Source organism: Lepisosteus oculatus, assembly GCF_040954835.1.
Source record: "Lepisosteus oculatus isolate fLepOcu1 chromosome 22 unlocalized genomic scaffold, fLepOcu1.hap2 SUPER_22_unloc_1, whole genome shotgun sequence".
NCBI classification, from domain to species: Eukaryota; Metazoa; Chordata; class Actinopteri; order Semionotiformes; family Lepisosteidae; genus Lepisosteus; species Lepisosteus oculatus.
In genome coordinates, this window is record NW_027167649.1 from 93,637 (window position 1) to 165,725 (window position 72,089).

The 72,089-nt window shown below is 40.1% G+C and overlaps 3 long non-coding RNA genes across 4 annotated transcripts; all 3 read right to left on the minus strand.

Moving 5' to 3' along the window:
- Positions 1 to 30,925: 30,925 nt before the first annotated feature.
- On the minus strand, positions 30,926 to 34,427 carry LOC138225624 (uncharacterized). Of its 2 annotated transcripts, none has more exons than XR_011184088.1 (6): positions 34,332 to 34,427; positions 34,189 to 34,242; positions 33,883 to 34,100; positions 33,148 to 33,791; positions 32,549 to 32,847; positions 30,926 to 31,757 (listed from the first exon to the last, which is right to left on the minus strand). It is a non-coding gene; the product is annotated as an uncharacterized lncRNA (long non-coding RNA). The 2 variants fall into 2 exon arrangements; XR_011184089.1 differs by having other exon boundaries at positions 32,280 to 32,847.
- Positions 34,428 to 36,485: 2,058 nt separating this feature from the next.
- Positions 36,486 to 37,181, minus strand: LOC138225632 (uncharacterized). Its single transcript, XR_011184105.1, has 3 exons — positions 37,121 to 37,181; positions 36,668 to 36,947; positions 36,486 to 36,564 (listed from the first exon to the last, which is right to left on the minus strand). It is a non-coding gene; the product is annotated as an uncharacterized lncRNA (long non-coding RNA).
- Positions 37,182 to 44,160: 6,979 nt separating this feature from the next.
- LOC138225615 (uncharacterized) lies at positions 44,161 to 44,720 on the minus strand. The gene is made up of 3 exons (XR_011184066.1): positions 44,548 to 44,720; positions 44,327 to 44,449; positions 44,161 to 44,229 (listed from the first exon to the last, which is right to left on the minus strand). It is a non-coding gene; the product is annotated as an uncharacterized lncRNA (long non-coding RNA).
- Between the last annotated feature and the right edge of the window lie 27,369 nt (positions 44,721 to 72,089).

Genomic DNA, 72,089 nt, shown 5'->3' on the forward strand with positions numbered 1-72,089 from the left:
TCAGCTAGAAAAACACCTTAATTGTGAACCAAATGGAATGGCCTCTCCGTATCAAGCACCACTGAGATGAGAAAGAGGGACTGGCAAGGGAGCAGAAAACGTAATTCCTGGATTTAATCAGCCTCGCCGCTACAACAGTATCTAAAACATGCTTCATACAGTTAAGAAATATTATAAAACTACGGCACTTTCTCTCCACTCAAGACATTAATACATGCTCTTATATACAGCAGGTTAGACTACTGCAATGCCCTATTATCAGGGAGCAGCCACCACTCTTTCAACACCTTACAGTGAATTCAGAATGCAACAGCTAGAATTGTTACTAGGAGCAGAAAGTACGACCATTTAACCCCCATACTTAACTATCTTCAATGGCTTCCTGTCAGGTATTTTGGGCGGACTTCAAAATCCTTCTACTTACTTACAAGGCTCTCAGAGGTCAGGCATGGCTCTGTCTAATGGAACATATTAATGTTTACCATCCAAATCGCCTGCTTAGATTACAGAATGCAGGTCTTCTTCACATTCCACGAATTAATAAAATAACAGTTAGCAGTAAAGCCTTTAGTTACAGGGCCCCTAGCTTGTGGAACAGTCTCTGACCCCATATTCGGGATGCTGAGTCAATCACAGTATTCAAATCCAGACTGAAGACTTATTACCTCAGCCTAGTCTACTTACACCTTACATTATAGCCTGCTGCAACCATGGCTGCAGGTGCTGCTGTACATGCCATTGTGTACCTCTATGTTGGCACATCAGATAGATACATCTGTTCTGACCAAATTATCCTATTCTCCTCCCCACATGTCCGGATGGTGCCTGGGCTGGGTACCATCTGAGTTGGATGCTGCATCACTGCCATGGATCCAAGAGGGACATCGTGGATTTAGCTATCGTTTAGGAGGAATCGAATGGTCTACAGAGATCTGCATGGAGTACTAACACACAGAAAACATGATGGATGGATGGATTAATACCCTCATCATTTTCTTTTTTAAATTATATGTTAGCATGCCCAAAAGGGTTGGGCAACCAGTTGACCTTGGACCCCTAGAGGTTTTTTCTCTCCTTACTAAGGAGTTTTTGGTTCCTCTCATTTGTTGTCTTCTGTTCTCTAATAACAAAATGTATCTTCAATTGTACTGTTAAGCGCCTTGTTGTGAAAGGCTCTATATAAAATAAATTTAATTGAATATTGTTATTTATTTAGATACGTGATTCCATATTATATTCCCTATTAATCAAATTCTAAAAAGTATGCTTTTGTTTACTGCGATAACGAGCGTATTCGCAGAAAAGGATAAAACATTATAACTTTTATGAAGTATATAAACCTAATACAGTCAGAAGGAGAACGTAAAAAATGTTTCCAAATTAACCACATGTAATCGAATGAAATATTTTGATGCTTAAAATATTTAGGAAGAAATGTGAAATAATGATGTGTAGTTTTTATTTAAACTACCAATGCCAGCCATATACAGTTGTAGGGGTTTTGTGCATTTACTGGGACAATTATTAATTGTAGCAGTAAGTCACAAAATGATTCTTTGATGGCTATTAGAAAACCGACCTTGTGGGATAACTCAGCAATGCACAGACATGGATACTAATACACGACAATACATTTATTAATACATAAAATGTGCATATAAACATAACAGATCTTAAGAGTGAGGGTTAGCAGAATACAAAAGGCATATATTTGATAACGAAGAGTTACAAACCAAAACCATTTATAGCGTTTCGTAAATGAACCTTGATTAATACTTCTACACTAGATACTTAAGGCAAGTACATCACTCATAGGAATTAAATTGATATCAAATGGGGTTGTTCAGAACATCTCTGAAAAAGTTCTTACAGAACAAATGTAAAACTCATTACTTTCTGATGCAATGGCAGCCAAAGTGTGCCAGAATGCTCACCACACCAGCTCTCAGTGGGGAGAACAGTGTGATTAAGCCAATTCATAAATGGGGATTATTAGGAGGCCATGATTGGTAAAGACCAATGGGAAATTTTTCCAGGATGCTGGGGTAACACCACAGAGAGTCAGGACCTCGGTTTTACGTCTCTTCTGAAAGACATCACCTTTTTACAGTACAGTTTCTCTGTCACTATATTGGGGCATTAAGAGCGACTGCAGGGTGAGCGCTCCCTGCTGGCCCCACTAACACCTCTTCCAGCAGCCTTACTTTACTTACCTTCCTTTTTCCCAGGAGGTCTCTCATCCGGGTACTGACCATGTTCACACTTGGTTAGCTTCAGTGGGTTGCCAGTTGTGAGTTGCAGGGTGGTAAGGTTGCTGGCAATTATTTGAGAGCCTAAGGTAGTTGGTTTAGCTAATTCATTTTGACTTCCCCTGATATTAATAATGTTGACTTATTTCTTTATATATCTGTTGAAAAGGAAAATTCCCACAGACCTTTACATCTGAAGATGTCTGGGGACTGATCTCAAAAGGCTTCAATTGGAACATCCATCAAGTAAGAGTTCATTGTTGTTTTACAAAGTCATGTTTCAGAATCATGTACCTATCTGATAAAATGTCATCAACACTGTGACCTAGCAATTAGGTAGAAATCTTAATTAGGAAAATGTAGGTCTTCTCTTGTTTCTATAGACAAATAGTCTTCTATGTTGTCTTAGGAAACCCAACAGGATTCCTCAGGTGTGCAAGATGTGCCTGAAGACATTTGACCAGCTTCCTGCTTACTTGAATAGGGAGTGTATGAAGCGAGCAACACTAGAGGAGATCAGGATGGCCTCTCACCAGGCCAGGAAAGACTTGATGAATCACCTGAGGAATGGGCAGGTTGTGGATTACAAGAGCATAGAGCTATTGTTTGACAAGGCAAATAGGAACCTAGCTGTGAGACTGGTGGAATCCATGGGCTGTTTTGTACATGGGAAACCTGAAGACAAACCAGCAAGGTGAGAGATACAATTTTGCCATTTCTTCATTGTATTTTCAAAGGCTTTTTTGAAACTGGTTAGCTCAGTTAGTATTTTATGTAATGGTACTTTTACAGTTCCAGATACACTGAGGAAGTGCCTGCTGTCCAGCAGAAAGAGATGACACAGGCTCCTCCAGAGACTGAGGAGGACAAGGAAAATGAAGGGGAACATGGGAGCTCTGGAAAACTGGAGCAGCAGTGTAGCGGCATGGCTTATAATACAGGAATTAAGTTTGCTGCTCCCTTGCCAGTCTCTCTCTCCCTCATCTCAGTGGTGCTGGACACAGAGAGGCCATTCCATTTGGTTCAGATTTAAGGTGTTTTTCTATCTGACAGAGTTTCCTGATAAGGAATAACTCCCAAGGCTGAGATTCTCCAGCTATCCTAATAAATGGTCATCTCTGGCGCCTTACTGTCTGGGAGATTCCATGGAAGAGTCTCATCCCAAGGTTTACAATCCTAAGGTCAGAGTGCATTGTTACTCATCCTCCACCTCAACTAGCCAATCAGGAACTGGTAGTACAGGACAACCCCACGTGGGTCTCGAATGCCCGCAAAACTTTCAACCAATGAATGACCATAGTTCCTCCAGATAAAAGAGGCAGCACAGGGCCCAGAAGGTTGCCCTCCAGGACATTCTCAGACTCAGCTCAGACAATCACGTGATGGCCGGTGTTTCCGAGTGCCAGGACTTTACTTTGTTCTAAGAGTCGAGACCGGAGGTCGCCCATGCGTAACCAAAGGATCCGCCCAAGGTTAGCCCAGCAGCAAGCCTCGTGAACCGCCAGTACCCCACCGCGGACGCTCGCCTGATAGTGAACTATGGTCGGAACTGTCGAGAGCTGAATCTCAGGATTCAGGACTATCGCTACATCGGTAGCGAACCGGTCTTCTTCCAGTCTAAAGGTGTGACTTGCTTGGACCCCCAGTCACTTTTCATGTGCACAAACTCTGCTAGTTCAGCCAGGACTAACTAGCTGGCCTTCAGAGAGTAACTGCAAGTGCGCCGCAGCAGGAATCTCTCCCTCCTTCTCCATTTATCAATTAATAATTGTCCCAGTAAATACACAAATTCCCTACAGCAGTAAGACTTTCCTCTCATGTTTCCAGTTTGATTAATAATTCCACTGGCTCTGTTACAGTACATCATTCTATGATTAGTCTCCTGTATCCCTACAGGACCCCATTAGTTAAGAGTTATCAGCAGGCTCTCCAGAAGAGAGTGGCCCAGGCTGGACTATACAGAAAACATGCTCTGGATGCTCCTGTCCTGGCTAGGTTTAAACAGTACCTTATCCAGGACCTGGGTGTGGTAAACTGCTCTCAGGAGGTAGGTATTTAAAACTGGGCAGAGACTCATAAAGTACATATTTTAACTCATTAGCACAGAATTCACCCATCTGAGATTGTGCCAGCCCTAAAAATAAACCCGAAAAACATTTTTTTTTTAGAAAGACAGCGTTTCTTGATTCCTGTTTTTTATGGATCCGTCTGAAGCATGCTTGATGTTTGTGAAGGACATTCCCAAAACGCGCTACTTTTTTTACCAATTGAGGATGACTGGACTGTCTCACCAAACCATTGCTAATTACATCAAAAACATCAACCGGTTCCTGTGCTACATCCTGAATGCCACCAACCTAAGACAGGAGGATCCCAGCCTGGCTAAAGTCATCATCATCTTCCAAAGTATCCTAAAGGACATTCAGCAAAAAAAAGCAAGGATGTCTCAAAGGAAATCATCAGAAAGAGGTATGTTCCATTTGGAACTCTGATTCCAGTTGGTTTCTGGTTCCGTTACATGACGGGAATTGATGTTGATGGTACTACTGCTTCTGTCACAGATACAGACAGCTTCAGAGTCCTGGGCCGAGTGCCAGTGACTGCTGGAAGGTGCTGAGGACTGCAAAGAGAGATGTGGAGTGGATACTGGAGAAGACATCACCATGCCTGAGCAGCTTCTTATGCTGTATTACCTGCAGGCCATTCTCCATCTGAAGCACCTCCAGCACCCACGGGTGATAAAGAATATGACAGTGAGAATGACAGTCTTGCATATTTCAGTTGTTTGGTCCAATTCTAACAATGACACAATGATCTGACATTTATAATGTGCTGGTCAGGGCTCATCACTGTCATTTAGGTGGCGCTCCCGTTACTTAGGGCCTTAACAAGGAGACTGGACTGGAGGGAGGGGTGAAGGAGAAGATGCTCTCAGCTCTGTGTTCACTCAGGGAGATTGAACGCACTGGACAACGGACTTGTGAGAGTGGAATTTGATCTCCACCCCAACTTCTCTTCAGTAACTCCATATGTAAGAGTTAGTGAATGGCAAACATCAAGTTCAAACAGCCTCAGCAGCACTAAATCATAATGATTCTTGATGACACCTCATGTTATATGTAAGCCCCTTCTCTCCTTCACATTCATCTTTTGCACCTCCCTTCCACACCATCCCCTACTTGTGTGCAGGAGAATCAGAAACTAAAAGAAGAATTAGTTCCTGGTCGCACTGCACCAGTTAATGTGTTACAACAGTCAACTAAATTATATCCTGCTCTCCCATAGGGGAACATACAGGCAGGAAATGAAAATAATTGGGATCAATTCCCACAGTGACCATATGGAGACGTGGGGTCTGAGTGGGCTGACACCTGGTACGAGTGTGATAGAGACGGAACAGGGACTCCCCTCTTAAAGGGAGGGCGCCCGCAGATCTGTACTCTCACCCGAAGTGGGAAAGTACTTGATGCAGCAGGGGCTGGCGCTGGTTATGACAGCTTCACTCTAACTGTCTCGCACTCTGTTGTGGGGGTCTGCACTCGCACCTACCTTCCCTCATTCCCCCATACAATCAAATCCAAAACCGGAAGATATTGACCGGTGGGCTAAAGTACCGCATCCGAAATTAGGAATGCAGCAAACCTGGAGTGCGCTTCAGGAATTAAAAGGATTCTTGTAGAAGTGAAACAAGAATACAGGACATTGTAGTATGAAGAGAAAAATATATTCTCGATGTGTATGTGTGTTTTATGAATTTGTGTGCCGGCATGTATGTGTGTAACTGAGTTTTGGTATACTAAATGACGGTGCGAGTGTGTTTAGCCAGCGGGACTGGCTAGAAATGTAACTAAAGAGACTTGACGAAAATCAACTAAAGGAGATTGGAAAATATAAGAGCATCTGAAACGTATAAGTACAGTACAGGTGGACGTAAAAGGAGTTAGATAAACAGTTTTTGTATGTATATACAATTAGTTGTAATAGTGGAAACAAGTTGGATTTATTCAAATGTCTCGAAACCAGACATGCTGAAACGCTGTAGGTTTAGAATCAAGACTGGGGAGAATAAACAGTCTTGTGAGAAGATCTGTTTACCTAACGATTAGATCCTGTAAATCCCTTGTAGCCTCCCTAAGTCTGTCCCAGTCCAGTGCATAAAAGGAGTTAAACCTAAAATGTACTGTTAATGGAGTGTTGGTTTCTCTGTTATGGGATACTGGAGCACTACTGTCATGCTTGTCTCACTTCACAGTGTGCTATAGAGTAATGTATGTGGGGAGATGGCAGGAGGCCACAGGAATATTGGGGCAGCAAGTTTTACTTGCTGAGTACCAGATTTTAACATTCACGTGCACTTATCACCCGAATGTGGGTGGTTTATCCCAAATCTATTGGGTTGGAATATTATGCATTACAAGGAATGACTATCCAGAACAGGGTATCACGTGGCTTCAGCTGACTGTGATCCCTCAGTATGTTGATGGTAGTCTGAGTGCTTCCCCTGACGAGGAAACCCACAAGTCTTGAGTTGCTTCAGGTTTAGAGTGTCTAATATTAAGCAGTTTACTTTTAACAGGGCCTGGGTGCAATGTTTTTACGGGGTGAGCACAACTTTTAACAGATCTGCTTAAGGGGGAAGTGCAGTCCAAGGCCAAGATTGCCTTGGTTCCAGCAGCAAAAGCCGCCTGTAATAATTTGAAATTAGCTCTCTTACAGGTGCTGAGACTGGGGTTTCCTCAGATGGATGTACCATTCCTTTGTATGTAAGTGTGGAAAAAGGGTTCTGGGCAGCTGTGCTGATGCAGGAGCATGGAGGTAGGCACTATTATACCATTAGATGCTGTAACCAAAAGGTGGGGGACCGTGAAAATTTCAAGAAAATGTAATACTGTTTACTGATGGGTCCTCTCTGATGCATGAGGGAGAACAGAAAACAGGCTGAGTTGTTACAACAGAATTCGAGGTGCTAACAATCTGAAAAATGCCCCTCCACTACCTCAGCGCAGCAAGTCAGTTTAGTGCCCTGATGGAAGATTGTAAAAAGAAAGATGTTAAAGGGTTACTGTATATGTATATAATGTATGTATTTGTTGCATGTAGGCACAATTCTGGATGGCTATGGAGAAACAGGATTCTCTCACAACGGCAGAGACTCCAGTTAAGAATACTGGATTTGTCTCTGAACTGATTTGTAGTTTTACAGCTGCTGACTGAGCAGCTGGAGTAAGGTGTAAATAACACAATAAATAAAGAATTCCAGTAACTCAAGGTAACAACCGTGCAGATGCAGATGCCAGGCGAGTGGCACTGGGAGAGCAGGAGTCTGAGACTCCTGTGAAACCTGTATTTGGGAAAAGGGAGAATTCAGGTTGAGGCCTTTAATAGATGTTTAATAGTGGTTAGAAAATGTGTAAAGAATGTGGGGTTGTATGATGATGGGGTGTGGGCTGGTGGATACCCAGGTGTATGACTTAGATGATCCCATGGTGCGGACTGCCCTGCCCCTTGGATACTGATCTAGAGGCATACTACACTGGGAAGGTGTGCCAGGTTGTAATCGCCTCATTGGGGTGAGGTGGAAGTTACATTGCCCCCATCACCCACAGTCTAAAAGACCAACAAAGAAAATATCAACCGAAGGAACAACGTGGGTAGATGCTCTACCTGCGGTCCTGTGCAGTTTGCGGGCTGGAGCAAATGAAACTGTGAGACTGAGCCCATTTGAGGTCATCACGGGCAACCAAAGAAACTCCCTGGAGGCCAAGTTTGGCTAATGGACTGTTGAATTTACTAAACTCTCTATTACAGTATTGTAGGTTTGTTAACTGAAGCGGTGCACAGTGCTCGTGAACAGGTGCTGGACGCTTGGGGACCTCCAGTAGAGGGGAGACACGACCGGATACCTGGCGAGTGGGTGTAGGTGAAGAAGAGATACCCTGCCAGATGTTGCAATCCTGCTGGAAGGGACCATATCAAGTGCCACTAACTACTGACTGTGCCATCTGAGTGACAGGACAAGATCGCTGGATCCGGGCATCGCACTTTCACCGACCCACGGCACCAGAGACTGAGTGAACAGAAAGAAGGATGTTGTTACCATTTCTGTGTCTGATGCTTCCTAAGACCAACAGTGTGCTTGTTAGGCCTGAGGAGCATTACTGGGGATATGGTATCAATACATTCCGGGTGTTGGCATATCTATGAGCCAAAAAATGATAATTGGAGTTGGGTCAATATTGCTATTCTAAGATCCTGACGATAAATCTCCACATGGCTGAGGTCTGCGTTTGGGTCCTGGGGTAGGACTTTATGTATTTGTAGGATTATGAATGTTCTATATGTATAATTGTAACTATCACTTGTACAAAAACATCAATCACAACTTGTTGTAACCATGGAACGCACAATGTCATGGTAATGCATGCCTGTACATCTAACAAAGAAAGATCTGCCCTGACATTGTATGTGTAAAAATAGGCAGTGCTGATGTATGACATATTTTATTAGGGGGGAATGAAGTAATGCACAAGATGTAAAAGGGTTAACTTAAGTCAGTTCTGCCTGAAAATTAGACTTCTAAGCGACAGGGGTTTATGGCAGGAAAGGGGGTTAACTGATGCGAGCTAGGAACCCCCTTGGGGCGTAATCTGACCATTTGGCCAGGGTCTCTTAACTGGCCAAGTACCATGACCCCCCTCTTTACCATAACACCGAATGACGTCCGAAGCAGCAAGGAAGGACTATATAACATAAAAGTTTGTATCGGCACATCGAACAATACTTCGGTTTTGTTGTTTCTTGCGGGAAACAAGACTTCGGCTTTATTGTTCCTTGCATGCAATAAACTCAGCTATTTAACTTCATCTCGGGATCCAGAACCTTATTCTTTCTGTTACAACAGATGGATGATGGCCCAGCATTCCCAGAACAGGGGAAGAGACATCGACTGAGACTGACTGGACTTCATGAACGACACCAAGAACAGAGCCTACAAGATGAGTCTAGATAACAATTTCTTAATCCTTTTAGTGAAGGTTTCTGAAAAGGCTAAGGACTACAGCAATTGTTTTTGGACTACAGAGATATTTTAAAACCTTGTTGAGAAGTTAGACATTTGATTAAAAAAACATTTTAAATGGTTTATTGTTACAATAATATTTTAAAACTTTAATTACAGTTCAATAGATGCTGTAGACCTAATCTACAATGACTGCATTTTATTTTCATTTTAGCCATAAACTGTTGTAAATAGTTTAATTGAAAAAAAATATTAATTCAGAACATACAGTTGATTTTGAAATTATCAGCTATAGTGGCTCCTATCTATGACTGAGCTGTGATTTCTGTTTAATAGAGACCAGTCTCTTACACAAAGGGCATTTTTCACTCTAACAGGTGTCCTGTCCCAGCAGAGTCTGTCACATTCCATAAGGATTTACTGCATTGTAGCAGATAAGCAGTCTTCTGATAATGTAAAAGCAATTTAAAGGTGCAACAAATGGAGTTCTTGAAGTTGTTCTTTCATTGTGTCTGCCACTCATCTCCAGCCATGTTGCCAGTAGGACACATGAGAAGCCACAAAGCAGGTGACTGAGGTCCAGAAACACATACAAGCACAAGAGAAGCCTATTGTAATGTTTCAACAGCCTCTTGGGAAGAGAGATGGACTGAGACTGATTGCACTTTATGAACGACACAGTTTGGATTCACCCAAAACAGAGCCCACAAGATGACAAGATATGATATGATATGAAATGATGGATGGATTAATACCCTTATTCATTTATTCCTTTTTTTAAATTGTATAATGCTAGCATGCCCAAAGGGGTTGGGCAGCCAGTTAACCTTGGACCCATAGAGGGTTTTTCTCTCCTTACTAAGGAGTTTTTGGATCATCTCCTCTGTTGCCTTCTGGTCTTTTCTGTTCTGTATTCAACACAATGCATGGTTACTTGCTTTGTTAAGCACCTTGGGCAACCTTGTTATGAAAGGCGCTAAATAAAAATAAATTGAATTGAATTGAAGATGAGTCGAGAGAACAATTCCTTAATCCTTTTAGTGAAGTTTTCTGAAGAGGTTAAGGACTAAATAATTTTCAGCTATTTTATAGGATAATTAAGTTTGATTAAAAACATATTTTCAGAGGTTTATCTTTAAAAGAATGTTTAAAAATGTAAGTTTTCTCTTAAACAAAGGCCATTGTTTTTTCACTGGAACAAGCGTCTCCAGATAATCAGTTAAGCAACCTAAAACAATTGATGACTGTAAATATGACAAGATTGTCATGATGTAAAAGCTATAGTAAAGTGTAAAGTATAGATTTGTTGAATTCTTTTGTTTTTGTCTTCAACACCATCATATGCAGATGTTATCATTTATGTTACATGCTACATGATATGACCCACAAGTACTTAATGATGCAGAGAAGAGCATATGGGAAAAAGAAAATAACATTTATCTATTAACACATCCAGAAGTCAGACGAAGGGTGATGGGACAGCATTTCAAGACCAGACACTAAAGGATAAATTGACGTTTTAGAAGTGATTCTTTTTGTTTGGCTTCAACACAATAATATGCTCACATGATTAATTTATACATACTGCCTGATATTCATTACTGTCCAGGGTTCCCAGGAGTACACACAGCACAGCCAAAATGTGGCTAGCTGAAGTACAGCAGACCATAGAAAAAACCTCCTGCCCACATTAATGTTTCTGCTCTGAAAATCACTGGATAAAGGTATGTCACAGCCTGCTGTTCAGCTGCTTATTTTGTGCAAAACATTGCAAATGAAAGATTGAAATATCAGCATTCTATGAATTTCAGACATGAGTATGTATAAGATTTGCATGCTAGATTTGAGTATGCTAGATTTGTAACACATGTTTTAATAACTGAAAAATTGTAATATCGCATAGTTTGCTTTGGTTTCCTCCAGGGGCTCTGGTTTCTACCCATCAGTCCAAAGATATACAGTATTGATGGGTGGTTAAATGGATTCTGGTCAAATTGGCCCTTGGTGTTAAGTGTATCTGTCTGTATTTGCATCTTTTATGTTTTAGTTTAGTAACAGTAACAGCTAAACTAAACGTAACCACATGTCAGCAGAAGGAAAGTGAGGATGTTTCAGATTTCACAAAAAGGTTTATAACTTTATAGTTAATGATTGGGGTTAGCCAATGAAAGGGAAGTGAATGAAGATACTTCCACAGTAATGAAACAAATGTACTTGAGTGGGTTAAAACCTGATGTTGCCAAGAATGTACAACTATGCTTTCCTGAAATTACGGAGAGTGGAGACAGATTTGATTTAATAACCTGCGAATAACCTGGGTAAATAGTTTTGCTTTTCGTCTGAGTGTACCTCAAATGTATTAGAATGGAACTAACCGTATGCTCCCCGCTATAATCACAGTTTTAGGCCATCCTCTTTTAAGGTAAGAACGACTATGTAGTACTTACATACTAGACAATTTTGAACACATCACAGACTCAGCACAGCACATCAATGATGAAGGACAAAAATATCACGACTATAATCCTGATGATTAGGGAGTGGGAAAGTGGCTGTAGTCTGTGTTCGGAGCCTGGGGATGATCACTGGTACAATATTTCTTTATTGGCCTAATACTACTAATCATTTTTATTTTATGTATTCACTGTCTTAAAGCTGTATGCAAAAAGGTAACTAGCTCTGTTAGCTAGTCTCATTGTTTAGAACATAGTGGTGTGAAAACAAATATGTTCTAAAGGAGGGACTGAAGGAATGTTATAAAATGTATAAAAGCTAAAAAAAACTGCTTGTCTTTTAGCTTCTGAATTGCTTATAACCCTGACATATGGAAACATCAGTGGAAAAATACAGCTCATGTCTTAAATGTAGTAAAAAGGGAAAGTGAATGTCTTGTTTTGCGAATGTAAGCAATAACGAAAGTCTTAAGAAGGAGTTGTTTTTCTGTACTCGATCTTGACTAAAAAACTAACAGTTCATTTTAGGGATTAGGTAATCTATGTTAAAGGTAGGAAGTTTGTCACTGTGTATAAAAAGCGCTGAGCAACGTCTTTTGGAGAGACTAGCTTTTGCAAGCAGCTCTCCCATGTGCACATTAATAAATAGATCTTCTCTTACCGACATTATAATTCTGTCCATTTTAATTTTTCTACATATGGGGACACTTATTTTATGGAGTGCAGGGCTGATTTTGAGCTGAACGGTGGGGTTAATGGGCATTACATTAAAGCTCTGAGTCTCTTCTTTCATGTGCATTTGGTTTTAAGCTTGTTGTATGCAGAGTTTCGGAAGTATTATTGAAACAGGCCATCAATTTTGTCACTATTCAAAAAATGGATACAAATTTCTATGGAGGTGGATATGATGCTGAGTTTTTAAACTGGGGATAATAGACATTAAATGAAAGCTCTGAGTCTCTGCTTTCATGTGCATTTGGTTTTATACTTGTGTACACCGTTTTGGAGATATGAATGAAAATATGCCATCCATTTTGTGAATATTGAAAAATAAGGGACACATATTTTAGGGAGTGCAGGGCTGATCCTGAGCTGAACTGTGGGTTTAATGGGCATTAAATTGAAGATCTTAGTCTCTTCTTTGACATGCACTGGATTGGAGACAAGATCTCTAGTACCACAATACTGAACACTGGAACCCCCCAGGGCTATGTACTCAGCCCACTCCTGTTCACGCTGATGACTCATGACTGCACTGCTAAGCACGGTGCAAATTACATCATCAAGTTTGCTGATGACAAAAAAGTGGTGGGTCTAATTGGTAACAACGATGAGGCATCATACAGAAAGGAGGTGGAGCAACTAGTGCATCAACAACAATCTGTATCTGAATGTCGATAAGACAAAAGAGATGATAGTTAACTGCAGGAAGGCCCGCCCTAATCACTCCCCACTGCACATTAATGGCTCCCCTGTGGAGACAGCTAGAAGTACTAAGTTGATTGCTGTGCATATCACAGATGACCTCACCTGGACCATCAACACCACCTCCCTAGCAAGAAAAAGCACAACAACGTCTCCACTTCCTGCGGTGACTGAGAAGGGCAAACCTTCCCCCACATACTATTGAGGAATCAAACATTATTTCACACCTGAAGAAGGCTCCACGGCCGAAACGTTGTGTTTTCTTTCTTCTTTTTTTCAGCATGGAATAAACCTATTACTTGTTCATTTATTTCACTAGTTTGCTTTTACTGTGTAAATAATGTACTAACATCATTTACTAACTATCTTGCCAGAATAATGGAAAATTACTAACTCCAATTTAAGTGTGAGCTGGCTACGCGCCTGGAACATGAAGAGCAGAGCCAGCTTCGGGCAGCCTGACCAGAACTGAGGGTGCCTGATATCTTCTTAAGTCATGATTAACAAATTCTAGAAGTACATAATATCTGCTTAAAAATAATTAAAGGAGCCCAAGAATATTCTTACAATTCTTATAGTTTATCACGTACCAAGGCGCAGCCTAACTTTACACCATATATGGCATGGAACTGTACTGAAACTGTTCTGGGTGGGTTATCTGTTTGTAATTTTGTATAAAACGTGACCTTTTGTATCAATAAGTTGAGTAATGGCTTCATCAGCTTTGGCTCCCATATGCAGACGTAATAATGGGAATGCCTGCTTCATACAATTCCCAGATTGTGTCTCCTTTGTTGGAGGAAACAAAACATGCTTCTCTGTTCAATCTAAGAATTTTATCCATATTCTGTCTCCCCAAAGTGACTAGTTTTTCAAAAAATTCATCCACTTTCAGAAACTGACAGAAATATTCACAACTCATCAAAACACGCTTCTCTGTTCGATCTAACAATTATATGAATATTCTGTCTAAAGTGTAAAGTCTAAAGTGTGGTCGACAGGTCTTTTAAGAAATGCCAAATTCTGGATCATGTCAAAGGAGCAGGAAAAGTGTATTTAGTGACGTGTTTTCTGTGATTCTGTGTCTCCAGCTTAAACACAGTGATATATGTATATGCACCTGTGATTTATTGGTACATATCCAAGGCAAAAATCAGGATCAGGATTTAGCTCCAGATGGGCCAGAGATAATGTTGTGAAGTACAGCAACCCGAAGGATGACAAGCGTAGACCCACTGCACTGCATCTCCTTCAAAAACCAACATATACAGGTGTGTAGCAGCATAGTACTGCTTACAGGTCTTGGAGACAGAGCACTGTCCCCATTTACAGAAACCTGTGCTTGCTGCCCAAAATTATCATATTTTAATAGAGCTTACATTTTTGCTGTGGATCTGCAGTCGGGCCGACAGATCTTTTAAGAAATTACTAATTCTGGATCATGTCAAATGAGTAGGAAAAGTGTATTTAGTGAAGTGTTTGCAGTGATCTTGTGGCTCTGCCCTCAATACTATGTTATTGATATATTTATGTTATGTGTGTGTATATGACAGGCAGTGTCAACAGAATAGAGTTCCATACTCCAGAGTGCTTCAGAGTTCCACACTGCCTAAACATAAGCAGCTCTTGCATAGTAGAGCACATAATAACACAAAGGTAACAGTGAACCCACACTAAAGGATTAATGTTTTGCTTTTTAATTTAGAAATAAAAACAGTATTTTTTTCAAATTCAATGCATTTCTATTCCTTTTACCTTAACACAGCTTTGCCATTCTTAACATGGGATGACTATCTCCACCTTGTGGTCATTGTTGGTAATGTCTTACTTTGAGTGCAGGTTTTATTTCAATTCTCCAATAGGTGATTTTAATGCTATAGATTTAAATTCTACATTCAGCAGTACATGATTTTTTTCCCCCAAGTTCAATGGAACTATCATAGTAACGTAAGTTTCTTTAAAAAATTAAATGAAATGAAAGGAATACATTTTTATAAAGAAACCAATACTGACTTTCCCATGATAATCTTCCTTAGTTCATGTATTGCATTAGAACACATTGTGGGCTTGAGCTACAATAAAATGTCTGCTCTGTGATACAAGATGAATAAAAACAAAGCATTTATTTTAATTAGTTTTGTTTTATAAACAACACTTAAGATCTGATTTCATTAACATATGTGAAAAAACATTGTGTAATGCAATGAACAAAGTATTGCTGAGATAGAGCACTATGCTTTTTGACACATACCTGTGCTTGTTCCAAAAATTACCGTATTTTACTATAGCTCACATTTTGCCTGCAGATCTGCAGTCTAGCCGACAGGTGTTTTAAAAAATGACAAATTCTGGATCATGTCAAAGGAGCAGGAAAAGTGTATTCAGTGAAGTGTTTGCAGTGATTCTTTATTGCCCAGGGCAATAATCAGGATCAGCATTTAGCTCCAGATGGGCCAGAGATACTGTTGTGAAGTACAGCAACCCACAGGATCACAAGGGTAGACCCACTGCACTGTTTCTCCTTCAAAAACTATATATAGGTGTGTATACATATGCAGGTGTGTAGCGATAACATTGTAGCAGTAGTGACATTGATTTATAATAATAATCAACTTTATTTTATATAGTGCCTTTAAAGGTGGCTTCTCAAAGCGCTTTACAGGATGACAATAACAATAAATAAGAAGACTAAAACAATAAATAAGAAGATTTCACAAGATAGGACACAATTATAATTACAACAATACAACAATAACAATAGAGGAGACCGTGGAAGGTGGTATTAAGAAGAGCAGAGGGGTGAAGAATGGAACCAGTAAAGTAAAGGCTTTTCTGAAAAAGAAGGTTTTGAGTCTGGATTTGAAGGAGTTTAGAGAAGGTGACTCTCTAATATCCTTGGGCAAAGAGTTCCAGAGCTTGGGGGCATAGCAGGAGAAAGCCCTGTCTCCCATACAATGTAGACGGGCTTGGGGGACAGTAAGGAGGGCAGAATTTGAAGAGCGGAGGTTGCGAGGTGGGGAGTAGGGCGATAAAAGTTCAGACAGGTATTGAGGTGCCAAGCCATGTAAAGATTTAGAGCCTGCATTAATGGGATGTTGGTATGATGTGCACTGAAGGACTTCAGAGCTCAGCATATCAAAGACTGGGTTGTAAGTCAGGCATGTTGCACCACAGAATCGCTTTAAAACCTTACCTCCTCTATATTTAGTGCTTAAAGGTCCATGCAATGAGCATAGTATTGTTTACAGGTCTCGGAGACGGTGTGCTTTCCCCATTTGACAGAAACCTCTGTTCGCTGCCCCAAATTATCATATTTTACTGCAGCTTACAATTTTGCTGTGGATCTACTGTATAGTCGGGCCGATTGGTCATTTAAGAAATGACAAATTCTGGATCATGTCAAATGAACAGGAAAAGTGTATTTAGTGAAGTGCTTGCAGAGATCCTTTGGCTCTGTCCTCAATACTATGTGATTGATATATTTTATGTCATGTGTGGGTATTTGTCCCAGGTATTAAGTGTCTCCAGGAAGTTTTTTTTATGGAGAAGGACAAGTTTTGGAGCATCTTCTCGGTAAAATATGAGATTTATTAAAGAGAGTGAATTGCCTCTCTTTCCTGCAGTCTGAGAACAGCAGGGGTCTCTCTCAGGACACACCCTGACTCCCTAACATCCTGACTCTGAATATTTCTCTGTGGACTTGATTAACTGTCCACTTAGTATGAGAATCAGACCCATCAGTCTTTTTAGAAAGTGAAAGTACTAAAACTAACCTCCAACCTGATCTTAGATTCCATGAGACACCTTTATCTGCGTGAGGATCTACGTGGTGCTTTGGAGGCCACCAACTGGGATGTGCTGTGCGAACCACATGGGGACGACATAGTCAGCATGGTGGACTGTGTCACTGACTATATTAACTTCTGCGTAGACAACACCATCCCCACCAAAGACGTACACTGCTTTTCAAATAACAAACCCTGGATCACCAGCGACCTGAAGGCTCTTCTGAATGACAAGAAGAGAGCCTTTAGGAGGGGAGATAAGGAAGAGGTCAAGCGTGTACAGAGGGAGCTAAAGCAGAAGTTAAGAGAGAGCAAGGACGCCTACAGGAGGAAGGTAGAGGACAAGCTGCAAAGGAATAGGGTGAGAGATGTATGGAGCAGCATGAGAGAGATCACTGGCTTCAAACAGGCTGGGGTTGCAACAGAAGGGAACCTGGAGATGGCCAACAAGTTGAACCAGTTCTTTAACAGGTTTGATTCTGGGTCCTCTGTGGCGCAACACCCATCCCCCCACAGCCACACGCTCCCTAACCCTTCACAGCTGCAACTGCCCAACACCTCCTCCATCCCCCCACAAACATGGCCGCCTACAGATACAACCCCCGACGGCTGCTCACCCACCCATCCCCCACAGCTGCCACTCTCCAACACCTCCGCCATTAACACCTCCGGCACTGAAAGCACTATGAGCATCATCCCCCGGGCCAGGCTGACCATCACAGCTGACCAGGTGAAGAAGGAGCTGAAGAGGCTGCACGAGGGTAAGCCCACAGGACCAGATAACATCTGTCCCAGAGTTCTGAGGGCCTGTGCTGATCAGCTGAGCGGAGTGCTCCAGCGACTGTTCAACCTGAGCCTGCGCTTGGAGAGAGTCCCGGTGCTCTGGAAGACATCATGCCTGGTCCCGATACCAAAGAAAGGGCGCCCCTCTGTCCTCAACGACTACAGACCAGTTGCACTGACTTCTCACATCATGAAGACACTGGAGAGGCTGGTCTTATCCCACCTGAGACCCCTGGTCAGCTCATCACTGGACACCCTACAGTTTGCCTACCAGCCCAGTGTTGGTGTGGAGGATGCGATCATCTACATGCTGCAAAGGGCCTACTCACACCTGGACAGGGCTGGCAACACTGTAAGGATCATGTTTTTCGACTTCTCCAGTGCCTTCAATACCATCCAGCCCTTACTTCTAAGGAGGAAGCTGGAGGAGATGCAAGTCGATGCCTCCATGACCTCGTGGATCACTGACTACCTGACGGGCAGACCACAGTCTGTGAGACTTCAGAACTGTGTGTCTGAACTGGTAGTGAGTAACACAGGGGCACCTCAAGGGACAGTTCTTTCTCCATTCCTCTTCACCCTCTATACTTCGGACTTTAAGTACAACTCAAAGTCATGCCACCTGCAAAAGTTCTCAGATGACTCTGCAATTGTGGGATGTATCAAGGGTGAGCAGGAGGAGGAGTACAGAGGACTGGTCAGCAGCTTTGTGGAGTGGTGTGGGGTGAACCACTTGGAACTGAATGTTACAAAGACAAAGGAACTGGTGGTAGATTTCAGGAGGAAAAAGGTCAAACCTACTCCTGTCTACATCCATGGGAGTGGCGTGGAGATGGTGGACTCGTACAAGTACCTGGGAGTGCACATCGACGATAGACTGGAATGGTCTAAGAACATCGAGGCCATCTATAAGAACGGACAGAGCCGACTTTACTTCTTGAGGAGGCTCAGGTCCTTCAATGTGTGTAGTAAGATGCTGCACATGTTTTATCAGTCGGTGGTAGCGAGTGCCATTTTCTACGCAGTGGTGTGCTGGGGCTCTGGGATTAGAGCAGTAGATTCCAAAAGGCTGAACAAGCTCATCAGGAGAGCGAGCTCTGTCATTGGGTCTGACCTGGACCCCTTGGAGGTAGTGGCTGAGAGGAGAATGATGTCCAAACTAGAGGCCATCATGGACAACTTCTCCCATCCCCTCTATGACAGGCTTGCAGGAATGAAGAGCACGTTCAGCAATAGACTGATTCATCCATGGTGCGACAGGGAGCGCTACAGGAGGTCATTCTTGCCGTCTGCCATAAGACTGTACAACGCATCCACCGTGCGTCTTGGCAGAGGCAACAGCGACAGTGACCTGTTTCTGGACTAAACGCATATACACATCTACTGCTACATCTGTTCTCTTTCTTTTTCTTTTTCTTTTTCCCGTTTACAACCACTTTTGTGCAATATATGCCAGGGACCTGTGCAATACATTTATATTTATATTTATATCTATGGTTACATCTATATTTATATTCATACGTGTGATACGATTTTCTGTGTACTGTTCTGTTCTAGTTTCCTCTTGTGTGTCCGGACTGTGAGTAACTCTTGTATTGTATTGTATTGTATTGTATGTATTGTACTATTAGTATATAATTCGTTACACTGTGGCTGTGTTGTGTGTGTGTTAAGCTGCTGTTGCACTGCAATTTCCCTCACGGGATCAATAAAGTATCTATCTATCTATCTAGAACAACAGAGAAACCAAACAAAAAAAAAACAAATGCTGAAATTGAGAGGGAGTATTTTAATACTAAGACAGTAGCAAGATGGTTGGCTCAGGATTTCAGTGTAGTGTTTACAGGAAAGCCCAGATGCTTCACTGCTGAGATACAGGTAAGCTTGCATGAACAGGAAATCAAACTGGAAAGTTTATACAACAAGACTAATGAATAACTGAACAAAGAGACATGCTTACTGAGGAACTAGACTCTGCCCTGCAAGAAATCAGAGATCTCAAGCAGAGCATGCGTGTCTCAGGTAGGGGCCAAGGGTAGAAGGGCATTCAGGAAGCCTGGGCTCAGAGAGTCTCTAGAGGAGGATCTCCGAGTGGATCAGAAAGAGCCATATACAGGATGCTCAGGTGTATTCATCCTGTCCTTGATCCATTTTGTAGGTAAGACAGCAGATTTAACCTCCACTAATTTAGACAGCTAGCAAGAAAATAAATACTTGATCTGACAATACCTGGTTGTAATGTCAAGACCTATATTGAGGAGCTGAAGGATATGCTCCAGTTCGTGCCTGAAGCTATGGAACGAAAGTTATTTTAGTTAGAAAAACTACCAGCAGGGCAGTACATGAGTAGATGGCAAGGCAGGGACCATAGATCTGTAACAGTTTGATGTCAAGCTATGATATAAGAATATTCTATTCATATTGATCACGTATTGGTTTTGCTGCTTTCCAGCATAAGATTGCAATCATGCTGTCAAGGGAATTCTTAACCAGAAGGTGTAATGAGCAGGCTTGAGCAATGAGAGATAATGGTCATGCATACAGTCCAACCATGTGCTCCAGATGAGGGCTCTGTGCAGGGTCAAGTAGGTCCCGCTACCACACCATCCCCCTGAGGGGTTCACAGAGCAGATTTAAGAACAACTAGAGAAGACAGACACACTGGAAACAGAGGAGCACCCTTTCAGACACCCTATCTGGCCAAGATGTGAATCCAGTGGGAGACAGGAACACAGCTTTTCAATAATGCTGAGGAGTCAACAGAGGACCTGAAGAAAGAGGATATAACATTGATGCAGTTCGGAAATGAACAGATGCATTTCACCCACAGCAGATATAAACCAAGAAACATTATAAAATCACTTGATACTTTCTGTTGCATATCAGTCATATTTGGGAACTATAATATATAAGCATTTTAATGCGATTACAGATAGCATTTCCGCTTGTTTTATATATATATATGATTTATAAAGACCTGTTATTGTCACAATTATAGTCCCCCCTCCTTAAGGGTGCTCCAGCCCTTTCACTTGAGACTTTATTCTGCGCACCTGATTCCTATTCCCAGCCCACCTTAAATGCCAGGCCCTGACGCTCATCCGGGCTCTGCATCTGGTTTCCGTACCGTGCGAGTCCGGGACCTGGAAGCGCCTGGTCCCGTTAAGGTTTTAATCTCGGTTCCCGTTTCCGTTCCCTGTCTGCCGGTTCCGACCCGGCCTTCGTGTTTTAATTCCTTGTTCTGATGGATCTCCTGGTTTTGGACTTACCCACTTGTTTGGATTCTCTCTAAGGACTACTCTTTTGGATTGTTCGCCTTGGCCACACCTCCCCCGTGCACCAGCGCACCTTGGACACGCCCCCCTGTCTTCAGCCTCGTATTCCTGCATGACGTTTCCCTAGTGTTTCCCCACTTCTTCGTATTGTGTCTTCCGCATAGGGTCCGGAAAGAACTGTTCGTTACAGTTATTAGACAGTGACTTTCCAAACTGACCGGGAAGGTGGAGCTTCATTCTTGGCAGAGATAGAAGGAGCGGGGGAGCCACTTCACCTGCTCGTGTCAGCGAGGGGCCCCCACAGGACACGGAAACTTCCCCTCCATTCCTGGGAAGGAACCGGATCACCATTTGACCCCATCGGTGGAAGTCATTCTTTTTTAAATAGTTTTTGTTTACTGTTCATGTTCTATGGATTTATATGTTCAAGTTGCCAGCATATGCATCACTTACATATACATTATATGCTGGTTGTGTATAGAAATTTTAAAGTAGCGGTATTTAATGTTAAATACTCAGCATACTCCATAATGTCCCGCACTCCGCATACTCCAGAATAGATTATTTCATGTTTAATAGTGATAGGCATGAGGTGGAAGAATGTATAATTTTACACCAAGATAGTAGACCTAGAAATACAGTTTAGAGAATGAATAAGAAGTCAAGTCATATTTAGAGAACGATGATAACGAAAAGTGAGCCCTGCTATACTTTGGGATAGTTTGGGATCACCTGTAGGTCTGATTGCAGATCTGCAGCCAAAATGTAAGCTTTAGAAAAATATGGTAATTTTTGCAGGAAGCACAGGTATGTGTCAAAAAGCATAGTACTCTGTCTCAGAGGACTGTAAGCAATACTTTGCTCATTGCATGGACCATTTAGCACTAAATATAGAGGAGGTAAGGTTTTAAAGCGATTCTGTGGTGAATCTGTGGCTAGGCGTTTGATATACTGGGCTCTGAAGGCCTTCAGTGGACATCATACCCTATAGATTCCACAAGCCCCGTAATGCAAGCACTTAATCAATGTCACTCCTGCTACAATGTGATCGCTTCATACCTGTACAGTATATTTTGTTTTTGTAATGAGAAACAGTGCTGTGGCTCTACCCTTGTGATCCTGTGGGTTGCTGCACTTCACAACACTATCTGTGGCCCGTCTGGAGCTAAATCCTGATCCTGATTATTGCCATGTACCAATACCAATGGGCATGTACCAATAAATCACAGGAGCATATATCTATCTTTCTGTGTTGAAGCTGGAGATACAGGACAACTGCCAACATTTCACTGAATACACTTTTAATGTTCCTTTGACATGATCCACAATTTGTCGTTTCTTAAAAACCTGTTGCCCAGACTGCAGATCTGCAGGCAAAATGTAAGCTCTAGTAAAATATGATAATTCATTAAACGTGCACAGGATTACCTCAAAGGTTGTCACAGTGTTCTATGTCAGACACCGGGAAGCAATACTTTCGTCATGCACTGAGCAATAGGAACTAAGTATACCAGAGTTAAGGTTTAAAAGTGATTCTGTGGTGCAACATGCCAGGCTTACAGCTAGGCGTTTGATATACTGGGCTCTGAAGGCCTTCAGTGGACATCATACCCTATAGATTCTACAAGCCCCGTAATGCAAGTAATTAATCAATGTCACTCCTTCTACAATGTGATTGCTTCATACCTGTATATGTTGGTTTTTTAAGAGGAAACAGTGCTGTGGCTCTACCCTTTTGATCCTGTGGGTTGCTGTACTTCACATCACTATCTCTGGCCCGTCTGGAGCTAAATCCTGATCCTGATTAATACCCTGGGCAATACAGAATCACTGTAAACACTTCACTGAATACAATTTTCCTGTCGGCCAGACTGCAGATCTGCAGGCAAAACATAAGCTATAGTAAAATACGGTAATTTTTGCAACAAGCACAGGTATGTGTCAAAAGCATAGCACTCTGTCGCAGAGGCCTGTAAGCAATACATTGTTCATTGCATTATGCAATGCTTTTCAGATATGTTAATGAAATCAGATCTTAAGTGTTGTTTATAAAACAAAACTAAATAAAATAAATGCTTTTGTTATTATTTATCATGTATCACAGAACAGAAAAATCACTGTAGCTCAAGCCCACAAAGTGTTCTAATGCAATACATGAACTAAGAAAGATTATCATGGGAATGTCAGTATAGGTTTCCATATAAAAATGTATTCCTTTCATTTCATTTTATTTTTTTTTAAGGAAACTTACATTACTATGAAAAATCTGTTGAACTTGGATAAAAAATCTTGCACTGCTGGATGCAGAAATCTATAACATTAAAATCACCTAAGAGAATTGAAATAAAAACCTGCCCTCAAAGTAAGACATTACCAACAATGACCACAAGGTGGAAATATTGTCCTCCCATGTTAAGAAGGGCAAAGCTGTGTTAAGGTAAAAGAATAGAATAGAAATGCATTGAATTTTAAAAAATACTGTTTTTATTTCTAAATGAAAAAGCAAAACAGTAATGCTGTAGTGCGGGGTCACTGTTGCCTTTGTGCTATTATGTGCTCTACTATGCAAGGGCTGCTTATGTTTTGGCACTATGGAACTCTGAAGCACTCTGGAGTATGCAGTACTGTGTCCTTTGAGACACACCTGTGCATGTTGCACAAATTATCATTGCATTGTGCATTAGGGACTAAATATACTAAAAGTATGATTTTAAAATGTTTTTATTTCACTTATGTTCATGAAATAAATTATTACATGTTTTAAAAAACAAATCTAATTAAAATACATACTTTTGTTTTAATTTATCTTTTACCATAGAACAGGAAAATCTTTGTAGTTCAAGCCCACAAAGTGTCCTAATGATGCAACACGATTATCACGGGAATATCAACATTGTTTTTCTCATAAAAATGCATTCCTTTCATTTCATTTTTTAAATAAACTCACATTATGTATAGTAGTAGCCTTCAATTTTTTAAAAAAAAATCTAGTACTGCTGAATGAACAATTCAAATAAATAAAAGTAAAATCACCAAATAGAGAATTGAAATAAAGGTTTACTCAAAATAAGACATTACTAACAATGACCACAAGGTGGAGATATTGACCTTACAAGTTAGGCAAGGTATAACAGAAAAGGTAAAAAGGAATTGAAATGCATTGAATTTTGAAAAAATACAGTATTATTTTCTAAATGAAAAAGCAAAACAGTTATGCTGTAGTGCAGTTTTGCTGTTACCTTTGTACTATGATATAATCTACCATGCAAGAGCTGCTTATGTTTAGGCAGTATGGAACTCTGAAGCACTCTGGAGTGTGGAACTCTGTTCTGTTGTCTGTGATTAATACCTGGGACAAATACCCACACATGACATAAATATATCAATCACATGGTATTGAGGGCAGAGCCACAGGATCACTGCAAACACCTCACTGAATACACTTTTCCTGCTCATTTGACATGATCCAGAAATTGTCATTACTTAAAAGACCTGTCGGCCAGACTGCAGATCTAGATCCAAAATGTAAGTTCTAGTAAAAATGATAATTTTGGCAGCAAGCACAGGTTTCTGTCAACGGGGACAGCGCACCGTCTCCGAGACCTGTAAGCAGTACTATTCTGCTACATAACTGTACAGTATATGTTGTTTTTTGAAGGAGATGCAGTGTAGTGGCTCTACCTTTGTGATCCTGTGGGTTGCTGTACTTCACAACACTATCTCTGGCCTGTCTGGAGCTAAATCCTGATCCTGATTATTGCCCAGGGCATGTACCAATAAATCATAGGAGCATATATATATATCACTGCGTTGAAGCTGGAGACACAGGACAACTGCTGTTACGTCCCAGTGTGTGGTCCATGTGTGTTTTGTTGCTATCTTCCACACTTCCTGACCTTGATTGTTCTTCCTCCCCCATTGGTCCATCATTACATCATTGTTTCAGTCTGACATCATCTTCAATTAACTCTCAGCCAATCAGAACACAGATAATTCAGTATATTAGGTTTTCAGAACGAAGGGGCCTTTTGTTTGACTTCGGTCCCGCTTGACTTATCTTTGGTATAGCTTCGGCCTTTTGTTTGTGTTTTCCTTATACTTTCGTTTGTTTGTGTTTATCGTTTATTTTGCCATTACTGTAAACTTCCCCGGCTGGCAATCAATTGATCACCCAAGGTTTGTAAATTCAGTTCTGTCTTCCTTATCTTGTTTCTCTTCCTCTGACCCTCTAGAGGACAAAATACAGTTACTTGACAGTGCTCTTTTATCTACCCTCGACACCCACGAATTTTACTTCCTCTAGATAGTCAAGTTTGATCGTCTTCTCAGTGCTCCACCAGGGCCGTGGCCGACCCCGGCGGGGCCGATCCAAGGACCTCACTAAACCATCCAATCGGTAGTAGCGACGGGCAGTGTGTACAAAGGGCAGGGACTTAATCAACGCGAGCTTATGACCCGCGCTTACTGGGAATTCCTCGTTCATGGGAAATAATTGCAATCCCCGATCCCCATCACGCATGGGGTTCAGCGGGTTACCCGCCCCTGTTGGCGAAGGGTAGACACACGCTGATCCATTCCATTTGCTTCTTTAAAAACTCCATCTCCTTCTCTCCCCCTGCCCCCGGTACAATGACCAGCTGCGATCCATGAAGGCAGCCTCTCGCAAACTTGAGCGTAGGTGGCGTCTTTCTGGGCTAAAAGTACATTATCAGGCTTGGAGAGATTACATATCTGAATATAAGGTTACTATAGAGCCTGCTAGATCCACCTACTTTTCTCACATCATTGTAAATCACCAAAACAACCCCAGACTTCTTTTCTCCACCATCAACAGACTGCTCAAGCCAAACTGCCCCACCACATTACCTGCCTCATCACAACTTTGCAACACATTCTTAGATTTCTTTAGTTCTAAGATCGACATCATCCGGCATCACATTCTCTCCACTACGCATATCATTTCCATACCTCCTCCCTCCTCATCCAACTTCTCTGGTTCCCTTCTCTCCAGATTCTCTCTTCTTGACTCAGCATCCCTCAATAAACTAGTTACATGCATGAAACCCACCACATCTATTTTAGATCCCATTCCCACCACTTTATTTCAGTCCTGTTTCTCTTCTCTCTGTCCCATTGTCCTCAATATTATACATGAATCCATGAGCACTGGCATTGTACCAACGGTCCTCAAAACTGCTGCCATTACGCCCGTGCCAAAAAAGCCTAACATGGCTCTCGACAATCTTAACAATTTTAACCCCATCTCCAACTTACCCTTCCTTGCTAAAATTCTAGAACGTGCTGTCACACTTCAGTTACATAACCACCTGATGACAAACAACCTTTTCGAATCCCTCCAATCTGGCTTCCATCAACTTCACAGCCCAGAAACTGCCCTGGTCAAAGTCACCAACGATCTTCTAATAGCTTCTTATTCTGGTTCTCTTTCTATACTCATCCTTCTTGATCTCAGTGCTGCTTTTGACACGGTTGACCATAACATCTTACTTTCTCGTCTTGAGACTGTGTTTGGAGTTTCTGACATTGCTCTCAAATGGTTCAAATCTTGCCCCACTGATCGCTGTCACTTTGTCTCTCTTAATGAGTACAGGTCGAAATTGGTCTTGTTAAGTCTGGTGTTCCTCAGGGCTCAATACTGGGCCCCTTGCTCTTCAGCATTTACATGTTCCCACTTGGTCAGCTTTTAAGATCACATACCAAACCTGACACTGATGTGGCTGTCTCTATCCTATCTAATTGCATCTCTGACATAAAAATTTGGATGACTCAAAACTTCCTTCATCTTAACTGTGACAAGACTGAAGTCATGCTTATTGGCACTCCCCATCAACTTCGTAAAGCCAGTCCTGTAACCCTATCTGTAGATGGCTCTGTACTCTGTAGCTTCAATCAAAGTTAAAAAACCTTGGGGTTATATTCGATTCTGGCTTAACACTCGACCCACATGTGCAGCATACTGTCAAAACATCGCTAACAAACAAAATATCGCTAGACTACACCCTATGCTCTCATTAACTGTGGCTGAAAAGCTGATCAACACATATGTATTCTCTCGAATTGACTACTGTAATGCTCTACTTGCTGGGGTATCTAAATAGACTCTGAACAAACTGCAGTATGTCCAAAATTCAGCAGCCAGAATCCTGACCAGGACTAGTGCAAGTGTTCACATTACTCCTATCCTGGAGTACTTGCACTGGCTTCCGGTCAAATTCCGTTTAGACTTTAAAATCCTCATGCTCATCTATAAGGCTCTGCATGGCTTGGCACCTCAGTACCTGTCTGAACTATTATCACCCTACTCCCCACCTCGCAACCTTCACTCTTTTAAGTCTGCTCTCCTTACTGTCCCCCAAGCCCGTCTACACTGTGTGGGTGACATGGCCTTTTCCTGCCATGCCCCAAGCTCTGGAACTCTCTCCCCAAGGATATCAGAGAGTCACCTTCTCTAAACTCCTTCAAATCCCTCTTCTTCAGAAAAGCCTTTACTCTGTATATTGTAATTGTGTTTTATATTGTGTATTCTTTTTATTTATTGTTGTTGTCATCCTGTAAAGTGCTTTGAGAAGCCACCTTTAAAGCCGCTATATAAAATAAAGTTTATTATTATTATTATTATTATTATTATTATTTCCTTGCCATCAACCTCTATGTTCTTTTGTACCCTGTTCCTGTTGTCTACTCTCATTTACCCTTATTTGTACTTTGTGTATAGAGTTAGTTTACGTTGTCAGGTACATTCTGCACACATAGTTGATTTTTGTAATAGTAACACTAGTTTAGGACGGGTGAATGCCATTTTCTTGTATGGTTTTGGGAGGTCAGTGAAGGTTAGCTAGGCTGTTTGAAGATGCCGAAGACCGTGTGTTTTGGGTTTTCTTTTGTAGTAAGGTTAGCTTTCCCAAACCTTCTTAGCCAGTTCCATTTTATTTGTTGTTTTCTTTTCTTTGGCACTACTATAGTTCCCTTACCCTGTGTGTTATTGTGTCTTATCACATACCAGTAACTTATTCACTTAAAATAATCACTTTTTGCACCAACCCTTGTTGTCACGCTTCCTAAGTCCCTCACCAGAACCCACCTGTATCCAAAAATTATCCTAAATGTTACACCCCTTTACCCCTAGATACTTGGGGTCATAACATTTTTCGGGGCTCATCCGGGAGATCAAATCCCAGTGTTAAGGATTTCTTTTTTGGTTGCAGAATTTTGGTGTTTGTACTTTTGTGCATTTTGGGACTGGTTAGCGTTATCGGGTATTTGTTTAGGAATAAGGACTGCTATAGGATTCTGATTTGTGGATTGTGTTTTTGGCAAGGTAGTTATGGCCACTTTCGATTTGCAAACGTTTGTGGAGGAGCCTTCCTTTGAGCAGCTGGAGAGGTGTAGGAAGGACGAATTGCTCCAAATTGCTGATCACTTCCAGATTCAGGTATCGACGCAAGCTCTTAAAAGGAACATCAAGAGAGCTGTGATTGATAAATTGGTGGAATTAGAAGTCTTTGCACTAGCGAGCAACGACGCCAGTCCTCCTCGGGCTGGTGCTAAATCTGCTATGGCTAGCGAAGAACACATTGAGGTGCAGGTGGTGGCTAAAGACTTAACGGAGGCAGACGTCAAGGCCACATTACCTCCCTTTGAACCGTTCTCTCCGGTCTCCACTGGGTCAAAAAATGAGATTCGCCTGAAAGTTCATCTGGCCTGCTTGCAAATAGAGGCGCAGGAAAAAGCCCAGGCACGCCAGGTAGAATTTGAGTTGAGCCTTTGTAGCGGACGGCTTCCTCTGCATTGTGTCAAATGAACACCCAGGGACACCAGGTAGAGGTCTGCGATTTTATTTCCTGATAGAACATAAAACGTGGGTGTTACGCTAAATGTCTCTCTCTCTCCCGATTGGCATCCACAATGCATCTGAGACTCTCCTTATTATATCATATTATATAAAATAACAGAATAATAATAATATCTAGAATGATATATAAGATCTAACAATATAAAGAATGATATATAAAAATAATAGATTACATATATAAATGTAATTATATAATATAATATATAATTAACACAATACCCACCATCTATGTACATTCAGATGACTACACATATATCATATTAATATCAAATCAATTACAATGATTGTTATACACCCATAATTAGCCCCTTTCTTTTCCCATGTTTTATCTATCATCACATTATATGTACTCTCCATGATATAAGACACACCTAACATATTAAATAAGAAAGAAAAAAATTATAACAAAATGGACGACATACCTTATAGAACATAAAACACATGGGCGTTACACACGCTAAATGTCTCTCTCTCCTGCTTAGCAAAATATAACATGGGGTTAAACACCATATAATGCATTAAACATTACCTTTATGAACTACCGTGATTAATTGGGCACACAACTGTAATATTCACAGAAATAAGATATATAATATCACCACATGATATGTAATAAAAAGAAATTAAAAAAATAACGCTTGCATGCTAACTTGCATGACCACGTGTCGCTAGCACCACACTACACTCCATTACGGTACGTTAGCATATCGCAACAGGCCCTCCAGATCAGACATCCTAACTTTCTAATTAATCAAATAAACATTACGTGCAACCCAATAATGCTGCACAGTCTTCGTCACATGGTCACCAATATATTACGCCACACTAGTAATCATTTAAAACAGAAAATAAATTGAAGAAGGCTCCACAGCCGAAACGTTCTGACCAATATGTTAGAATATTGACCAAACGGATGGCATATTTTCATTAATATCTCCGAAACAGTGCAAACTATATAGCTTAAAACCCAATGCAAGTGAAAGCAGAGACCCAGAGTTTTCATTTAATGTCCATTAACCCCAGGTTTAAACGCAGCATCATGTCTGCCATCAAATGAAAGTGTGTTTAATATTGAGGAATAATGGCCAAACAGATGGGATATTTTCATTATGTTCTCCGAAACGATGCATACTACAAGCTCAAAATCCAATACATGTGAAAGCAGAGACCCATAGCTTTCATTTAATACCCATTAACCCCGGTTTTAAACGCAGCATCATGTCTGCCATCATAAGAATATACGTCCAATATTTTAGAATATTGACCAAACCGATGGCATATTTTCATTAATATCTCCGAAACGGTGCATACTACAAGCTTAAAACACAATGCATGTGAAAGCAGAGACCCAGAGCTTTCATTTAATGTCCATTAACAATGGTTTTAAACGCAGCATCAGTTATGATTGGGATTCTAAGTTTAAAAACCACTTATTCTTAATTCAAGAAGTTGGAATCCAACCGCACAGGGCCGCGTAACTAGTTAGCATGCCGGAGTCTTGTTCGTTATCAGAATTAACCAGACAAATCGCTCCACCAACTAAGAACGGCCACGCACCACCACCCACAGAATCGAGAAAGAGCTATCAATCTGTCAATCCTTTCCGTGTCCGGGCCGGGTGAGGTTTCCCGTGTTGAGTCAAATTAAGCCGCAGGCTCCACTCCTGGTGGTGCCCTTCCGTCAATTCCTTTAAGTTTCAGCTTTGCAACCATACTCCCCCCGGAACCCAAAGACTTTGGTTTCCCGGATGCTGCCCAGCGGGTCATGGGAACAACGCCGCCGGATCGCGAGTCGGCATCGTTTATGGTCGGAACTACAACGGTATCTGATCGTCTTCGAACCTCCGACTTTCGTTCTTGATTAATGAAAACATTCTTGGCAAATGCTTTCACTTTCGTCTGTCTTGCGCCAGCCCAAGAATTTCACCTCTAGCGGCGCAATACGAATGCCCCCGGCCATCCCTCTTAATTGTGGCACCAGTTCCGGAAACCCACAAAATAGAACCGGAGTCCTATTCCATTATTCCTAGCTAAAACACTTATCCATACTTGGTTGAATTTCACATACTTTTCACTTTGAAAGTCAGCTGTGAAATCATTAAGAAATTAATGATACAACTGATTTTTCTCTTCACTAAACTTACCAAATTCTCAGAGTAGAGTTATCTGTGAATTCCTTTGACCTGCTGTGGTCTGCACAATCGGTAAGAATCACAGAACAATGAGGGGCCAATTTTAATACATTGCAATCTTACAGTTTGTTTCATACATTTTTTAGTTATGAGATCAAAATTAAAAAATATTTTAATCCCAAAACAAGAAGCAGTCATTGTTCATGATGGTCACAATTAGAAGTTGTATTGAAATTATATAGAAAATCTAAAAGTTTGAAAAAGCTAATTGCGCAATAATTTTTATTATTTTTTTATAAATTATGGCAATAAAATATGACAGCATTCACAACTAGTATGGTTAAACTCGATTGATTTTTATATAACATATTTCATAACAAGGTTGACCTGAGACACTTAACATAGCTGGGTGATGATACATGATGTTACAATATAGAAAGAGTAAAAGCCAGAAGATAACTGAGGAGAGGAACCAAAAACTCCTTAGTAAGTAGAGAAAAAAAACCTCTAGGGGTCCAAGATCAACTGACTGCCCAACCCCTCTGGGTATGCTAACATTATACAATTAGAAAAATAGTTTGGAGGCAAAAGACAAAACTCTCGCACAGTCCTATTTTCAGTTTTTCTGCATTATTGATTTCTTCTTCAAAGGTGTTAGGCATGTGAAAATTTGTGATTTTGTCCTGAGCAGCACTGTCATCCTGGTCATCACACCTCTTCATGTACATCCTTGCATCTTTTCTGGTAGTGAATGGCAGGTGACAGCTACAAAAAATAACATATGCATAATCATTATGATTGTGTTGAAAACAAAATTAAAAAATAAAAGCCTAAGCAACTCTGTGCATTAAAATTTCTAATATTCACAATTGTGAATCATTAAAAAACAAATGCAGTAGAATTAGGCTGTGAAACTGATCAAATGCCATAAGCCCTATTCAAATTCGTGACTGATTTTCCAGGATGGAGACAATTTTATTTTGTTTAAGAAACTGATCTCTGTCGTAAATAGAAATCCCAGCTCAGTGATAGAAACTAGCCATGTTAGCAGATTATTACTTTACAGTTTAAAAAGTAATTAATTAATGTGGTCACAAATAATATCTTGGCTTTCAGACCATAATATGCTTTTAACAGTTTACTGAAAAAATGTTCCCAGCAGTTTAGCTCCAAAATGAAAATGAAATGGTTTCATTTTGTGTTATGTCAAGGGTGTCCACTGTATAGAAATTCAATTTTAAAACATTGTTGAAATGACAAACCACTGGAAATACTGGTTTATCTAACCTCTAACTCATTAACAATGTTCATTGCTGTTGTCCTTAAACTTTTCAGAAATTTTAATTAAGAAAATAAAGCAATTGTTCCCTAGACTAATCTTTTGTGTTCTGTTCGCTGTGAATCAGAAAGGTGCTGTTCTTGAAGTCCAGTCAGTCTCTGTTATCTTTCTTCCCAAGAGGAATGCCATCAAACTTCTTTTTCTTCTGCTTGTCTAAGGATGAACTGAAATGAAGCAATTAGTATTTCAGTGGCAGAAAATAATCTGTCATATATACCTCTCCAGTGCTTTCGATGCACAAATGGTGTCCTGCCGAAAAATTCTTCTGTTTGGTAATGTTGGGCAGTTTCAAAAGAAGCTTATCGATATGATTATCAAAAATCTATTCTGTAGATAATGAAAGAAAATAACTAAAAAATCAGAGTAAGAATTATTATCCAGACTTATCTTTCTGTTCTCTTTCAATAAGAACGGTGTTATTAATGAAGTCCAGTCGGTCTCATTCCATCTCTCTTCCCAAGAGGCTGCCCGTCTAATGCTGCTGAAAACTCCATTGTCCATTCTGGGAATGCTGTGCTGTTCAGATAGTGTCAACAAATTTCAAAAATAGCTCACATCTTTAAATCTTTTTATGTTTTGTTTACAGCATGTGGCATTTTTTTGCAGTAACAATTGAGTGGGGTATTTAATTTGGCTCTATGCTCTTCTGAAAATCATTTGTTGGGCATCGCATACCCCCCCCCAATATACTTGCTATACTTGCTGATGAGAATGAGAAATGCCATATTCTAGATAATAAAATAAACAGAATTCTAACCATAATTTCAAGCTACAAGAAAATACATATCTGCAAAACCTGTGCTTTCATATACCTACTTAGTATTGTTTTAAATGCTTAGTGATCCAACAACTCCAGAGCCTGTTCTTCTCCTTGAAATGATTTCCTTGAAACACTGAAATCAAAGAGGAGCTCTTCTCTTTCAGCAATATCCCTATTTGCCAAAAACAGAATTGTCAGGATGGGCTGTTCGTTGATTATGAATGTCTCTAATACAGGTCTGATGTTGTCCCTTTTCTTAGAGAAATGTATCTGCATTCCGATCGTCTCCTTATCTTGATGACAGGTGCAGTGTTCACCACAAGCATCAATGCACATTTTTTGTACAGGTCCATCAAAAAAGATAAATATTTCATTTCTCCTTCTGGCATCTGTTCCATTAGGGCTTCTGCAGCTGTCTTTGTGATGACCTCACCATGAAAATCACACACAACCTCTCCCTTCTGGAAACGCCTGGAAGTCAAGACCTTCTTCCCTTTCACAGGATCGACAACGATGTGCAGGCCTTTCCAGCTTTGACGCTTTACCAACTTTTTAAATTCATTATCATTTGGTGGCAGTTCCAAGTTTGTCTTCCACTTCTCAAGAACGTCAGATGCTGTTGATGCATTGGCTGACCATCCCATCTTTTGAATATAGCAGGTTACCTGTCTTTCTGTTGGTAACTGTCTAGCGTAATGGTCTGGAAAGAAAATGACAATATACATTCTCAGAATATATTCTAAACTTACATTAAGTGTTTGTTGGTGAAAATAATTGATTTGTACATTTACCAGTAATATGCTGCTGTCTCATCTTCCTCTGCTCTGTTCTCCACCTGTCATAACAGTGACGGTCATGACTTCCAGTCAGGCTAACACGCTTCTTCTTTTTGGGAAGCTGTCCATCTAATGTCACCGGAAACACCTGTATCAGTTGTTGGAAGGCTGTAGAATAATCCAACTTCGTAGAAGTAAATCCTGCAGCTGCCATAGTGGATCTTGACCTTGATCTGTTGTAAGTATTTAAATAAAATATCACAGGTCTTTGTAACACAATGTAAAAAATGAATGAAAAGGGAATATTAGATTCCAACTTACTCCACAAGTGGTGTGCGTTGTTCAGAGTCTGATGTTTTCTCCCCTGAGCTTGACCTGAAGTTAAAAAAATAAGTAATTGTGTAATTGTAGTTTTGTGAGATACTGATTTTGTTTACTCATTTTGAGATCACAGTGACACTTACTGCGATCCTTCTTCTGCAAAGCCTTCAATCACTTCGATTGCTGAGCAGATGTTGGCATGTGTCAGCATTCTATAAGGTTTCTCTGCCGTAGAATTGGAATGTACTAAATTATCTGCAACAATGCTCTTCTGTGCATCTGTTACATTTATTGCGGCCGTCTCAAATGCCCTCCTGGCAACCTGGCTAGTAATGAATGGCAAGCAGTACCTACAAAATAAACAAGCAAGCATATGTGATCATTTCCAACTCACCAAAAAAAAAAAAAGATGCTGATGGACAAAAGAAATACAACATTTTCCGGAATAATAATACTATACCTTAGTTGCTATAGTTATAGCTTATGTACTTTCACAAAATGTTGTCAATTTGTCTGACCAGCAATAAAGCTAGTACAGTGAGGCATTGCAACTTGGCAATCATGCAAAAGCTCATTAGGTGCACTACAATGAGGTCCAGGTGAAACATTGTCAGAACCAGGTCACCTTTTAAAAAGACTTTAATTTAAAGCTTAGGTCACTGCTAGGAAAAGGCCACACCTAGTCAGTTGTCTGTGCATTCCATAATGCCTTGAATGTCACCAGAAAAAAGGAAGGGAGCCATTGGCATGCTGCAGGCTGGGGGTAGAGTGTGGAGGTGTTGCATTTATTTTTCCATCAGTTTATATTAATTATATATATTTAATATATAATCTAATATTATTATAATATATAATATTATAATAATATTATTCTGCTTACTTCTTATGCAGTCTTCTCAAGTCGTTGGTAGGATTGTAAATAGGATCTCCAGCAGATGAAATGAAAAACTTCTCTTCCTCCTGTCCACAGCTGCTGTCCTTGGCAGTAGAGTGCAGTTGTGTGAAGTACACATGAAACATCTGATGGAAAACAAAATGCAATTATGGTACATTCCAAATATTCTTAGATATTGCAAATGATGGTAGCTATACAGGGAGAGGTCTTTTTTTCTATATTAACATGTATTTTAATTGGCTTCTATGAAAATTGCCTGTGGTTTAAGTGTGTGTGTCTTGTGACGGACTGGTGTCACATTATGTGTGTTACTCTGCTTTGCACCCACCGCTTGACAGGAAGGTTCCAGTTCTACCACAACCCTTAAGGGGTATTTCAGTGTAGCCATCAACTTACATGTTCCTCTTCTTCATTCAATGCAAAGGACGCCAATTGCTGTGATGCAGTTTTGTGCTCTTTCACACCAATTATGACCATTTTTTGTCCACTTGGTGAAACAACAGTCTTTCTTTGCATCCATTCCTCAACCTGTAATAGCAAGAAAATAAAATAAATATGCCAACCTGTAAGACGATCGCAAACCCCTACTCTTAAAGGCGCTCCAGCCCTTCCTCATTTGCCTCATTCACCGCATCTGTTCCTTGTTCCTACCCTGTTTCAGTTCACCTCTAAAAGGCAGGCGCTCACTTCACTGGAGGCTCTGCACCTGATCTCCGCATCGTGCGAGCCCGGGTCCTGGTTGTGCCTGGCTCCGTTGTGTTTTTAGCTTCCTGCCCCTGTTCCTGTTCCCCCCGCCGGTCCCGACCCGGCACCTGTTTTTAATCCCTGGTTTTTGGATAGATTACATGGACATGGACCTTTGCTTTTTTTGTTGGATTCTCCCTTGGACTTATTCTTTGGATTGTTTGCCTCGGCCACACTTCCCCGGATCACCAGCACTGCATGGACACGCCCCCCTGTTTTCATCCCCCATTTCCTGCATGACTTTTTCCCCAGTGTTTCCTCACAATGATGTTTATGGCTGACATCATTTCACATGGGTGAAAGTTAAGGAATAAAAACATGTACAATGGAGATACCACTGCTTAATTTTAAATGCCTTTAAAAAATAAATACCTCCTGAGAACAATTTGCCACTCCCAGATCCTTGGTAAGGTACTGTTTGAATCCAGCCAGGAGGAGCATCCAGGGAGTGCTTTCTATAGAGTCCAGCTTAGGCCACTCTCTTCAGGAGAGCCTGCTGATACTTTTTAACTACTGGGGGTCTGTAAGAATATAAAACACCGGTTTAAACATTTAATACCTATAAGACAAATTAGAATTTTAGTAAAAAATAGATACATCGGAAAAATAAAAAGTCTTACTGCTGATAGAGTTCTTTGGAGCTCACATCTTCCCCTTTCTTATCCGCTTCTGCTTCAATTTCTGGAGCAGCCTCTGGCATCTCTTCCTCCTGGACAGCGGCCTCTTGCTCAGGGCCGCTGGAATACAGGTAGATTCTTTTCAACATGCTTTTACATAATATGTTGTAACAATGATTTCAAAAAGAAACTACAGAAGCCTTACAAATTAAAAATATCTCACCGTGCCAATGTGTCTTCAGGCTTCCCACGTACAAAAAGGCCCAAGGACTCCAGCAGTCTTACAACCACTGTCCCGTTTGCCTCACCAGACACGATCTCTATTCTGTTGTAATCCACGATGGCCCTGTTCTTCAGGTGATTTATCTTTCCTCGCCTGTTGAGAGGCCATCCTGATCTCCTCTGCCGTGGCGTGCTTCGTACACGCCCTCTTCAAGTGAGCAGGAAGCTGATCAAAAGTATTCAGGCACATCTTACACACCAGGGGAATCCTTGCGGGTTTCCTTTGAAAATAAATAATATAATTTGTGTATAGAAACAAGCTAAGACTGATTTCTTAAATTATCCTTAATTTTCTCTCTCATAGTTTGAGCATAATGATTTTATTGTATTTATATCAGAATTGCTCATTGCTACAAATGAAATAATGGCTTAATATAAAAAAGTGAACTCTTACTTGGTCTCAGTCACAAACTTTCCAATAGGAGCCATTGTGGAGTTCAAAAACTGCTGGTCCTAGAAGTGGGGAAGGAATTTTATAAGATAAATTGAATTACAACAGAAGGACTGGCTGAGGGAACACTGGAATATATACAAATTCCAACTAGTGAGGAGTCCATATAGACAATGCTACCTTTCATATTCAGTATAAGATGGAGAGATTAAATTGGCCCTGAAAATTCACTGCAATGAGAAACTGCTCCTGCCACTGTATATGAACAAACATACATGCTCATCTATATTCATTTGCAGTTACATTATTGCAATGAATCTGTATCCAAAAAAGGATGTGCTCCATCTCGTCAGTAGATTGGATTCCAAAACTGATTTGAGTCAATATACATTACCTTAGAAGATAAGGTACAGTCTACTGTAGGGAAACATTAACTTAGAAAGCATTGGCCTTCCCCGGGGGGCAGGTAGGTGCAAAAGATAAACCTTTATCCTATCTTTATCTTAAGATAAGTGGCCAAGCAGTATTTTTCCAAGTTTCACCAAGCTCATCATGTTGCCATAGTAGACAAAGTTCTATAAAATGTTAAATAAACAGCATCTTGGTCTTTCAATACTGTACAAGGTAAATTCAACTGTCCCTGGTAATGCAATGTAATGAGAAGCATCCCAGAAACTTTATCTCTAGAAACATTAGCTGTTTTATATTATCATGTAATTTAGTGTGATGTTGTCAGAATTCAAGGACATTATCACACACAGAAATTGGTTCAGTTGAATCTAAAAAACTGTTACGGATTCGGCCAGTGAAACCGAAACCAAGTAGTGAACCCACTTGTGGGAGCCGACAGAGACGAGTTGTGATCCAAATACCGTAGCCAAAGGAGAGAGCCGAGAGTCCAGGGGAAGCCAGTGATCCAAACCGAGAGAGAGTAGCCAAAGCCAGACCGTAATCCAAAACCGTAGACGAAGGAGAGAGCCGAGAGTCCAGGGGAAGCCAGAGAACCAAACTAGGAGAAAGCAACTGAAGCCGAGCCGTAATCCAATAGACATAGTAAAAGGGGAAAAACCAAAGTCGGAACCAGAACAGTACGAGGAGGTTGAAGGCGTAGCGCAACTAAGAAGCTCGAAAGGGAAACCAATACTGAGCGAGGAGGTAGGGAAAGACTAATGCTTAAATACCAGATGAGACGGAGGTGTGGTGGTGAAAGCGTACAGTGATAGGTGGACTGATGAACTAAGGCTACGCCTTCTTCTGCCTCTTTCGTTGCCGAGAGGCAGGGATCGTAACATTACCCCCCTCTCTATGGGCGGCTCCCGACGCCCTAGCTGGACGATTAGGGAAACTCTGATGGAAATCCCGGATCAGGTTTGAATCCAGTATATCTCTTTCCGCTACCCACGACCGCTCCTCTGGACCGTAGCCTTCCCAATCCACTAGGTATTGCAGGGATCCACGAGACCATCGGGAATCTAAAATCTTATTTACGGTGTAGGCAGGAAGTCCATCAATTACTCGAGGTGGTGGGGGTTTTTGTTGCGGTTTAGACAGAGTGGATCTGCGAAAGGGCTTAAGGAGGGAAACATGGAACATAGGGTGAATCCTGAGGGTAGGAGGCAAGGCCAGTCGATAAGTTACAGGGGTAACCTGGGTGAGGACACTAAAAGGACCGATGAACCTGGGAGCAAGCTTGCTAGAAGGTTGCTTTAGAGGAAGGTTGTGGGTAGACAACCAGACAAATTGTCCACGTCGAATCTGGGTACAGTTCGACGGTGCCGATCCGCCGCGGTCTTCTGCCGAGCTGCAGTGTGAAGAAGGGCGGCTTTAGCCTTCTTCCAGAAGTCCTGCAGGTTAGTGATATACTCTTGAACAGAAGGAACTTCTGTGTCCGGCGGGGAGTCCGGGAAGAGAGGGGGCTGATAACCTAAGTCACACTTGAATGGTGACATGCCGGTCGATGAAGTATACAAAGAATTATGAGCATATTCTGCCCATGGAAGCAATGATACCCAGTTATCTTGGGTAGATGAGATATATGCCCGTAAATAGGTTAGAAGTTCTTGATTCATACGTTCAGTTTGACCATTGGCCTGCGGGTGGTAAGCTGAAGTAAGCAAAACTGAGGCTCCCAGTGATTTACAGAAGGCCTTCCAAAATCGTGAAATAAACTGGGGGCCCCTATCGGAAACAATGTCTTTAGGGATGCCATGAAGACGGAAGATATGCAGTACGAACAAGTCTGCTAGTTCCCTAGCTGAGGGCAATGAAGGTAGGGGAATAAAATGGACGGATTTCGAGAAACAATCTACTACAACCATGACTGTCGTGTATCCTTGGCTTGGTGGAAGGTCAGTAATGAAGTCAACTGAGAGGTGGGTCCAAGGACGGTCGGGGATAGGTAAGGGTTGAAGAGGGCCTGCCGCCCTCATCCGAGAAGACTTGATTCGGGAACATATTGAGCAGGCTTGGACATACTCCTTGACATCTTTAACCATGGTTGGCCACCAGAAATCTCTAGAGATGAAATCCAGGGTACATCGGAACCCAGGGTGTCCGGCGAAGCGGGAGTCATGTCCCCATTGCAAGACAGAAGATCTGACTGGGGTCGAGACAAATAACGTCCTGAGGGCACTGTGGAGGTACTGTTTGTCCAGCCAAGGCGCGTCTAACTATGACTTCTATGTCCCATCTGACAGCTGCCAGGAATCTACCAGAAGGGATGATGGGTTCCGGAAGCAGTTCAGCCTCAGGGGGGTCGTGGATCCGTGAGAGAGCGTCAGCTTTGATGTTCTTAGAGCCTGGAGTGTAGGTGATAAGGAAATTAAATCTGTTGAAAAAGAGGGACCATCTGGCCTGGCGAGGACATAGACGTTTGGCCGATTGTAAATACTCCAGGTTTTTGTGATCAGTGTATATCAAAAATGGATGATGAGCTCCCTCCAGTAAGTGCCTCCATTCCTCCAATGCTAACTTAATAGCCAGAAGCTCACGGTTACCAACATCATAGTTCATCTGTGCAGGAGATAACTTCTTAGAAAAGAAGGCGCAGGGGTGAAGAATCTGTTTTTCTCCATGACGTTGAGAGAGAACAGCGCCCACACCATGGCCAGAAGCATCCACCTCAACAACAAAAGGCAAAGAAGGATCAGGGTGTTTCAGGATGGGGGCAGTGGTGAAAAGGTGTTTCAGGTGCTGAAATGCCTCTTCTGCTTGAGGGGTCAATTTACCTTGTCTGGGTCCTTTGCGGGTTAAACAGGTTATGGGAGCAACCACCCAGCTGAAGTTTCGAATAAACTTTCTATAGAAGTTGGCGAAGCCAAGAAACCGTTGTATGTGTTTAAGGTTCTTGGGTGTGGGCTAATCAGTAATTGCAGAGACTTTACTTGAGTCCATTTCCACCCCTTCTGGAGAGATGATGTAACCTAAAAAGTGAATCCTAGAAGCATTAAAAGTGCACTTCTCCAGTTTAACATAAAGTTTATTCTTTATGAGTCGGGAGAGTACTTCTCTGACATGGAGAACATGATCCTGGAAGGTATTAGAGAAAATTAGAATGTCATCAAGGTATACTAAGACAAACCTTTGTATCATGTCACGAAAAATATCGTTAATAAAGGTTTGAAACACTGCCGGGACATTTACCAAACCAGAAGGCATGACCAAATACTCGTAATGTCCATGGGTTGTCATAAATGCCGTCTTCCACTTGTCCCCTTCCCGAATACAGATTAAATTATAGGCCCCCCGTAGATCCAGTTTAGTGAAGATCTTGGCCCCATGCACGGACTCAAGTGCTGCCGGGATTAGGGGCAAAGGGTACCGGTTTTTAATAGTGATCTCATTAAGGCCACGATAATCAATACAGGGACGGAGCCCACCATCCTTCTTTTCCACAAAAAAGAAACTGGCACAAGCAGGTGAAGTAGATGGGTGTATAATTCCAGCCTTTAAAGAATCTTGTATATATACTTTCAGGGCTTCGGATTCCGTATTGGAGAGCGGAAATATACGACCCTTAGGAGGAATAGATCCTGGCAAAAGGTCTATGGCACAGTCATAGGGTCGATGGGGTGGGAGAGCCAAGGCCTCTTGCTCATTAAAGGCTTCCTGTAGATCAGAATATTGGGGAGGTATCGTAGGAACGCCAGAAGGGGGCGTTTCCATGAGTGCAACTCTTACAGGCAGATGACAGCAACTACCAATACATTGGGGTCCCCAAGTTAAAATTTTTCTACGGGACCATGAAATAGTAGGGTCATGCTGTTGGAGCCAGGGAAAGCCTAGTACAAGAGGATGTGATGGGGTCTTGAGGAGATAAAACCAGATATCTTCTACATGTGTGACGCCAATTTGCAATCTTATTAGGTCAGTTTGCCATCTTATAAGTCCTGGAGACACTGGGGAACCATCAATAGATTGTACACTGTCGTGGAAATTTAACTATCAAGGAAGCCACGAGAGAGAGTTCCCACCTGAGTAAGGTCTTTATTTCAATATTGCAATATTGGGAGCCCTGCTGCCACTTCGCAAAGTGCAACCAGAGACTCAATTTGTTACAAGCAGTACAGGGTTTTTATAAGGCGTTGCACTGTAAAAAAGTTCAGCACTTGGTCCCTTCTAAAACTTCCCCTTTCTCTAAAAGAAAACAAATTACATCATAGAGCAAGAGAAAAAGTACTAGATTTGTTATTCAAAGCTTATCAGTTACTTTCAGCTAATTCTAATGACCCAGACAGCATATATTGTTTTGGTACATTGTCTTCTAAACTAACCTAAACAGTGTACTTTGTGGACGAACTGTTTTCTAAAATTCTGCACGTACTGTAGCATAGCAGTTATATCCTTGAAATATATTATCTAAAAGCACCAATATATTTTTTGCAAAGCTCTCTACATTTTTAAGAATCAATTTACTCATTAGATTTCCACTTCAACACGAAGAGGAGGAGTCACCTGGGTCAGGGGCAGTTTCCAAACTTGAGCTAAGGAGGTGTCGAGGAAGTTTCCATGGGTTGTTCCGAGTCTAGAGTGTTGGTAGGTGGTGGCCGAAGAACCTCTTGTATCTGTGTCTGAGATCTTTCTCTATTCCTCTGACGAAGTCTAAACTCTAACTCTAACACCTGGGAAATTACTTCATCCAAGGTTCTCCCCGACTGCGGCATAGTTACCAGGCGATCCTTTATTTCTTTACATAATCCTTGCAGGAAAAAAAAAAATTAGGACCTCATTATCCCAGAGAGTCTCTGCTGCTGCCACTTGAAAGTCTATGGCATAATCCTGTGCAGACCTGCAGCCCTGGCGGATAGATGAGAGGCGGTAGGCGGAGTCTTGACCAGCTGCGAAATGACAAAAAAACCCTTAAATTTCTCTAGAAAGAGATCATAGTCCTGTACCTCAGGAGCCCCGCGATCTAGTAAGGCAATAGCCCATTACGAAAAACTACGAAGGCAATCTTGTCTTGAGGAGAAAAAAAAGTTACTGGATGGAGCCTGAAAACCAGCGCACACTGTGCCAAGAAGCCCCGGCATTTTGTAGGGTTGCCGTCATCCTGTCAGGGGGTGTGAGTGGAAGAGGTCGAGGAGCAGGTGTAGAAGCTGGCAGGGGCGGAGCCGAAGTGGCAGCTCCAGCGTTACTTACACTATTACCAGTAGGCGGCATTGCCGACAGGTGCGCAGAAATCTGTTGTACGGAAGCCTGTAACTGGAGTAAGGCTTGCCAGTGCTGATCCAAAACTGAGCGAATCTCCTCTTGCTCCGCTGGGTTCATGTTAAACGGCTCAGTATTCTGTTACGGATTCGGCCAGTGAAACCGAAAATGTGTAAATGTGAAAGAGAGAAGGGGCTTACATATAACACGAGGAGGTGTCATCAAGAATGATTACGATTTAGTGCTGCTGAGGCTGTTTGAACTTGATGTTTGCCATTCACTAATTCTTGTTCCATATGAAGTTACTGAAGAGAAGCTGGGGTGGAAATCAAATTCCACTCTCATACGTCCGCTGTCCAATCTCTCTGACTGAACACAGAGCTTAGAGCATCTTCTCCCCCACCCTTCCCTCCAGTCCAGGATCACTGGCACAGCAGGTCTCCCTGTAAAGGCCCTAAGTTACAGGAGCGCCACCTAAATGACAGCGATGAGCCCTGACCAGCACTGTTATTCTGTCTCTTTATGAATGTCAGATCATTGTTTCATTGTTAGAATTTGGCCAAACAACTGAAATATGCATGACTGTCATGCTTACTGTCATATTCTTTACCACCCGTGGGTGCTGTAGGTGCTTCAGCTGGAGAATGGCCTGCAGGTAATACAGCACAAGAAGCTGCTCAGGCATGGTGATGTCTTCAGAGGTGTGCATCTTCTTCAGTATCCGGTCCACATCTCTCTTTGCAGCCCTCAGCACCTTCCAGCAGTCACTGGCGCTCGGCCCAGGAGTCTGCAGCTGTCTGTATCTGTGGCAAAAGGAGTAGTACCATCAATGTCAATTCCCATCATGTACTGGAACCAGAAACCAACTGGAATCAGAGTTCCAAATGGAACATACCTCTTTCTGATTACTTCCTTTGAGACATCCTTGCTTTTTTCTGCTGAATGTCCTTTAGGATGCTCTGGAAGATGATGATGATGTTAGCCAGGCTGGGATCCTCCTGTCTTAGGTTGGTGGCATTCAGGATGTAGCACAGGAACCGGTTGATATTTTTGATGTAATTAGCAATGGTTTGGTGAGACAGTCCAGTCATCCTCAGTTGGTAAAAAAAATTGCGTGTTTTGGGAATGTCCTTCACAAACATCAAGGATGCTTTAGACGGATCTATAAAAAACAGAATTCTGGTAAAGTTCTGTATCCAAAAAAAATGTTTTTAGGGTTTATTTTTAGGACAGGCACAATCTCAGATGGGTAAATTCTGTGCGAATGATTTAAAATATGTACTTTGTGAGCCTCTGCCCAGTTTTAAATACCTACCTCCTGAGAGCAGTTTACCACACCCAGGTCCTTGATAAGGTACTGTTTAAACCCAGCCAGGAGAGGAACATCCAGATTTTGTCTTCTGTATAGTCCAGCCCAGGCCACTCTCTTCCGGAGAGCCTGCTGATAACTCTTCACTACTGGGGTCCTGTAGGGATACAGGACACTAATCATAGAATGATTTCATACATTAGAGAGCCAGTGGAATTATTAATCAAACTGGAAACATTAGAGGAAAGTCTTACTGCTGCTCCAGTTCTTCAGACCTCCCATGTTCCCCTTCATCTTCCTCGTCCTCCTCAGTCTCTGGAGGAGCCTGCGGCAGCTCTTTCTGCTGGACAGCACGCGCTTCCTCAGGGCATCTGGAACTGTAAAAGTACCATTTCATAAAATACTAACCAAGATAACCGGTTTCAAAAAAGCCTTTGAAAATACAATGAAGAAATGGCAAAATTGTATCTCTCACCTTGCTGGTTTGTCTTCAGGTTTCCCACGTACAAAACAGCCCATGGACTCCACCAGTCTCACAGCTAGGTTCCTATTTGCCTTGTCAAACAATAGCTCTATGCTCTCGTAATCCACAACATGCCCATTCTTCAGGTGATTCATCAAGTCCTTCCTGGCCTGGCGAGAGGTCATCCTGATCTCCTCTGGTGTGGCTTGCTTCATACACGCCCCTCTTCAAGTGAGCAGGAAGCTGGTCAAATGTCCTCAGGCACATCTTGCATACCAGGGGAATCATGTTGGGTTTCCTAAGACATCATAGAAAAATGTTTGTCTATAGAAACAAGAGAAGGCCTACATTTTCCTAATTAAGCTTTCTACCTAATTGTATTTTATCAGCTAGGTACATGATTCTGAAATAAAACATGACTTTGTAAAACAACAATGAACTCTTACTAGGTGGATGTTCCAACTGAAGCCATTTGAGATCTGTCCCCAGACGTCTTCAGATGTAAAAGACTGAGGGAATTTTCCTTTTCAAAAGATATATGAAGAATTAAGTCAACATTATTAATATCAGGGCAAGTCAAAATGAATTAGCTAAAACAATTCCCTTAGGTTCCCATCTAATTGCCAGCAACCATACCACCCTGCAACTCACAACTGGACACCCACTGAAGTTAAGCAGGTGTGAGCCTTGTCAGTACCTGGATGGGAGACCTCCTGAGAAAAACGAAAGTAATTAAAGTAAGGCTGCTGGAAGAGGTGTTAGTGGTGCCAGCAGGGAACGCTTTTCTCGATTTTGCCTTTCCGAACATGTAAGGACAATATCTCCACCTAGTGGTCATTGTTAGTAATGTCTTATTTTGAGGGATTTTTTTTCATTTCTCTGGTGATTTTATTTTTATTGATTTGAATTGTTTATTCAGCAGTGCTAGATTTTTAAAAGGCCACTACTATACTTAATCTGAGTTTATTTTAAAGTTGAAATGAAATAAAAGGAATGCAATTTAATTAGGAAAACAATGTTGTTATTCCCTTGATAATCTTCCATAGATCATGTATTGCATCATAAGAACACTTTGTGGGCTTGAACTACAAAGATAGGAAAAAAAAACATTTTCTCATTTCTCACCTTTTCTCATTTTTGCCTTTCCTAACTTGTAAGGACAATATCTCCACCCTGTGGTCATTGTTAGTAATGTGTTATATTGAGGAAAACTGTTTTCTCTTCTCTATTTTTCTCTATATTTCAGTTCTCTATTTGGTGATTTTATTTTTATAGATTTGAATTGTGCATTCCGCGGTGCTAGAGTTTTTTTTAATTGAGGCCACTACAATACATAATGTGAGTTTATTTTAAAAATAAAACAAAATGAAAGGAATGCATTTTTATAAGTAAAACAATGTTGATATTCCTGTGATTATCCTCCTAAGATCATGTAGTGCAATATACGTATATATCACGGCGAAAATACGGCTATACGTATATATACGTCGCTGCAACGTATAATCAACTTTGAAATGCAACCGTAAAATCAACGACATGAATAAACACATATATAACGTCGAAAAAACACATTTAACACAGTGCCTGGGCTTTTTACTGTATATATTGTAATTAGGAGTATATGGCAATCTGCATAGTGTACGAAGTAAATTATTTTTGCAATAATTCATTTATTTACTATATTTATTACGATATTTATTATATTTATTATACAGGTTCTGAGTTGTTAAGAAAAAATAGTTGTAAAACCAACAGAGAGCACAGACTACTATAACTAGTCCTACTTATATAACGATTTGAAGTATAAGGATAAACTACTGCAAGGAATCGGTCCACCTGAGCAAACAGGATCATAATGTTGACACTCAATAATGACACTGATATGTGCCATTCCTGGACGGATAGCCCTCCTGCACATCAAACAGTCCGAGTGACTATTAGTGTCAATTAGTGTTGACTGACCATTGACAAAGTACAACTATTCTTTAGGGCGCAAGTTAAGTTAAATAAATCCTTTTGCCCAAAACTGAAGGGGCAACACTCCTCTCTCCCCCCGTGACGTCAGGCCTGTCCCCATCCTATTCCATAATGTCATTATATATAATACCATAAAACAGTGACCGATCCTTACTAACTGCATGTGTTAAAATTGCACATCAGCACATAGCAGGGGGCATAAAGCCGCGATGTATTATCAATGTTAAATTTCAACCATAATATCGACAACATTAATAAACCCATACGTTGAGAAAATATCTAACCCAGCATATTTTCCGGTTATATACCACAATGCATTGCTAGTATTCATTGGTCACCATTTTGGCCACGTTTTTCAATCGTAGAAGAAATCCCCAGATATCTCAGCAATCCTCTTTTGACGACTGAGTATAAATAATAATAATAATAATAATACTGAATACGTACAGATCTTACTTAATATTATTTTGATTAAAATAGTACGTTAATAAGCAAAAAATGGCACATAAAAATAGTGTGAAGGGGAAGATGACACAAAATCGTTTTGCCGTTTCTCTAATTATTCTTATTCTATGTTGTACTTTCAAACTTTGGGTACTCTTTAATTTGGACAGACTTTATTGCTCAACTGATATGATGCAAGCCAAATTTTATTAGTTTATTTCAGCTTTGAGCTTATCCAAATGGATAAACATTCACCATTTAGGGGTAAGTACAGTGGGGGAAGCATCTGTGCTCAAGCAAGCATAATGGTCACAGTTCAGCATGTAAAAGTTGTTAGCAGGCTCCATCGCAGTGTTCCTGTGTCTCTGCCCTCAATACTATGCGATTGATATATGTTATGCCATGTGTGGGTATGTGTCCCAGGTATTAATCACAGGCAATGTCAACAGAACAGAGTTCCATACTCCAGTGTTCTTCAGAGTTCCATACTGCCTAAACATAAGCAGCTCTTGCTTAGTAGATTCATAGCAAAAAGGTAACTTATAAACCGCACTACAGCATAAATGTTTTGCTTTTTCATTTAGAAAACAAACAGTATATTTTTTCAATTGAAGGCCACTACTATACATAATGTGAGTTCATTTAAAAAATAAAACTGAGACACACCTGTGCATGTTGCATAAATTATCATTGCATTGTGCATTAGGGACTAAATATACTAAAAGTGATTTCACTTATGTTAACTAAAATTATTAGTTATTTTATGTGTTTTTAAAAAAGTCTAAATAAAATACATGCTTTTGTTTTTATTTATCTTGTACCATAGAACAGGAAAATCTTTGTAGTTCAAGCCCACAAAGTGTCCCAATGATGCAATACTTGATCTTAGGAAGATTATCATGGGAATATCAACATTGTTTTCCTCATAAAAATGCATTCCTTTCATTTTGTTTTATTTTTTAAATGAACTCACATTATGTATAGTAGTGGCCTTCAATTGAAAAAATATACTGTTTGTTTTCTAAATGAAAAAGCAAAACATTTATGCTGTAGTGCGGTTTATAAGTTACCTTTTTGCTATGAATCTACTAAGCAAGAGCTGCTTATGTTTAGGCAGTATGGAACTCTGAAGAACACTGGAGTATGGAACTCTGTTCTGTTGACATTGCCTGTGATTAATACCTGGGACACATACCCACACATGGCATAACATATATCAATCGCATAGTATTGAGGACAGATGGAGCCTGCTAACAGCTTTTACATGCTGAACTGTGACCATTATGCTTGCTTGAGCACAGATGCTTCCCCCACTGTACTTACCCCTAAATGGTGAATGTTTATCCATTTGGATAAGCTCAAAGCTGAAATAAACTAATAAAATTTGGCTTGCATCATATCAGTTGAGCAATAAAGTCTGTCCAAATTAAAGAGTACCCAAAGTTTGAAAGTACAACATAGAATAAGAATAATTAGAGAAACGGCAAAACGATTTTGTGTCATCTTCCCCTTCACACTATTTTTATGTGCCATTTTTTGCTTATTAACGTACTATTTTAATCAAAATAATATTAAGTAAGATCTGTACGTATTCAGTATTATTATTATTATTATTATTTATACTCAGTCGTCAAAAGAGGATTGCTGAGATATCTGGGGATTTCTTCTACGATTGAAAAACGTGGCCAAAATGGTGACCAACGAATACTAGCAATGCATTGTGGTATATAACCGGAAAATATGCTGGGTTAGATATTTTCTCAACGTATGGGTTTATTAATGTTGTCGATATTATGGTTGAAATTTAACATTGATAATACATCGCGGCTTTATGCCCCCTGCTATGTGCTGATGTGCAATTTTAACACATGCAGTTAGTAAGGATCGGTCACTGTTTTATGGTATTATATATAATGACATTATGGAATAGGATGGGGACAGGCCTGGCGTCACGGGGGGAGAGAGGAGTGTTGCCCCTTCAGTTTTGGGCAAAAGGATTTACTTAACTTAACTTGCGCCCTAAAGAATAGTTGTACTTTGTCAATGGTCAGTCAACACTAATTGACACTAATAGTCACTCGGACTGTTTGATGTGCAGGAGGGCTATCCGTCCAGGAATGGCACATATCAGTGTCATTATTGAGTGTCAACATTATGATCCTGTTTGCTCAGGTGGACCGATTCCTTGCAGTAGTTTATCCTTATACTTCAAATCGTTATATAAGTAGGACTAGTTATAGTAGTCTGTGCTTTCTGTTGGTTTTACAACTATTTTTTCTTAACAACTCAGAACCTGTATAATAAATATAATAATTATCGTAATAAATATAGTAAATAAATGAATTATTGCAAAAATAATTTACTTCGTACACTATGCAGATTGCCATATACTCCTAATTACAATATATACAGTAAAAAGCCCAGGCACTGTGTTAAATGTGTTTTTTCGACATTATATATGTGTTTATTCATGTCGTTGATTTTACGGTTGCAATTCAAAGTTGATTATACGTCGCAGCGACGTATATATACGTATAGCCGTATTTTCGCCGTGATATATACGTATATTGCACTACATGATCTTAGGAGGATAATCACAGGAATATCAACATTGTTTTACTTATAAAAATGCATTCCTTTCATTTTGTTTTATTTTTAAAATAAACTCACATTATGTATTGTAGTGGCCTCAATTAAAAAAAACTCTAGCACCGCGGAATGCACAATTCAAATCTATAAAAATAAAATCACCAAATAGAGAACTGAAATATAGAGAAAAATAGAGAAGAGAAAACAGTTTTCCTCAATATAACACATTACTAACAATGACCACAAGGTGGAGATATTGTCCTTACAAGTTAGGAAAGGCAAAAATGAGAAAAGGTGAGAAATGAGAAAATGTTTTTTTTTTCCTATCTTTGTAGTTCAAGTCCACAAAGTGTTCTTATGATGCAATACATGATCTATGGAAGATTATCAAGGGAATATCAACATTGTTTTCCTAATTAAAATGCATTCCTTTTATTTCATTTCAACTTTAAAATAAACTCAGATTAAGTATAGTAGTGGCCTTATAAAAATCTAGCACTGCTGAATAAACAATTCAAATCAATAAAAATAAAATCACCAGAGAAATGAAAAAAAAATCCCTCAAAATAAGACATTACTAACAATGACCACTAGGTGGAGATATTGTCCTTACCTGTTCGGAAAGGCAAAATCGAGAAAAGGTCAAATGAATAGAAATGCATTAAATTTTTAAAATACTGTTTTTTTTTCTAACTGAAAAATCGAAACACTTATTTTTTAGTGCGGTTTCGCTCTTACCTTTGTGGTATGATAAGCAGCAAGAGCTGCTTATGTTTAGGCAGTATGGAACTCTGAAGCACTCTGGAGTATGGAACTCTATTCTGTTGACATTGTCTGTGATTAATACCTGGGTCAAATACCCACACTTGATATGAAATAGATATGGTGCTATACACCTGTATATGTTGGGTTTTGAAGGAGATGCAGTGCTGTAGGGGTAGGCTTGTGAACCTGTGGGTTTTGTACTTCACAACACAATTTCTGGCTCATCTGGAGCTAATTCCTGATCCTGATAATTGCCCAGGGTATGTACCAATAAATCAAAGGAGCATATATATATATATCACTTTGTTGAAGCTGGAGATACAGGACAACTGCCAACACTTCACTGATTACACTATTCCTGCTCCTTTGACATGATCCAGAATTTGTCAAAGGGAACGTACGCTCTAGTAAAATTCTGTAATTTTTGTAGCAAGCATAGGTATGTGTCAAAAAGCATAGTGCTCCCTTTCAGAGGCATGTAAGCAATACGTTGTTCATTGCATTTGCAATTTTTTTCACTTATGTTAATGAAATCAGATCTTAAGTTTTGTTTATAAAACAAAACTAATTAAAATAAATGCTTTTGTTTTTATTTTTCTTGTATCACAGAACAGATTTTTTTTTTGTAGTTCAAGCTCAAAATGTGTTCTAATGCAATACATGAACTAAGGAAGAATATCATGGGAATGTCAGTATTGGTTTCCTCATAAATATGTATTCCTTTCATTTCATTTTATTTTTTTAAAGAAACTTACATTACTTTGACAGTTCCATTGAACCTCAAAAAACCGTGCACTGCTGAATGCAGAATTCAAATCTATAACATTAAAATCACCTAATAGAGAATTGAAGTCAAAACCTGCCCTCAAAGTAAGACATTACCAACAATGACCACAAGGTGGAGATATTGACCTCCCATGTTAAGAATGGCAAAGCTGCGATAAGGTAAAAGGAATAGAAATGCATTGAATTTTATTTCTAAAGGAAAAGCCAAAACGGTTATGCTGTAATGCGGTTTCGCTGATACCTTTGTACTATTATGTACTCTATTATAACTCTAAAGCACTCTGGAGTATGGAGCACTGTGCCCATTGAGTCACACCTCTGCATGTTGCGCACATTATCATTGCATTGTGCATAAATGACTAAATATACTAAAAGTATGATTTTAAAATGTTTTTATTTCACTTATGTTTATTAAATAAATTATTGCACCATAGAACATAAAAGTCTTTGTAGTTCAAGCCCACAAAGTATCCTTATGATACTAATAAAAAAGATTATCACGGTAATATCAACATTGTTTTCCTCATAAAAATGCATTCCTTTCATTTCGTTTAATTTTTAAAATAAACTCACGTTATGTATAGTAGTGGCCTTCAATTTAAAAACAATCTAGCACTGCTGAATGAACAATTCAAATCTATAAAAATAAAATCACAAAATTGAGAATTGTATGGAAGCCCGTTTCCGCCAGGGAGTAAAAAAAATGCGCTATGGTATCTCAGAATTGCGACTTAGTAACTCAGAATTCCGATTTAGTAACTCAGAATTCCAACTTAATATCTCACAGTTTTGACTTCACTTCTGGCGCCAGAACATAGCTAGCTTTGGACCATATGAGGATGGTGCTATGAGCTTCTACGCGAGCCATTCTGGGGTTGCCTATTCACGATCAAAACATAAATTTGCTATATACAATTAATGAACCCGTAACAATACAGACATACATTAAAGGGGACGTCTTTTATTATTTTTGTTTACTCTCCCCCTTTGTACGTTAAGAGATTTGATATGCTTATTTATTTTCAATATCCTTCCGATAATGTACTTGGCCAAACCCCAGTATCTCTCCATCTAATTGCTCAGATACAATTCTGTGATTGCGAATCTCTCAGAAACATACCAGGATCACAAGCATGTTTATGTTTACTAAACATGATCAGGCTACATTAAACTGTCGCAAACTTCTTGCCATGGGAGCTTGGGACTTTGATAGGCACAACGGTCTAATTTTTACAAACCCTCCATCCGGTCTTTTCGGCTTCCTAAGGCTGTAAATTACCAAGTGACATGCACAAAACAACCGTTATCATAATGAAGACATTATAGTGTGGTTAGTAACAATTCCAAAACTTAGTTATATAGGTCATTGACAGTGACCCGCTTCTGGACTGAACAGTATTTTCCTGTTTACAACCGTTTTTGTGCAATATATGCCAGGGACCTGTGCAATACATTTATATTTATAGTCATATTGTGCAATACGACTTTTTTGTGTACTGTTCTGTTCTGGTTTGTTCTTTGTGTGTTCTGGACTGTGAGTAACTCGTCTTAGTGCACTTCTCACTGTACTGATTGTATTGTATTGTATGTATTGTATTATTATTATTGTGTCTTTCATTACACTGTGGCTGTGTTGTCTGTGTTAAGCTGCTGTTGCACTGCAATTTCCCTCACGGGATCAATAAAGTATCTGTCTATCAATTTTAGGTGTACAGAACATGTTTTTACAGCTGTGGTTTGATTCAGCTTTCTGTAACTTTTTGATAAGTTAGCTGCTCTTAAGATGATTACAAGGTAGAGTAAGTTAAAACTAGTCAATAGGTTAGTATTGACCAACCCTCTTTCAGGAGATATAACTTTCTGCAGAGTTCAGACTGTTTCAAATCTGTATCTTTGAGCTCAGGCTAACCGGGTGTTCTATAGACGGTGATTAGTTGAGTGAGGTGCTGCCTGTGTATGCATACTATATGTGACAAGTCTGATTAAATTGAAAAGCCTACTCTACATTTGTCATTCACATACCCTTGGGGTGTGACCTACTGTATGTGCACCCTGTGAATGCAAGTTTGCGGCAAGTGTCGGTCATCATTGCCTATCCTGGACTACTTCTAAATGTACTATTATGCATGTCGTTGGAGTCAGGGCAAACAGTAGGCTGCACCACTGTCCCATGTGTGCTTCCTAGGCCACAATTGCAGGATGGAGGATCTTATCGATTTCCTCAGGGAGATGGACATTCCAGAGTCCACTATCGAAAAAATAAAGAAAGAAAAGGTAGTTAACAGAATGAATGTGTTAATGTCTATTATAACTTACTCCCACTGACCTACTGTAGATATTAACAGCACTACCCTTTCGTTTACTTAATTTCCACTCAAAACGGCCATTAAGTGCAATTAATTTATTTTTCAATGTCAGAAATTATTCCAGGAAACATATATTTAACACAAAATTACACAAAAGCATCCACAACTAAATATCATGTCAAATCTTTCATTGTTTAGTGTGTCCACCCTTTGCCTTTATTACAGCTTACATTATTTACAGGAGACTTTCTTTGAGTTTTTCAAATAAATCCACTGGGATATTTTTTCATGCTTCTTGTAAACACCTCCAAAGTTTAGTCTTAGAAGTTGATTGTATTTTCTGCTTCTGCCGATCCAAATCCAAATCCACTCAATGACTCATCGTCCAGAAAACCTCACTTATCTCAAGTGTCCAGTTTTGGTGTTCTAGGGCAAATTTTCTTCTTATTTGTCTATTTCCTTTTCAAATAGTGACTTTTTGACAGCTACACATCCCTTCAGACCCATAGCTTTGTGTTGTCTTCTTACAATGGAAATATTAACAAAAACACTTGTGGATTTTTTTCAGATCTGATGCGAGAGTGATAAAAACGTTAACTTCTATGGTGATGTCTACCAGGCCTTGCACGATTGTTAGGAGTCCCATTTTCTCTATATATTGTAGTAATTTTTGACTCCAGTTTTGGAAACTCTTGTTTTTCACCTATTTTCCTTTGACTTATATATTCCTAATGAAAGCAAATTCTCTTTATAGCTAATCTTATCAGAAATATCGCCTCTAGCCATTTCAGATGCACATGACAAAGACATGTGCAAGGCAGCTATGGTGTGTTTGGGTAGTTGTTTGAATGTTAGTGTCACTTTTAACAGAAAGTGTTCTAATATAATGTCAGTGACAGTTTTAGGATCAACTTGTGTTGGGAGGACACAGCTGTAACCTGTTTGATTGGAAGGATGGAAGACTTGGAGTGCCTGAAGGTTGCACAAAAGTAAAGAGTGGACAAATTAAATACTGATAGATTTGATATTATATTTAGTGTACTTTTCTGTCAAATATATTTTTCTTGCATTGTTTTCTGACACCAAAAACTAAATAATTTGCACTGAATGGCTGTGTTAACTGGAAATTAAATAAATGCAAGGGTGGTCTCTGACTTCTGCACAGTACTGTACAGTATATTGATATTTTCATGTATAGTAGATATGTTCACTTCATACCTCAACAATCCCAAATTGCCTTTTTCCTTAAACCAGTATCAGCATATTGATCCACATAAAATGATGCTTTAAGTATGGTATTTTGAAACTGAAAGTTGATAATACACTATTCATTTTTAGATTGATGCCAGTGTCCTGATGTTAATGACAGATGAACAGACGAGGAATTATTTGCCGTCTAATGGAGACAGATTGGCAGTGATGGGATATTGTAGGAGACATGAAAAGAGCCCAACAGTAGGAAATCAAAGCTTTTTGATAGACTGAAGTCAAAACTGAATAAAAGAAAAAAGTGTAAGCATCCAGAAAACATCACTCATCATCAAGAGGTGAACACACAGAGTTGGGCTGGATGCTGTATGATGAAGGAAAAGGAGGCTATATCCAGGTGAGAACCAAAAAGGGTGGTGGAACACGAAAGTTAAGTGTTTCAAAGGACTGGGAAAAAAAAGACCTCATAGCGGAGGCAATATGTTTGTTTTTCCCAGATGGAAAGAATGCAATATTTCTGAGTTTGAGGTGGATCTGACAAATTACCAAGGAGTTTCCTTAGATCAGGACAGTACAGTGGGAGCTCAATATGAAGCCTCAAAGTTAACTATCATGAGGTTCTATCTGTCAACCAAAAAGAAACATGACAGTAGTGGTGTGGAGACACAGCAAGAATCAAAAACTGCAGGTCATTCACAGGAAAACACACAGGATTTTCCCTTTACAAACTCACAAATTGATTCACCATTGGAATTAGAAACATTAGATGTCATCTATGTTGGAAATACTGGAAATGATTTGAACTTAGGCAGTGATGACGTGGCACAATTTTATCCTGCAGATGTCACAGACGATTCTAGTTTAGCTCAACAAAGTTCTACCATGTTTACTGGGGAAAATATTGAGGATAGCATATCATTACAATTTTCAATGGAGACCTCTCTGAGATGGTACAACAAAATCTAGAAGACACTTTGCTTCTGGCACAAGAACTCAGGGAACCAGACAAAAAAATCCTTGTTGTCCAACGCAGCCAGATACTATCTGAGCTTATTGAACATTTCACTGATGAACACCTTTCATATACTCAATCAGAAATTCAAGTAAAGCTTTTACTACCAAATGGGCAATATGAGAATGGATATGATGATGGAGGCGTTCTCAGAGATTGCCTCTCTGACTTCTGGCTTGAATTCTATGAACAATGCACAACAAGCAGCACTTTCAAGATACCATTTCTCTGAGATGACTATGGCAAGAAAAAGTGGCAGAGTATAGGTAAAATTATTTCTTTTGATTGGCAGAAAGAGGAGTGTTTGCCCATCAAGCTTGCTCCTGTAATCTTGCAACAGGCAGCTCTTGGATATGTGAAGCGTGATCTTGTTAACAATTTTCTAAAGTATGTCTCAGAATCTGACCGTTATACCTTGGAATGTTGTCGCAGAGACTTCAACAGTTCTGACCAAGATGAAATACTGGAAATCTTGGACAACTACAGCTGCCGAAGAGTGCCAAATGCACACAACATTGAACAAATTCTGCAAGAACTGGCTCACAAAACCCTTATTCAAGAGCCTGCTTATGTTATCGAACAGTGGGAAAGTGTACTCGCTCCCCTCAGCAAAGCCCTTCAGGAAATTGAAACTGTGTATGAAAACTTGCAGCCAACGGCAAGGAAAATCATACGGTCACTGAAGTTTCCCTGCACAATGAATGCACGGGAAAAGGAAATATCAAAGCATATTACAACATACCTGCAAGAGTGTGATGGAAACAGTCTCTGTTCCTGAGGTTCTGCACAGGCTCAGATCTCTTTCTTGGCAAGATTGTAACTGTTGACTTCACAGATATGCAAGGATTTGAAAGAAGACTTATGGCACATACATATGGCTTTTATTTGAGAGTGTCTATTCATTATGATAGCTATCCTGACTTCAGGTGTGAAATTAACAAAATTTTGGAATGTAATATATGGGTAATGGACATAGTTTAGTATTTTAGTCTGTCAACCTACCCAAATTAGACATTGTTCATATATTGAGTGAGAAACTAATGGATGTTTTTTCACCTTCAAAAAAGTATGGTGATGCAGTTTAATAAACACGTTCTTTTTTGAGCCATGTGCATTCTCTAAGCTACCAAGCACTTTTGTGCCAATGAACTCTGCTGCCATGTAGTGTCTGATAATGTTACAACTTTTGCGTTGTATGTTATTTAGTCACAATATGGCAGCAGAGTTTATTTGCACAACAACTGGACAGTTCATGACAAAGATTAATTGTAAGTGCTCACTTTGGTCAGCACTTGATTTAGAATTAATCTTTGTCGTTAACTCTTCAGTTAGATGTTTCTTGGGGTCACGGTAACTTTGCAGAACCAAATTTTTTTTCATTTGTGTTTGACTAGTTTGGCTATTTGTGGATTTTGTCCGGCATTTTCATGAAACGTCAAGATTGTAGATGAGTTCAAATTCAATGAGTTCAAATGCATTGCATTTAGTGAATATTGTTTGTACTCTATTTTCATTGCATTTGGTGAAAGGAAATGAGAGAGGTGAGGTAATGTTATTGTCAAACATTTCATATAATGTTAGATAATGTTATTGTCAAATCAAAGTTGGGTTGGTTTTATGTGTGAACATTATCTATAGTCCATTAAAGATTGTTTACACTGTTTGCATCTTTTGGCACATTTACTTTCATTTGTTCCTTGTTTCATCCAATTTCACACTCAATGTTAAATCAGATCTAAAGACAACACATTAAAAGTGGTAACATCTGCTGTGGCATTTGAGAAAAACAAAACACCCTTATACCTAGATCCCACAATTATAAGTAGTTTATCTTATCCAGAGAGTGCAAAGGCCCCTATTCTCCTATTCCTACTCAAGGTCCAGCCCATTGAGGACCATTTCACGTAATCTTTAGTAAAGGTCAGTGATTTCAAACACATCATCCATTTAAACTGGGGGCAGCATACATCACTGAAGGTCGTCCACTGGGAGCGCGAGGGTTGTGGGCTGGCCTTATTCTGTGATTATTCCAGGCAGTCGGCACTTCATTGAGCTCCTCCTACACAATAGAAATCAATTGTTTTAAAATAAGGTTTGCTAAATCACTTTATGGAACTCAAAGGAGAGATCTTTAATGGGTATAATAGTAAAACAGTAGAATTTTGTTTCTCTATTCATATCAAAATCTGTAATGACAAGTGCTGTATGTTACATTTACCTGTATGGTGTTTTGGAAGCAAAACTGAATAAGTGATTTGTCGATGAAGGTGTCAACAAAATGCCCATCTTCTCTCAGCTGTTCAAAATGGTCCATCCAAAACTGACTGCACTGTGCTCTTAGTGTAGCCCACCAGCGTTCAATTCTCTGATTCCCAATGCTTGGGCCAAGAGTGACACATTCTGTGCTATCCTCATTCATTTCGCGCAGAAACTTTTGCATTACAGCAACGTGAGTGTTTTCGGTTCCATGATCAAGGCAATAATTCGTGGGCCATTATTGGTTTTGTATGCTTCTTACCAGATCATTTTTCTCGAGAAGCCATCAATGCACCCGTTGATGCATATCCCGTAAGGTTTTAAATTGTCATACCCATCAATATGCCACACATAGTTTGGTCCGCGGCTGTAATACTGCCGGCGTCTCAGGCGATTTTGCGCACGCAGATCTACTCCTCGCCCGTCCATAAGGCGTAGTAACTGACGGACAGTCTCTCTATCCTTTATTATCCCTGCCATCCAGCATTTCTGGTGCATCCACCGATAGCCATGATGTCGGCCAGAAGTCTGTAGCTGTTGGTGTATTCTGAGTTACTAAGTCGGAATTCTGAGGTACTAAGTCGCAATTCTGAGATGCTTAGTCGGAATTCTGAGTTGCTACAGTAAGTCGGAATTCTGAGTTGCTAAGTCGCAATTCTGAGATACATGTACTAAGTCACAATTTTGAGTAACTAAGTCGCAATTCTGAGATACTAAGTCGCAATTCTGAGATACCATAGCACTTTTTTTTTTTTACTCACTGTCGGTAACGGGCTTCCATAGAAACGGGCTTCCATAGAATTGAAATAAAATTTTTACCTCTAATAAGACATTACTAACAATGACCACAAGGTGGAGATATTGACCTTACAAGTTAGGAAAGGCAAAGGTGTGTTAATGTAAAAGGAATAGAAATGCATTGAATTTGAAAAAATACTGTTTTTATTTCTAAATTAAAAAGAAAAACAGTTATGCTGTAGTGCGGTATCGCTGTTACCTTTCTGCTATTATTTGGTCTACTATGTAAAAGCTGCTTATGTTTTGGCAGTATGGAACTCTGAAGCACTCTGTATGGAGTATGGAGCACTGTGCCCTTTGAGACACACCTGTGCATGTTGCATAAATTATCATTGCATTGTGCATTAGGGACTAAATATACTAAAAGTGATTTCACTTATGTTAACTAAAATTATTAGTTATTTTATGTGTTTTTAAAAAAGTCTAAATAAAATACATGCTTTTGTTTTTATTTATCTTGTACCATAGAACAGGAAAATCTTTGTAGTTCAAGCCCACAAAGTGTCCCAATGATGCAATACTTGATCTTAGGAAGATTATCATGGGAATATCAACATTGTTTTCCTCATAAAAATGCATTCCTTTCATTTTATTTTTTTTAAATAAATTCACATTATGTATAGTAGTGGCCTAGCACTGTTGAATACACAATTCAAATCAATAAAAATAAAATCACCAAACAGAGAACTGAAATAAATATTTTCCCTCAAAATAAGACATTACAAAAATTATTGTCCTTATAAGTTAGAAAAGGCAAAACTGAGAAAAGGTAAAAGAAATAGATAAATACCCACACATGATATAAAATATATCAATCACAAAGTATTGAGGCAGAGCCATGGGTTCACTGCAAACAATTCACTAAATACAGTTTTCTTGCTCATTTGACATGAACCAGAATTTGTAATTTCTTAAAAGACCTATCGTCCCGACTGAAGATTCACAGCAAAAATGTAAGCTCTAGTAAAACATAATAATTTTGGCCAGAAAGCACAGGTTTCTGTCAATGGGGACAGGGCTCAGTCTCCTAGACCTGTAAGCAGTACTATGCTACACACCTGTGTATGCTGGTTGCAGTGGGTCTAGGCTTGTGATCCTGTGGGTTGCTGTACTTCACAACACTATCTCTGGTGCATCTGGAGCTAAATCCTGATCCAGATTATTGCCCTGGGCATGTACCAGTAAATCACAGGTGCATATATGTATTTCACTGTGTTGAAGCTGGAGACACAGAATCACTGCAAACATGTCACTGAATACACTTTTCCTGCTCCTTTGACATGATCCAGAATTTGTCATTTCTTCAAAGACCTGTCAGCCAGACTGCAGATCTGCAGCCAAAATGTAAGCTCTATTAAAATATGATAATTCGTGAAACATGCACAGGATTGTCTCAAAGGGTGTCACAGTGCTCTATGTCAGACACCTGTAAGCAATACTTTCGCCATGCATTCAGCAATAGGAACTGAGTATACCAGAGGTAAGGTTTATTCCTTCAGGATTATGCTGATGAACTCCGCTTTTTGGCTTCCCTAGTCCCTGGAGTCCTGATGCCCTCATTCATCAGTTCAGTCGTGGGCTTTCCAATGAACTTAAGGATCACCTCGTTCAATTATCTCCCTACCCTGGAGGCTTTCATTTCACGAGTCTGAAATGAAATTGATTTAAGACTACAAGAACGTCAATCCAACCTCCAGTCCCACTTCCTCTCCATGGCCAGTGCCCTCTTTCTCCCCATATCCTCCGGGCTCTTACTTCCAGCAGCTCTTTCCAGGGGCGAATGTCAACGGTCTCTTCCGGCCTTCATTGATTCCAGTGCTGCAGGGAATTTCCTAGATATTGGACTCACCTCTTCTCTCAAGATCCCTCTGCAACTGATTGTTTCAACAAATGCCAAATGCATTACCCCACGGTTCAGCTCAGCATCAGCCTTACACTCCCTATAAAATGTGTCCCCTATTTTTCAATATTGTTTTTTCTCCTCAATTGATTTCTTCTTCTTCCGAAGGTGTCCTTTTTGGGATGACAGGTAAAAAGGAAAAGCTTTGTGATTTTGAACTGAGCCAGCACTGCCAGAATGTCATCATGGTCATTGCACACCACTTCACCCTTGTGCCACCATTGGGAACGGACCATATCATCTCCTCCCTGTCTCAGGCGATTGTTAGTAAGATGTAGACCCCACTAGTTTTAGGACTTTTTTAATGTTAGTAATGTCATTGATGATGTTAAATCTTCATCTTGGGAATCCAGTTTCCAAAGAATTTTCAAAACGATGTAGTGCTGACTGAGCGGTCCGACACTGGTCACAGATAACAAGATCACATGGACTGTGGTGCTTTCCTGTAATCCAGAAAAATCAGAAAATTTGGCATATGTATGGCATAATTTCCAAAGTCAAGTGAAGTATGGACTTAAAATAGTCAAAAGATAAATAATCTTTATAGAGTATGTTATCTGTTTAATATATGTTTGGATTGTGATGAAACACTTTTCAAGACGGCCATAAACATATGCAGCATGTTTAAGACAGGAATCTCAGTTTAGTTACAAAAACTTTGGCTGATAATCTGTCTGAAATGTCCATTTTTACTGCATGTTATTTAAGGATAAGTACTAACTCATTGACATTCCGTTGATTAAAATAACACTTAACATTAATCACAAATGTATTATTCCAAATAAACTGTAGTAATCAAGAGAAATTAAGAAACAAAAACATAAAGCACTCTTCTGAGGATGCCAGACGCAAGTACAGATAGATATACTTACACATACAGTAGGGCCAATTTGACCAGAATCCATTTAACCACCCACCAATATATCTTCGGACTGATGGGTAGAAACCAGAGCCCCTGGAGGAAATCAAAGCAAACTATGCGATATTACAATTTTTCAGTTATTAAAACTATGTATACTATATACTTATACATATAATACTCATGTCTGAAATGCATAGAATGCTGACACTCTGATCTTTCATATGCAATGTTTTGCACAAAATCAGCAGCTGAACAGCAGTATGTGACATACCTTTATCCAGTGCCTTTCAGAGCAGAAACATAAATGTTCTTCCTCTATGGTCTGCTGTACTTTAGCTAGTCACATTTTGGCTGTGGCATGTGTACTCCTGGGAACCCTGGACTGTAATGAATATCAGGCATTATGTAAAAATTAATCATGTGAGCATATTATTGTGTTGAAGCCAAACACAAAGAATCACTTCTAAAATGTCAATTTAACTTCCAGCGTCTGAAAATGCTGTCCCATCACCCATCTTCTGACTTCTGGGTGTGTTAATAGATAAATGTCATTTTCTTTTTCCCATATGCTCTTCTCTGCATCATTAAGTACTTGTGGGTCATATCATGTACCTCCTGGCATCTTGACTGGCAGACGGCTGCTACTAAAAAGTAAAATAAATGATAAGATCTTCATATTAACATAAATTATAAGATCTGCATATATTTGTGTTGAAGACAAAAACAAAAGAATTCAACATCTATATGTTTTACACTTTACTGTAGCTTTTACAATATGACAATCTTGTCATATTTACAATCATCAATTGTTTTAGGTTGCTTAACTGATTATCTGGAGACACTTGTCCCAGTGAACAAAAATGACCTTTGTTTAAGAGACAACTTACATTTTTAAACATGATTTTAAAGATAAACATCTGAAAATGTGTTTTTAATCAAACTTCCAACTTCTTAATTATGTTATAAAATAGCAGAAAAGTTATTTAGTGTTTAACCTATTCAGAAAACTTCACTAAAAAGATTAAGGAATTGTTCTCTCAACTCATCTTCAATTCAATTCAATTTATTTTTTATATAGCACCTTTTACAACAAGGTTGCCCAAGGCACTTAAGAAAGCAAGTGACCATATATGTTGCGAATACAGAATAGAAAAGACCAGAAGACAACAGAGGAGAGAAACCAAAAACTCCTTAGTAAGGAGAAAAAAAACTCTAGGGTTTATAGAGGGTTAGGGCCCATATCATATCATCTTGTGCGTTCTGTTCTGGGTGAATACAAACGGTGTCGTTCATGAAGTGCAATCAGTGCAACATGGCTGGAGATGAGTGGCAGGCGGACTTTACAAAACAGCAGAAGCACATTAATATGATTTTGTTGAAGACACAATGAAAGAACAACTTCAAGAACTCCATTTGTTGCACTTTTCTATTGCTTTTACACTATGGGAAACCTGTCACATTTAAAAGCTGCAGTGGACTGAGGCTGCTTATCTGCTCCAATGCAGTAAATCCTTCAAGAATGTGACAGACTCTGCTGGGAAGTGACACCTGTTAGAGTGAAAAATGTCCTTTGTGTAAGTGACAGGTCTCTATTGATCATAAATCACAGCTCAGACATACATAAGAGCCACTATAGTTGATAATTGCCTCACAATTACAAAATCGACTGTGTGTTCTGAATTAATTTTTTTTTTCAATTAAACTATTTTCAACAGTTTATGGCTAAAATGAACATAAAATGCAGTCATTGTAGATAAGGTCTATGGCATACACCCACTGTTGGCCTTTGCGATGCTTTGTTTTAATTAAACAGTCTAATTCCCCTGGTCCACACCAGTTCAAACTCAGCTACTAGACACTAGCCGAAGCTGCCCATTGCCTGCTGACCATCCCACCCCTGCCGCTGCAGATGATGGATTTAACCCCTCCGGCACCCTGTCCTTCACTCCTGCCTTCCCCCACGAGAAGGGGAGGGGGAGCTCCGATGTGGGTGTGCGAGAAGGGCTGCTGAAATGGTAAAACAATGTAGGTAAGGGAAGTCGGAAAGTCAGATCCATAATTTGGGGTAAAGATTGGCTGGTGCTGGGTCGGTGGGGCTGGGATGTGAAGTGGGGCTGGGCGCGAGTCTCGGTTGGACAAGGCACCGCGTGCCGCAAACCCTCTCACACGCACCAGTCAGACGCACCAAAGCGCCTTTATTTCTTGAAGTGCCTCAAGCGATCGGGGATGCCATTACATGTGTTGGTGAACTTCTACCGCTGCACCATCGAGAGCGTCCTCACCAATGGGATCACCATGTGGTATGGCAACACCTCTTTGCGAGAAAGAAAGGCACTGCAGAGAATGGTCAATATGGCCCAGAAGATCATCAGCTGCGGTCTCACCAAGATTTAACAGCTCTATGAGGACCGCTGCCGTGGTAGAATTCTGGCCATCACAGAGGACAGTCACCACCCCGGGCATGAGCTCTTCACCCCACTGCCCTCAGGCAAGAGATATAAGAGCATACGGACACTTACCATTAGATTCTTCAATTGCTTCTATCCACAAGCAGTGAGACTGGCGAACACATTTAGCCATCCCCCTCGGACCACGCCTACACCATCACCATCTACCTCTTTATGATTTCTTATCTATTGCACATCTCCAGTCATTGTTTACACGTCTGTATTGTTTACATTCAAACTGTCTACATGTTTACTTGCACATTGTCTATTGTTTGTTTGTACATTGTCTTGATGCACTGTTTGCACTTTGTCTTGTTTTTTACACTTGTTTTACAATCGAGTTTTACAATCGACTTTCTGTAAGTAAGAATTCCATTGTGCCAGTACCGGTTACATATGGCAATAAAGTTCAAGTTCAAGTTCAAGTTCAGATAGAGGGCTGCAGATCTGCACTCAGGCCAATGGGTCTTTTAAGAAATGATCTTGATCAATTCTTGATCATGTCAAATGAGTAGGAAAAGTGTATTTAGTGAAGTGTTTAGCAGTGATCCTGTGGCTCTGCCCTCAATACTATGTGATTGATATATTTATGTCATGTGTGGGTATTTGTCTCAGGTATTAATTACAGGCAATGTCAACAGAACAGAGTTCCACATTCCAGAGTGCTTCAGAGTTCCATACTGCCTAAACATATGCAGCTCTTGCATAGTAGATTATATCATAGCACAAAGGTAACAGCGAAACCGCACTACAGCATAACTGTTTCGCTTTTTTAGAATTTTTTTAAAACAATTTCTATAGATTTTTATTCCTTTGACCTTTTCTCAGTTTTGCCTTTCCTAACTTGTAAGGTCAATATCTCCACCTTGTGGTCATTGTTAGTAATGTCTTATTTTGAGGATTTTTTTTTTATTTCAGTTCTCTATTTGGTGATTTTATTTTTATTTGTTTGAATTGTGCATTCAGCAGTGCTAGATTTTTTTAAAAAAATTGAAGACTACTACTATACATAATGTGAGTTTATTTAAAAAAATACAATGAAAGGAATGCATTTTTATGAGGAAAACAATGTTGATATTCCCGTGATAATCTTCCTTAGATCATGTATTGCATCATTAGGACACTTTGTGGGCTTGAACTACAAAGATTTTCCTATTCTATGGTACAAGATAAATAAAAACAAAAGCAGCCCAGCTTCACACCCTAGCCCAACCAACCCAGCACTTAGAGCCAATCCTTATCCCAAATTATGGATCTGACTTCCCGACTTCCCTTACCTACATTGTTCTACCATGTAGATTTGTTTTTTAAAACACATAAAGTACCTAGTAATTTATTTAATTGACATAAGTGAAATCACTTTTAGTATATTTAGTCCCTAATGCACAATGCAATGATAATTTGTGCAACATGCACAGGTGTGTCTCAAAGGACATAGTGTTCCACACTCTAGAGTGCTTCAGACTTCCTACTGCCTAAATAAAGCAGCTCTTGTATAGTAGATTATATCATAGCACAAAGGTAACAGCGACACCACGCTACAGCATAACTGTTTTGCTTTTTAATTTAGAAATATTATTTTTTATTGTATTTTTTTCAAATTCAATACACTTGAATTACAGCCAGCAGCCATATCACCCTGCAACTCACAACTGGCAACCCACTGAAGCTAAGTGGGTGTGAGCCTGGTCAGTACCTGGATGGGAGACCTCCTGGGAAAAAATATGGTTGCTGCTGGAAGAGGTGTTAGTGAGGCCAGCAGGGGGTGCTCACCCTGCAGTCCATGTGGGTCCTAATGTCCCAGTATAGTGATGGGGACACTATACTGTAAACAGGCGCCGTCCTTTGGATGAGATGTAAAACCGAGGTCCTGACTCTCTGTGGTTATTAAAAATCCCAGGGTGTTTCTCAAAAAGAGTAGGGGTGTAACCCTGGTGTCCTGGCCAAATTTCCCATTGGCCTTTACCAATCATGGCTTCCTAATAATCCCCCTCTATGAATTGGCTTCATTATTCTCCTCTCCTCCCCTCTGATAGTTGATATGTGGTGAGCATTCTGGTGCACTATGGCTGCCGTCGCATCATGGATGTTGCACATTGGTGGTGGTGGAGGGGAGTCCCCATTACCTGTAAAGCGCTTTGAGTGGAGTGTCCAGAAAAGCGCTATATAAGTGTAAGCAATTATTATTTCTGTTCCTTTTACCTTAACACAGCTTTGCCATTCTTTACACGGGAGGACAAAATCCCCACCTTGTGGTCATTGTTGGTAATGTCTAACTTTGAGGGCAGATTATTATTTCAATTCTCTAATAGGTGATTTTAATGTTATACATTTGATTTCTGCATTCAGCAGTTTAAGATTTTTTTTCCAAGTTCAATGGAACCATCATAGTAATGTAAGTTTCTTTAAAAAAATAAAATGAAATGAAAGGAATACATTTTTTGAGGAAACCAATACTGAGATTCCCATGATTATTTTCCTTTGTTCATGTATTGCATTAAAACACCTTGTGGGCTTGAGATACAATTATTTTTCTGTTCTATGATACAAGATAATAACAAAAGCATTTATTTTAATTAGTTTTGTTTTATAAACAACATTTAAGATCTGATATCAAATGTGAAAAAACACATCGCATAATGCAATGAACAAAGTATTGCTTACAGGCCTCTGAGACAGAGTGCTATGCTTTTTGACACATACCTGTGCTTGTTGCAAAAATTACCGTATTTTACTATAGCTTATATTTTGCCTGCAGTTCTGCAGTCAGGCCGACAGCTGTTTTAAGAAATGACAAATTCTGGATCATGTCAAAGGAGCAGGAAAAGTGTATTCAGTGAAGTGTTTGCAGTGATTCTGTATTGCCCAGGGCATTAATCAGGATCAGGATTTAGCTCCAGATGGGCCAGAGACAGTGTTGTGAAGTACAGCAACTCACAGGATCACAAGGGTCGACCACACTGCACTGTTTCTCATTAAAAAAAAACAACATATACAGGTATGAAGCAAGCACATTGTAGCAGGAGTGACATTGATTAAGTGCTTGCATTACGGGGCTTGTGAAATCTAAAGGTATGATTTCCACTGAAGGCCTTCAGAGCCCAGTATATCAAACACCTAGCTGTAAGCCTGGCATGTTGCACCACAGAATCACTTTTAAACCTTACCTCTGGTATACTTAGTTCCTATTGCTCAATGCATGATGAAAGTATTGCTTACTGGTGTCTGACATAGAGCACTGTGACACCCTTTGAGAATCCCATGCATGTTTCACGAATTATCACATTTTACTATAGCTTACATTTTGGCTGCAGATCTGCAGTGTGGCTGACAGGTCTTTTAAGAAATTACAGATTCTGGATCATATCAAAGGCTAAAGGAGTGTAACATTTAGGATAGTTTGTGGATGCAGGTGGGTTCTGGTGAAGGAAGCGTGATAACAAGTGTTGGTGCAAAAGTGATTATTTTAAGGTGAATAAGTGACTGGTAAGTAATAGGACACAATAACACACAGGAAAGGGAACTAGAGTGGTGCCAAAGAAAAGAAAATAACAAACAAAACTGAGCTGGCAAGAAGGTAAGGGAAAGCTTACCTAACTACAAAAGAAAACCCGAAACACTCAGTCTTCGGCATCATCACTGACTACCCAAAACCATGCAAGACAAAAGGCATAACAGTTTTGCTTTTTCATTTAGAAAAAAACCCCAATATTTTGTCAAATTCAATACATTTCTATTCCTTTTACCTTATCACAGCTTTGTCATTCTTAACTTGTAAGAACAATATTTGTACCTTGTGGTCGTTGTTGGTAATGTCTTACTTTGAGGGCAGGTTTTTATTTCAATTCTCTATTATTTGATTTATAGCAGTGCTAGATTTTTTTCAAGTTCAATGGAATTATGATAGTAATGTAAGTTTCTTTAAAAAAATAAAATGAAATGAATGGAATACATTTTTATGAGGAAACCAATACTGACATTCCCATGATATTCTTCCTTAGTTCTTGTATTGCATTAGAACACATTGTGGGCTTGAACTACAAAAAATGTTCTGTTCTGTGATATAAGATAAAAACAAAAGCCTTTATTTTAATTAGTTTTGTTTTATAAACAACACTTAAGATTGGTTTACATTAACATATGTGAAAAGCATTGCAAAATGCAATGAACAAATATTGCTTACAGGCCTCTGAGACAGAGCACTATGCTTTTTGACACATACCTGTACTTACTGCAGAAATTACTGTATTTTACTAGAGATTACAATTTGGCTGCAGGAAAAGTGTATTCAGTGTTGGCAGTTGTCTTGTATCTCCAGCTTCAACACAGTGATTTTTATATATATGCCCCTGTGATTTATTGGTACTTGCCCAGGGCAATAATCAGGATCAGGATTTAGCTCCAGATGGGCCAGAGATAGTGTTGTGAAGTACAGCAACACACAAGATCACAAGGTTAGACCCACTGCCTGTTTCTCCTTCAAAAACCATGTACAGGTGTGTATACTGTACATATACAGGTGTGTAGCAGTAACATTGTAGCAGTTGTGACATTGATTTAGAGCCTGCATTAATGGGATGTTGGTATGATGTGTACTGAAGGCCTTCAGAACTCAGCATATCTAAGACTGGGTTGTAAGTCAGGCATGTTGCACCAGAGAATCACTTTAAAACCTTACCTCCTCGATATTTAGTCCATGGTCCATGCAATGAGCATAGTACTGTTTACAAGTCTTGGAGACGGTGCGCTCTCCCCTTTGAGAGAAACCTGTGCTTGCTGCCCCAAATTATCATATTTTACTAGAGCTTACAATTTTGCTGTGGATCTACAGTCGGGCCGATAGGTCTTTTAAGAAATGTCAAATTCTGGATCATGTCAAATGAGCAGGAAAAGTGTGTTTAGTGAAGTATTTGCTGTGGCTCTGTCCTCAATACTATGTGATTGATATATTTTATGTAATGTGTGGGTATTTGTCCCAGGTTTTTTTTATGGAGAAGGACAAGCTTTGGAGCATCTTCTCAGTAAAATATTAGATTTATCAGAGAGAGTGAATTGCTTCTCTGTCCTCCAGTCTGAGAACAGCAGAGGTCTTTCTCAGGACACACCCAGACCCTCACAGACATAGGAGAGGGAGGCTGTAACATCCTGACTCTGAATGTTTCTCTGTGGACTTGATTAACTGTCCACTTAGCATGAGAATCAGACCCATCAGTCTTTGCAGAAAGTGAAAGTCCTAAAACTAACCTCCAACCTGATCTTAGATTCCATGAGACACCTTTATCTTCCTTAAGAACAAAAGAGAAACCAAACAAAAAAAAAATAAATGCTGAAATTGAGAGGGAGTATTTTAATACCACAGATGGCACACACAGTCCAGATGATATACAGGATACCTGGAAAAACACATAAAATACATGGCAATTCTCAGTCATGGGTCATTGCTGATGAAACCTGGGCCTGTTCTCCAGCAAGATACATGAGAGATTCCTGGGGGATTTGAGCTTAATTGAAGGTAAAGGCCTTAAAGAGCCTCGTTGATAACAAATAAACAACAGCTGGCTTTATTCCTCAGTAAAGAAAATAGACTGAAACTGGCTTCTGTTTGAATATTATCTCATGTAGGTTCATGCTAAGTGGTTGCTTAGCTACTAAGCTTGTTGCTTGTACTGTGTTGCTCGACAGTTTCTCAAGTTCAACACTTCTATTACCATAATAACCATTTGCATCGAGTCTGGTTTGGTCAGCTCATGCAAGCGAAAGACATCAGTACAATATACGACAGTACAAACATAAAACCAATAATAACATTCCCACATCACATACTATCCTTATATACTCCAGTAATAATGTCTTCCTTTAACCTACATTATATAACTGTGTTCACACATCTCACAGCCTCTGGGCAGGTGCTGATACAGAAGCTGTACTCCTTATTTTAACAGACCTAAGCACTACCAGAGAGGAGGAAGGTAAACAGAGGCTGGGCAGGGTGGAAGCAGCCGGCGAGCATCTTTAGAGCTTTGTGTTTCATTCTAGAGATGTAGAATGAATCCACAAAGGGAAGATGAGTTTTAGAGGTGATATACACTGCCCTCTCTAGCTATTCCATGTCCTGGGCAGAAGTGTTGCCATCTCACACAGTGATAGGAAACAGCACAACAGTCTCAATGACAGATCCATAAGAGAGTGTCATTTCCTCCTGTGACACTCCAAACTTCTTCTGCTTCAGGGATAAATTGAAAATCTCTCTAAGATAGGAGCAAGCTGGATGGCACAGGATTTCAGTGTAGAGGTTACAGAAAAGCCCAGATGCTTCCCTGCTGTTCTGTATGTAGAAAAACAATGAACCCAGCTGCCCCTGCTCTTTAAAGCTACACTATAAATATGGGTTACCTTTTATGCTACTGTGGTAGATAGTTGTTATAGAACTGTAGTAAGGTGTGTTCAAAGGTAACATTCTAAAAAGAGTCTTTTGTTTCCCTGAAAAATAGAAATGGCTGCCAGATAATCTGAAGTTCAGTTGTTTATAATTAAGATCTCTGATTGCGACAATCCTGGTTACAGGGACAGTACTAAGAAGTCTGACTTTAGATTTCAGATTGAAAAAACCCACGCAGAAAACCCAGCCGGGGCAATTTCCTAGTTTAAAAAGAAAGGGTCCCAGTCTTATCCAGTTTAGCTTTAAACTGCTCTAGATAAATTTGAATTCACACTGGCTGAGTTGTCAAAAGCTCAGAAACTGGAGGAATATAAAAAGAGCAATTCAAAATATTTGGCATAATCAGAAACTACTCAAAGAAGCGTTAGTGAAAATAGAAAATAGAAGACCCTCTGTCATGGAGGAGGCCAGAAAAGAGATACAGGTAAGCTTGTATGAACAGGAAATCAAACTGGAAAATTTGCAATATGCAACAAGACTAATGAATAACTGAGACACGCTAATTGAAGAACTAGACTCTGTCCTGCAAGAAATCAGAGATCTCAAGCAGGGCAAGCGTGTCTCTGGTATTGGCCAAGGGTACAAGGGCATTCAGGAAGCCTGGGCTAAGAGAATCTCTAGACTAGGATCTCCGAGTGGATCAGAAAGAGCCCTATAACGGACGCTTAGGTGTATCTGTCCTGTCCTTGATCCATTTTGTAGGTAAGACAGTGGATTTAACCTCCACTAATTTAGAGGGCTAGCAATAGACAATGAAATGTTTGATCTGATAATGCCTGGTTGTAATGTCAAGACCTATATTGAGTGTCACAGAGAGTTTTTTCCGGGTCCTATGCAGACAACATGATCCGGAATTGTGAAGAAACACTCGGGAAAAAGTCATGCAGGACAGGGTATAGAGACAGGGGGCGTGTCCAAGGGGTGCAGGTGTCCAGGGAGAGTGAATCCGGGGCGAACAATCCATGAGTAAATCCAAACGGGTCATCCAAGACAGAAGGTAGTGTCCAAAGCCAAGGGATCCATCCAGGAAATAAAACCATGAACCAGGTCGGAATCGGTGGGGCAGGGAATCAGGAACCGAAGGTTAAAAATGAAACGGAGCCAGGCGCAGCAGGGCCCCGGGCTCTCACGACGCAGAACCCACTGAGGAACCAGGAGTGAAGTCTGCTTCTGGCTTTTAAGAGGGAACGGAAATAGGGAACAGGTGCAGGTAATGGGAGAAAACAAGGAAGCGCTGGAGCACCCTTAAGAGGAGGGGATTGCGATCATGACATTGAGGAGCTGAAGGATATGCTCCAGTTCTTGCCTGAAGCTATGGAACCAAAGAAAGTTATTTTAGTGAGAAAAACTACCAGCAGGGCAGTACATGAGTAGATGGCAAGGCAGGGACCATAGATCTGTAACAGCTTTGATGTCAAGCTATGATATAGGGATATTCTATCCATATTGATCCACTGGTTTAAGCAGGGACATCTGAGTCTCCTCGTGAGATTTGCTATAAGATCAGATACACTTATTTTGTTGGGCGGAATTGTGTCAGTGATGAGGAGAGAGCAGGCATATTGCGCCTACCCCAGCATACGATTGCAATCGTGCTGTCAAGGGATTCCTTAACCAGAAGGTGTAATGAGCGGCCTTGAGCGAATGATCATGCATACAAGTAGTGTCAGCGTGCACATTACTAAGAGTTAAGGACTCCTCTTTTATTTAAAAGTCCCGACTCTCTCAGACCAACTGGGAAATCTCTGCTCCCTGCGAGAATAG